Source organism: Salmo salar, chromosome 20 (genome assembly GCF_965601325.2).
Source record: "Salmo salar chromosome 20, fSalSal1, whole genome shotgun sequence".
NCBI lineage: Eukaryota > Metazoa > Chordata > Actinopteri > Salmoniformes > Salmonidae > Salmo > Salmo salar.
Genome location: NC_138310.1, coordinates 21,318,211 through 21,379,158, shown reverse-complemented (window position 1 = coordinate 21,379,158; position 60,948 = coordinate 21,318,211). Strand labels below are relative to the sequence as shown.

At 43.8% G+C, this 60,948-nt stretch overlaps 1 protein-coding gene across 1 annotated transcript; it reads left to right on the top strand.

Moving 5' to 3' along the window:
* The first annotated feature begins 2,014 nt into the window (after positions 1–2,014).
* LOC106579911 (E3 ubiquitin-protein ligase TRIM35) lies at positions 2,015–5,045 on the top strand. Its single transcript, XM_014160269.3, has one exon. The coding sequence runs from the start codon at positions 2,187–2,189 to the stop codon at positions 4,023–4,025; it is 1,839 nt and encodes a 612-aa protein (XP_014015744.2). The 5' UTR covers positions 2,015–2,186; the 3' UTR covers positions 4,026–5,045.
* The last annotated feature ends 55,903 nt before the right edge of the window (positions 5,046–60,948 follow it).

The window sequence follows — 60,948 nt, the reverse complement described above, 5'->3', positions numbered from 1 at the left end:
CAGAGGACATTTGTCCAAAAAGTACAATCTTTGTCCCCATGTGCAGATGCAAACTGTAGTCTGGCTTTTTTTTTATGGCGGGTTTGGAGCAGTGGCTTCTTCCTTGCTGAGCGGTGTTTCAGGTTATGTCAATATAGGACTCGTTTTACTGTGGATATAGATACTTTTGCACCGGTTTCCTCCAGCATCTTCACAAGGTCCTTTGCTGTTGTTCTGGGATTAAGTTGCACTTTTCGCACCAAAGTACGTTCATCTCTAGGAGACATGGATCCCCCATGGCTGTTGGTCTGAGAGCAAAGCTTCATAAGTTCTCCACCGTGTATTTGCTACTGATGTTTCAGGCCTTTCTTTCTGTAACTGAGGGACTACATAAGTTCCTCCAGAAAGAGACTGTAGACCTGGCAGAAGCTTGTTTCGGCAAACAAGCTGTATGTGACACACTGATAGGCAAACGCACAGATGCATTTGCCACAGAACTTTATGACAGAACCAAAGCACTCTGTGAAATTCACAATATTCCAGAGGCAGATGCAGCAAGAAAGCACAAACAAAGGAAAATGGGAGATTTTGTGGTGGAGACCTCCTTGGGTTTAGGCACAGAATTGTCAAGTTCCCAAACAATGAAAACAGAGCTGTTGCTCAGCTGCTTGGACAGGATGGTTCGTGAGCTTGACCAGCAATTCTCGACTGTAGATGCAGGTCTGCTCAAAGGCATACAGGCATGCAGCCCCAACTCAAAAAACTTCCTAGATACTTCATGCTTAACTGAGTTTGCCAAGCACTACGGTATTGATGTTAAAACAGAAGAGATGTTGGTGGCAAGAATCTTTCTTGCCCGGAAAAGAGAGACTGGATGTCCTCCCAAAGAAATGCTTGCTGTGCATAACCTCCTGCATGATGATGTTTCCTTCTCTGAAGAAAATAATTCAGGTTGCCCTCACAATTCCTGTGAGCAGCTGCTCCTGTGAAAGGTCCTTTAGTGCACTGCGCCGGCTGCACTCCTGGTTGCGTAAGACAATGGGTCAGAAAAGGCTTGCAAGTCTTGCAGCCATGTCCATTGAGGGTGAAGTGCTTAGGCCACTAAGCCACAATAGTGTTATTGACCGCTTTGCCACCTTTAAAAATAGGAGGTACACTTTGATGCGTCTACCCACAAAATAAGCATCAAAAGAGAGAAGCAGGAGGATAAGTTCTGTAATATAGGTTGTAATATTTGTTTGGGATCTTACTTTTTTATCTGATTTTATTCCTAATTATTTTTCGTATTTAGCTCATTAGTTGAATTTAGTTTTGCCCCATTGTGGATGATACTGTTTAAGATGTTCCATGTGTCTGAATTATTGGGTTAATTTTGAGCAACAAATTTAAATAAAGATTTTTTTCTAATGATATAATATGACCTGCATGTCTTCATATTTCTCTCTCTCTCAAAATAACATCCAAAAAGTATTTTGGCTAGATCGTACAGCCATTTTTGTGCCTTTTATTGGTGTTGGAAGGATGGGGACAGAGTGGACTTAGTGGACTTTCATTTCTTTATTTGGATAGAATTTAAGTAAGTCATATTAGATCAGTGTCTAACACAAACTATGAGACAGGTATACTTTTAGCCAACTTTGACCAAAAATAACCTTATTTTGATCGGTTTTACACCCGTTGTTACTCTAAAAATACATGATGAAAAGACGTTTTGGGGGCTTTAAAACAAATCCTGGGGGAGTATGCCCAGACCCCCCTAAAAGAGGCTTAGCCCCCCTGTCCATGAATCTCTAGTGACGTCCCTGACTGTATGCATATACAGTACCAGTCTGTTATACACAATATATTTATGTCAACATTCATCAATGTGTGCCCTGCTGATTGCAGCCCTGACATACCAATACCCCACCTTATTTATCTGTCATTCAGAATGGGGAAGAAAACTGTACACCACCTTTATGTGACCTAGTTTCTCAAAGCTCCACCCCTTGACTTGATATCAGAATACAGGAAGACAAGCTCATCTCTCACAGGAGTTAAGTTTCACTTTCCATTTCTGACACACGAGGTGACACACGACGCAAGACTGGGATTTACATTTGTAGTAGTAACAGATAGAAAATTGGAAACGCCAATAACGGACTGTTAGAAGGGAAGGTTATTAAAAAGGCAAGTAAATCATTCTGTAGTCCTGTATCTGCAGATTGATGATGGCGACATCCATTCCTGTTCCTGAGCTGCTGTTGGCCATTTTAGAACAGCTAATCACTGAAGACCTGAAGACATTCCAGTGGTACCTGACTCAGGTTGTGCTCAACGATTTTCCTCCCTTCCCTAAGAGCAAGCTGGAGAACACGGACAGGCTAACCACTGTGGATAAGATGATTAAGACCTCAAGCTATGAGGGAGCTGTGAAGGTGTCACTAGAGATCCTGAGGAAGATGAACCACCACAATCTCGCTGAGAAGCTACAGAGAGACAGCCAAACATCTTGTCCTGTGTGCCATGACATCCTCAGGGATCCTGTTATACTGTCATGCCACCACAAAGTCTGCACAGTCTGTATACATGAATGCTGGAACCAGAACAATTCTCAGCAATGCCCTGTGTGCAAGAAGAGGATCTTAATGGATACAGCAAGGTCTGAGGTGCTCTGCAGTTTGCACAGTGAGAAATTCAAACTCTTCTGCCTGGAGGATAAAAAGCTAATCTGTGTGGTATGTCAGACTTCAAAAAAACACAAAAATCATAACTGTAGCCCGATAGATGAAGCTGCACAGGATCAGAAGGAAGAACTCCAGACAGCAGTGAATTCCTTAAAGGAGAAGCTTGGTGTCTTTAGAAAAATAAGCCAAACCTGTGCTGAACACATTTTGAGCCAGGCCCAGCACACAGAGGGTCAAATTAAGGGGCAGTTTGAGAAGCTTCACCAGTTTCTACGAGAGGAAGAGGCAGCCAGGATAGCTGAACTAAAGGAGGAAGAAGAGCACAAGAATCGAGTGATGAAAGAGAAGATTGAAGAAATGAGCAGAGAGATTTCATCACTTGCGAACACAATCAGATTCTTAGAGGAGGAGGTGAAAGCTGAAGACCTCTCATTTCTGCAGAACTATGAGTCCACAATGGAAAGAGCCCAATGGAAACTGCCAGATCCAATGCTGGTCTCAGGAGTGCTGATTAATGTGGCTAAATACTTGGGCAACCTGCAATTTAGAGTCTGGGAGAAAATGCATGAGATTGTGAAATACACTCCTGTGATTCTGAACCCCAATACTTCCCAACCACATCTCATCCTGTCTGATGATCTGACCAGTGTGAGACACCGTGATGAAGACAGCATCAATGATAGTGATGAAACACTGCAGCTTCCTGACAACCCAGAGAGGTTTGATACCTTTAGAATGGTCCTAGGCTCCGAAGGCTTTAATTCAGGGACACACAACTGGGACATTGAGGTTGGGGACAATACTCACTGGTCACTGGGTGTGATGACAGAATCTGTCCAGAGGAAGGGAGAAGTAAAGAATGGATACTGGCAAATCCGATTCACTGCTGGTAAATATGATACCCATTCTCCATCAGGGTCAGACACTCTCCTTACTGTGAGACAGAAACCCCTGAGGATCAGAGTGCAGCTGGACTGGGATGGAGGTAAGCTGTCATTCTCTGACCCTGATAATAAGACAGTTCTACACACATTCACACACACTTTCACTGAGAAAGTCTTTCCTTTTTGCCTTAATGGCTGTAAACTCCACCCTGTGAGGATTTTACCAGTGAAGGCCTGTGTGACAGTGGAAAAGCCCAATGAGACCTTCTTACAGGACACAAGTGTCAGAGGCTTAACAGTGAACACCCACAATGATTATGATATGTTCGATGATTCATACGATGGTTATGAAGACAAAGACGAAGAAGATGATTATGAAGACAAAGATGAAGAAGATGATTATGAAGACAAAGATGAAGAAGATGATTATGATTATGAAGACAAAGACGAAGACGAAGAAGATGATTATGAAGACGAATTAGATGATTATAAATAAGATGACAAATATGATACTGTCTCGATCTCCAACAGTGGAGCAACAGTTAAACTATAGTAAAAGTACAATATATGTAGGGTGTGGGAATGGATTTGGATGTTCTTATGAAGAAACTAAAATGACTGTAGGTCATTTTTTTTATGTAACTGAATTATTTTTGAAAATCAACAGCATAGAACAATCATATTTTTACTATATTTTTTTTTTTTATATGACTCCAAATATGTTTTAACTGTAATATCAATGGCTGAGTCTATTCACTTTAATTGGTAATAAAAACAATGGTTTGGAAAAGTAAAATCTAACACAGTGCCCAATTTAGTTAAGAACATACTTTACAGGCTATGGAAGCATTTAGCTGCCGAAACTCAATTGGTAATGCAAATGGACAAATGTTAAATGAATATGTTTGCAAATCCTTTGTGACAAAATTCAAATTGAAATGCCAAAAAATATATTGCATTTTCATGATTGAGTATGATCCATTAATTTCCATGGTACTATCCAGTACAACACTGACACATTTAAAAAAATGAAACGTAAAAGCTTATTACATTTATGGGGTGGCAGGTAGCCTTGTTACTTTTGGGGCAGCAGGTAGGCTAGTGGTTAGTGTTGGGCCAGTAACTGAAAGGTTGCTGGATTGAATCCCTGAGCTGAGAAAGTACAAATCTGTTGTTCTGTCCCTGAACAAGGCAGTTAAGCCACTGTTCCCCGGTAAAATGTCATTGTAAATAGGAAGTTGCTCTTAACTGCCTTGCCTAGTTAAATGAAGGAAGGTAAAATCCCGTGTGGCTCAGTTGGTAGAGCATGGTGTATGCAATGTCAGGGTTGTGAGTTCGATTCCCACGGGGGACCAGTATGGAGAAAAAATGTATGAAATGTATGCATACACTGTAAGTCACTCTGGATAAGAGTGTCTGCTAAATGACTAAAATGTAAAATATAAAAATGTGCATGATTACCTCGTTGTAATAGCAATAATTGTGACAGAAATAAAAAATTATTGGCAATTCATAATGCTTTTCCATACTGTGTGTGGTTTAAAACTATCAAATTCGATCAATCACGATGCTCCATTTTGCTATTTCGTTTCCTCATTGCTTCGTGGCGTTTTCGATGTGTTAGAACTGTCAATCAAACACGGGGGGAGTTTGGTAACATGAGGCGGAAAGGTGTATATTATATAAGAACTGCTGGCAGCAGTCTCTTTCGGTGGTAGCTGTATCGATGGGGCGTGTTTTAACTGTCCGGGCAACAACAGACAGTATGAAACCCTACAGAAGAAGAAGAACAGTAACACAGATAGAACAATGAGACAGATATGTCACAGGATGTATAAATATGAAGCAACCGTTCGGCGTTTCCACTCACTACCAAATATGGAAGCCCACTGTCCGGCAGTGGGAGAAGACGGAACGATATGGGTTTGGGCCGACATTCTGCAAATTTTCTTATCGATGAAACATTTGATCTCAATACAGTTTTCTGTTCCCAAAACTATAATCTGTTATGAACAGAGTGGACTAAGTTTTCTAGACTGTATCCTTTGCATACTTTTTAAAAAATCGTGTTGTTTAGGAGTGGAAATGAGAATGTATTTATTGCACACGCGCACTTCATAGGAGGAGTTCCCTAACGGAAATATGCAGAGGATGCTAGAACACGCCAATAGGATCTCGCTAGCTCGTGCTTGGCTTTGCCCACCTGCTTTCTTTATCTGCCTATGACTCTATGTTCCCCATGGAAACGACAGGCTGTGGTCTATCTTGGTTTATACACATCTTTGACATTTTCAAGTGTGTGCGATAGCCATCATTGCTAGTAGCTTGCAGCAAACACCATGACCATTATGTCTCCTGCCGCGAACTCCTTGCTCACCGGCTGTCCAAGCCAGCATATTAAAGATTATCTATCTAAGTTAATCAGTATATAGTAGTTTCGCATCTTTCTCTCTGATCAATAAATTAAGTTACCGGTATTCCTGTCTGAGCATAGCCGGCAAGCCCAGGTTTTCTATTTGTATTTTTTATTTATTTGTATTATTTTATTATTATGAACACAACAAATACAAAAATACAAAAATATACAAACAAGAATACATAAACCTAACAGACAGGGGTATTACATATCAAGATTCATTTTCAATTTGTTAAATACTTTTATGGTGGTATTGCTTTTTTGTTTTTACATTTACTGATCATTTCAAAATAATATTTAAATTACATCTTAAATAATGTGAAGAAATAATGTGAAGAGGGGTTTGTTCTCTGCCCACTTCATTTTATGGATAAAGAATCTTCCATGAAAGATAAACAAATTAACATTTAAAGTTAAGTCAGGGTCCATATCATTTGGATCAAAATAAAACATAATATCAGAGTCTCTCAGATTAACATTAATAGTCATTTATTTTAAAACAAAATCTTCTAACTCACTCCAAAATCTTCTGACATAAGAACAGTCCCCCAAAAATTGGTCAAGAGTTTCTGGGTCACAGCCACAAATACACATTTGTTATCAATAGCTATTTTAAATCTGTGTATAATAAAGGTCTTTACAGGGTAGATTCTATGAATGAGTTTGTATGACACTACTTTCACCTTATTAGATATACAATATTTACCAGACAACCATGAAACTTTGTTCCAGTTCACTTGTCCTATGGCTGCAGTCCAGTACATTTTAGCAGAGGGAGTAGTAACATATTGACATAGTTTCCTTATATACATGTTTTTACATTTATAGTTTAAATGTAAATTCCTTGTATTGTATTGAGGCTACAAAATCCACAACAGTTGCCCTTGGAGTATTGTTACATTCTCCTAAAAGAAGAATAGCACCTTTAGGGACAGCTCCAACAACAATTTGATACTCCTCAGGAGTGAATGTAACATTGTGTGTTCTCATAAATTCTGGATAATCATATAGTTGGCCATCATTATTCAATAAATGTTTAACCCAAATAATGTTGTTGTCAAACCAGTTCTGGAAAAATAAAGACTTGTTTTTGTATTGTTTGTACATGAGGTTCCAAGTTAGAAGTACTTGTTTATCAAAGTTAGCAAGCTTAATAGGGATTTTACCCATATCAAAGTTGCATTTGAGTAAGAATTCTAGTTCACCAATCTGTTGGAATATTAAATTAGGGATTATATTCCAAATGCAATCCTTATTTCTTAAATAGTTCTGTATCCATTTGATCTTAAAGATTATATTAGAGGTTTTAAAATCCAGAGCATTCAAACCTCCCTCACTTTGGGTGCTACATATTACAGCTTTTCTCAAATAACGAGGTTTATTCCTCCATATGAAGTGAAATAATTTAGTATTTTAGTTACTGACAGAGGAACATCCAAGGTAAGGGAGGTATAAACTAATCTGGACAGACCTTCAGATTTTGATAAAAGTACACGTCCAGATAAAGAAAGATCTCTTAATAACCAGGAGTTAAATCTTTTTCCAATTTTCTCTACAATACGAGAGACATTTAAATTGGCCCTTTCTTTCTGATCTTTGCTAACTTTAATACCAAAATATGTGATCACATCTTTTACAGGGATATTACATACTGAGTTTAAGTCACATCTTTTCAACGCAAATAGTTCACGTTTCCTAATATTCAGAGATTAACCAGATACATGTGAGAAGGCATTAATACACTCAATAGCTTTCCTGACTTCATTATGATCTTTCAAAACAAATGGTGGTGTCGTCAGCCAATTGTGAGCATTTTATCTCTTTGTCTTGTATCTCAATACCCCTAAAACTATCCTTATTTATATGAAGTTCCATAACTTGTGTGACCAGCAAGCCCAGGTAACCTCTTCCGCCTCATGTTACCAAAACCTCGCCCACAGTGTTTGATTGATAGGTCTAACACAACGAAAAGGCAAAGGGAAACGAAATAGCATAATTAACCTTGCGATTGATTTATCGAATTTGATTGATTATTTTAATTTTTATAGTCAAACCACACATAGTATGGAAAAGGGTCCGTGCTTATGGATAATTCGTAAATGATTTCATCTCGCCAAGGCCAAACAAGAGGAAATTAATCATTTTATCATTTTTCTAGTTGAAAGCCAAAAACCAAATTGCATATGAACTCGTTTTCTCATTTATGGTTTCCAAATTTGGCCTCGAGTAACAGAAAAAAAAGTATTACAAATAATATAATATCCATGATGCATAGAGGGTGTGTTTACAGTCTGGGTTGAGCTGCAGTGTCAGTAGCACAGAGAAAGGATTACACATTTTTATTTTATTTTTAAGCCGGTTGAGAACAAGTTCTCATTTACAACTGCGACCTGGCCAAGATAAAGCAAAGCAGTGCGACAAAAACAACAACACAGAGTTACACATGGGATAAACAAACGTATAGTCAGTAACACAATAAAAAAATCTGTATACAGTGTGTACAAATGAAGTAAGGAGGTAAGGCAATAAATAGGCCAATAGTGGCGAAGTAATTACAATTTAGCTATTTACACTGGAGAGATATATGTGCAGATGAGAATGTGCAAGTAGAAATACTGATGTGCAAAAGAGCAGAAAAACAAAAACAAATATGGATATGAGTTAGGTAGGTGGTTGGATGGGCTATTTACAGATGGGCTGTGGACAGCTGCAGCGATCAGTAAGCTGCTCTGACAGCTGATGCTTAAAGTTAGTGAGGGAGATATAAGTCTCCAACTTCAGTGATTTTTGCAATTCGTTCCAGTCATTGGCAGCAGAGAACTGGAAGGAAAGGCGGCCAAAGCAAGTGTTGGCTTTGGGGATGACCAGTGAAATATAACTTCTGGAGCACGTGCTACGGGTAGGTGTTGCTATGGTGACCAGTAAGCTGAGATAAGGCGGAGCTTTACCTAGCAAAGACTTATAGATGGTTTGGCGACGAATATGTAGCGAGGGTCAGCCAACGAGAGCGTACAGGTCGCAGTGGTGGGTAGTATATGGGGCTTTGGTGACAAAACGGATGGCACTGTGATAGACTGCATCCAATTTGCTGAGTAGAGTGTTGGAGGCTATTTTGTAAATGACATCGCCGAAGTCAAGGATCGGTAGGATAGTCAGTTTTACGAGGGTATGTTTGGCAGCATGAGTGAAGGAGGCTTTGTTGCGAAATAGGAAGCCGATTCTAGATTTAACTTTGGATTGGAGATGCTTAATGTGAGTCTGGAAGGAGAATTTACAGTCTAGTCAGACACCTAGGTATTTATAGTTGTCCACATATTCTAAGTCATATCTATCCAGAATAATGATGCTAGTCGGGCTGGCGGGAGCGGGCAGCGATCGGTTGAAGAGCATGCATTTTGTTTTAATAGCATTCAAGAGCAGTTGGAGGCCACTGAAGGAGTGTTGTGTGGCGTTGAAACTCGTTTGAAGGTTTGTTAACACTTGTCCAAAGAAGAGCCAGATGTATACAGAAGGGTGTCGTCTGCGTAGAGGTGGATCAAATAATCACCCGCAGCAAGAGCGACATCATTGATATATACAGAGAAAAGAGTCGGCCTAGAATTGAAACCTGTGGCACCCCCATAGAGACTGCCAGAGTTCCGGACAACAGGCCCTCTGATTTGACACACTGAACTCTATCTGAGAAGTAGTTAGTGAACCAGGCAAGGCAGTCATTAGAGAAACCAAGGCTGTTGAATCTTCCGATAAGAATACGGTCGAAAGCCTTGGCCAGGTCGATGAAGACGGCTGCACAGTACTGTCTTTTATCAATGGCGGTTATGATATCGTTTAGGACCTTGAGTGTGGCTGAGGTGCACCTGTGACCAGCTCGGAAACCAGATTGCATAGCGGAGAAGGTACGGTGGGATTCGAAATGGTCGGTGATCTGTTTGTTCACTTGGCTTTTGAAGACTTTTAGAAAGGCAGGGCAGGATGCATATAGGTCTATAACAGTTTGGGTCTATAGTGTCTCCGCCTTTGAAGAGGGGGATGACTGCGGCCGCTTTCCAATCTTTAGGAATCTCAGACGATACGAAAGAGAGGTTGAACAGACTAGTAATAGGGGTTGCAACAATGGCGGCGGATAATTTTAGGAAGAGAGGTTCCAGATTGTCTAGCCCAGCTGATTTGTAGGGATCCAGATTTTGCAGCTCTTTCAGAACATCAGCTATCTGGATTTGGGTGAAGGAGAAGCAGGGGGGGCTTGGGCCAGTTGTTACGGGTGGTGCAGAGCTGTTGGCCGGGGTTGGGGTAACCAGGTGGAAAGCATGGCCAGCCGTAGAGAAATGCTTATTGAAATTCTCGATCATCGTGGATATATCAGTGGTGACAGTGTTTCCTAGTCTCAATGCAGTTTTTTGAAAGGGGCATGCTTACTTAGGATGGTGAGGAAAGCACTTTTAAAGAACAACCAGTCATCTTCTACTGACGGGATGAGGTCAATATCCTTCCAGGATACCCGGGCCAGGTCGATTTGTGTGACAGGACTTTAATTTATCACGTAGTTAGCATGCCAACAGAACGAATTCAACAACAACCGAACAAAGTTGGCTTGCACTACCTGGCTAGTTAGCATTAGCCAGCTAACGTTACTGCTTGCTAGCTAGCCCTACCTGACTACAGTCATGCTAGCTACTGGAAGTAAGTTAGTCCCTCATGCTAGCTAGTAGTAGCTAGCGGAAGTAAGTTAACGTTAGTCTCTCAACCTGTTATAAAATGAAGTGGCCCGGCAAGAGGTACCTGCTGCAGAAATGTGAGATTTCTACAGTACTTTCTGTAGCTAATTTAGCTAGATCTTCCTTCTGGCTTGTGTTTATTGACTGAGTAGGCTAATAATGAACTCCAGTTAGAGCAAAATGGTTACCTATCTGTCCCTTTGCATTTCTATTTCTTACTCATGAAATACAACAATAACTACAGTCAATGCTGATATTGTGTGTGTGTGTGTGTGTGTGTGTGTGTGTGTGTGTGTGTGTGTGTGTGTGTGTGTGTGTGTGTGTGTGTGTGTGTGTGTGTGTGTGTGTGTGTGTGTGTTCAATGAACCATAAACAATTAATGAACATGCACCTGTGGAACGGTCGTTAAGACACTATCAGCTTACAGATGGTACGCAATTAAGGTCACAGTTATGAAAACTTAGGACACTAAAGAGACCTTTCTACTGACTCTGAAAAACATCAATGTCCAGGGTCCCTGCTAATCTGCGTGAACGTGCCTTAGGCATGCTGCAAGGAGGCATGAGGACTGCAGATGTGACCAGGGCAATAAATTGCAAAGTCCGTACTGTGAGACGCCTACGACAGCGCTACAGGGAGACAGGACAGAGAGCTGATTGTCCTCGCAGTGGCAGACCACGTGTAACAACACATGCACAGGATCGGTACATCCGAACATCACACCTGCGGGACAGGTACGGGATGGCAACAACAACTGCCCGATTTACACCAGGAATGCACAATCCCTCCATCAGTGCTCAGACTGTCCGCAATAGGCTGAGAGAGGCTGGACTGATGGCTTGTAGGCCTGTTGTAAGGCAAGTCCTCACCAGACATCACCGGCAACAACGTCGCCCATGGGCACAAACCCACCGTCACTGGACCAGACAGGACTGGTAAAAAGTGCTTTTCACTGACGAGTCGATGTTTTGTCTCACCAGGAAGATGGTCGGATTTGCGTTTATCGTCTAAGGAATGAGCGTTACAGCGAGGCCTGTACTCTGGAGCGGGATCGATTTGGAGGTGGAGGGTCCGTCATGCTCTGGGGCGGTGTGTCACAGCATCATCGGACTGAGCTTGTTGTCATTGCAGGCAATCTCAATGCTGTGCATTACAGGGAAGACATCCTCCTCCCTCATGTGGTACCCTTCCTGCAGGCTCATCCTGACATGACCCTCCAGCATGACAATGCCACCAGCCATACTGCTCATTCTGTGTGTGATTTCCTGCAAGACAGGAATGTCAGTGTTCTGCCATGGCCAGCGAAGAGCCCAGATCTCAATCCCATTGAGCACGTCTGGGACCTGTTGGATCAGAGGGTGAGGGCTAGGGACATTCCCCCCAGAAATGTCCGGGACCTTGCAGGTGCCTTGGTGGAAGAGTGGGGTAACATCTCACAGCAAGAACTGGCAAATCTGCTGCAGTCCATGAGGAGGAGATACACTGCAGTACATAATGCAGCTGGTGGCCACACCAGATACTGACTGTTACTTTTGATTTCGACCCCCCCTTTGTTCAGGGACACATTATTCAATTTCTGTTAGTCACATGTCTGTGGAACTTGTTCAGTTTATCTCTCAGTTGTTGAATCTTGTTATGTTCATACAAATATTTACACATGTTAAGTTTGCTGAAAATAAACGCAGTTGACAGTGAGAGGATGTTTCTTTTTAACAAACAATACCCCATAATGACAAAGCGAAAACAGATATTTAGAAATGATTTGGATACAGCTTTAGAGAAGATTTCGACATGGTCGCCAGTTGTATGGTGTTTCCTCCGACACATTGCTGTGGCTGGCTTCTAGGTTAAGCGAGCAGTGTGTCAAGAAGCAGTACGCCTTGGCAGGGTTGTGTTTCGAAGGACGCATGGCTCTCAACCTTCGCCTCTTCCGTGTCCATACGGGAGTTGCAGCGATGGGACAAGACTGTAACTATCAAATGGATATCACGAAAAAGGGAAGAAAAAAAAACATAATAATAAAGAAGATTTTTGCAGTAAAGATGTGATTAGTACATGCTGATGATTTCATTCCTGTGCTGTTTGTAAATACCTTGGTAGGATGACTCATAACTTGAACCAGGTTGCAGGCACTGGTTACAGTTTCAAGCTTTTTCTTGAGTGGGCAGCTTGATGAAAGCCAGTCAATATTAAGGTCACCCAGAAAATATACCTCTCTGTTTATGTCATATACAGTGCCTTCGGAAAGTATTCAGACCCCTTGACTTTTTCCACATTTTGTTGTGTTACAGCCTTGTTCTAAAATTGATTACATTTAAAAACATCCTCAGCAATCTACACACATTACCCCATGATGACAAACTGATAACAGATGTATTTATTTTTTTGCAAATGTATAATACATTTAAATCAGATACCTTATTTAAATAAGTATTCAGACCCTTTGCTATGAGACTCACAATTGAGCTCAGGTGCATCCTGTTTCCATTGATCATCCTTGAGATGTTTCTACAACTTGATTGGAGTCCACCTGTGGTAAATTCAATTGATTGGACATGATTTGGAAAGGCACACACCTATACCTATAAAAACGATAGTTTTTTATAATTTCTGGGTCAAGATTCGGCTTTTTCAAGAGAGGCTTTATTACTGCCACTTTTAGTGAGCTTGGTACACATCCGGTGGATAGAGAGCCGTTTATTATGTTCAACATAGGAGGGCCAAGCACAGGAAGCAGCTCTTTCAGTAGTTTAGTTGGAATAGGGTCCAGTATGCAGCTTGAGGGTTTAGAGGCCATGATTATTTTCATCATTGTGTCAAGAGATATAGTACTAAAACACTTTAGTATCTCCCTTGATCCTAGGTCCTGGCAGAGTTGTGCAGACTCAGGACAATGGAGCTTTGGAGGAATACACAGATTTAAAGAGGAGTCCGTAATTTGCTTTCTAATGATCATGATCTTTTCCTCAAAGAAGTTCATAAATGTATTACTGCTGAAGTGAAAGCCATCCTCCATTTGTGAATGCTGCTTTTTAGTTAGCATTTAGTTAGATCAAAGGATCGATCCACAGTCGGGACCATGGTCAGCGCGATGGCCGGACACCAGCTTGGCACTGGATTGCAATATGCACAAACAAACAGCTTATTTCAATACTGCACAAAGAAGCAAGGAAGAATAGAAAGCCCTGAAAGTGTTTTCATTATGAAGACAGCCACACACAATACAATGGAAACACTTTAGGCCTATATCTTGAACTGTATGCCGGGTATGAAAGGAATAGCTTACTTTGAATAAGTAAACGCTACTGTATAGGCATTCAGGCATGAAAACATGAAATCATTATACATAATAGCTCACTTGAATCATAAACCTGGCCTACCAAGCCAGGCATGAAAAGAGGAAATCCTCATGCATAACCTAATAAAACGGTGGGTAGCTCACTTTGAATCGAACACAATAGGCCTGGCCTACCAAGGCAGGCATGAAATCATGAATAAACAGTATTCAGGCTTACCTTTCTTGTGTGTTTCATGTTTTACAGCACAAAGCGTAGATTCCTAGGTTTAGTGTCGAAGATGGAGCTTATTTCATAGTCCAAGAGTCACCGAGTTCCCTTTCAAAGGACAACAGAGCTAAATTGTTGAGACCTGCAGTCAACATACAAGATCTGACAGATGTTTTGATACAACCTGTTGTGGAGAAGAGTTTCTCAACAGTACATGAAGTAATAGGAAGGGTGATGATGACCCTAGTTGTCTATTGATGTTAGGGAAATGTCAGGGCTGCAGCTGTCCAAAACTTCAATAAGGGATGGGAATTGTTGGTTGTGTGGGTGGTTCATCAATTGCAGACAAATCCGTAGGTGGACTCATGATGAGATGCTCACCATGACGAGGCGGGGCTGGGCGATGGTGAGCTAGCTGGGCTGTGGAAGTCGAAGCAGTAGCCATGCGAACCTCCTCATTGAGAAATTTTGATTTTTTTTTTTATTGGTCAAATATTTGGGGAAGCCTGGCTTCCATGAATACATTCCACTGGTAAAGTACAGTACTGCACAGCACAGAATAGTAGAGAAGAGTTCAGTACAGTTCATTATAGTACGGTAGAGTACAGTCGAGTACAGTAAAGTACAATATAGTTTAGTACAGTACAATACTGTACATTATAGTTTACTCAACTCTAGTGTGCTCTACTGTGTACTGTATTGAACTCTACAGCACTGTACTGAACTAGTTTTAATCACTTAATTCATAAACAAAATCAGTAAAATCACAAACTAATTGATAGGTCTACCTTTACTTGTGAACTTTAATTATCCTTTTTCCTCATGAGGGAGAGAAATTTGAAAAAATCTTATGATATGTGGGTTTTTGGTAACGGAATTTCAAGGCAAAAGGCAATGTTTCTTAAACTTACAGAAGGCAGGACTAAGTGTCTTCAAGACTAAATATAATTGTTGATATTAGTTGGCAGGGATCATTCCTTCAACATTATTTTGCTTTGTTCAACACTTTTATGGTTACTACATGATTCCATTTGTGTTTTTTCATAGTTTCGATGTCTTCACTATTATTCTACAATGTAGAAAATAGTAAAAATAAAGAAACACCTTCGAATGAGTAGGTGTTCTAAAACTTTGGCCCAGTAGTGTATATATATATACTGAAGTTTGAGAAACAGAGGTAAAATAATGTATTTTTCTATAACTCTAATCCCCTTGGAACGAGCTAAACCAAAACAATACTCATCTCCAAAATGGCAAAACGGAAGTCCAAACGTTAAAAATAATTTCATCAGGGCCTTAACAATACTGGAAGCAGTGATTTTCCTCAGTGGAATGGCCTCAGGAAAACGACTGGCAGCACACGTTATGGTTAAGAGAAACTGGTTTCCACACTTGGCTTTGGGCAAAGGACCACCACAGTCCACCAGAATCCTGCTGAAAGGTTCGTGAAAAGCAGGAATAGGCTGCAAAAGTGCAACCGATACAGCTTTGTTTACCCAACCGCTGGCAAACGCGACAGGATTTACAGTAGGCCACAATATCCTGTTTCAGACCAGGCCAGACAAAGTTACGGTCATATGTCTTGTTGACCCCAAGATGGCCTGCCATACTATCATCGTGAGCCAACCTCAGTATCTCTTGTCAAAGAGTAACTGGAACGACAATTTGAGATACACTGGGCCAATCGTCTTTCCTAGAAGTGGCATTTCCTCATTGGAACACTATCTCTCTCAAAGTAACCCACATGAACTTCAAACTCCTTCACTGGACGTATCTCAGAAAAAGGGGAGAAGGAAACATCTTTACTCTGTTCCGCAATCAGCTGTTTCCTAGACATCGAAGTGTCAACTGTAGGGACCCTCTCTTCCTTCAGCGGTCCTACAAACTCGCTCACCTTTAGGGTTTTCAAATGAGAGATCAACTTAGGTTTAGCGAAATCAGGATCAGCCATAACCATCTTGGACAGATCGACCAGGGTGGGATCGCTGACATTCTCCTCAACACTAGACTTTCTTAGACACAGGTCGTTTAAGAGGGCTATTTAGTTCAGCTGGCCCGCTCCCTATTGTGCGGGATTGTCCTTCTGTGTGTCGACTACGTTTTGTTCGACTGTGCTTGTATTTTCCCTGTTGTTGGGAAACCTTTTATTTTGTACATGTGGCTTATTAAAATTACCACACAGTGTTCGCTGCTTCCTGCGCTTCTTGCCGCCACACAACAGACAAGCCGTTACAGAATCCCGCACCACAAAGAGCATGGAATCAGCGGGAGCAGCGGGCACTTCACTACCCTCGATGGAGGAATGTGTCCTGCATAATACATCGGTCCTGCATCGCATCGGATCCGCCATGGACCAGATGATGGAGAGGATGGACCGATGGGAGAGGAGTGGTATCCTCTCTCCACCTACACCCCCCCCCGATACAACCATCTCCTCCTCCTACGACGTCTGGCTCTGGCGCGCTTCGCCTGGCACTCACGAGGGAGTACGATGGGACGGCGGCTGGGTGCAAGGGGTTTCTTCTCCAGTTAGAGTTGTACCTGGCCACCGTCAGACCTGCTCCTACAGGAGAGGAGAGCGTGAGTGCCCTCGTTTCCTGCCTGACGGGCCGAGCTCTGGAGTGGGCTAATGCGGTCTGGAACGCTCCAGACTCGGCGAGGGACCACTACCCAGAGTTCACCCGCCGCTTTCGGGCTGTTTTCGACCACCCCCCCGAAGGTAGAGCGGCGGGTGAACGGCTGTTCCACCTCAGGCAAGAGACGAGGAGCGCTCAAGACTTCGCGCTGGAGTTTAGGACCTTGGCTGCTGGAGCGGTGTGGAATGACAGGGCCCTCATAGACCACTACCGGTGTAGTCTCCGGGCGGACGTCCGCAGGGAGCTGGCCTGTAGGGACACCAATCTATCCCTGGACGAACTCATTGATATGTCCATACGGTTGGACAATTTGCTGGCTGCCCGCGGGCGTTCGGAGAGGGTCCTGCCCGTTCCACCCCCGTGCACCCCCGCCCCTACCCCTATGGAGGTAGGGGGGGCCGTGCCAAGGGGCACCGGAGGAGGTGGCTCCTCCTGCACCAGCTGTGGTCGGAGAGGACACACGGCCGACCGGTGCTGGAGGAGCCAGTCTGGGAGTCGAGAAGGCAGGCAGAACACTTCTCGGTCACATCAGGTGAGTCAGCACCAGACTCGCCCAGAACCCCCTGTTGGTCATGTGTTTTTGCCTGTTTCATTTTCTAAATTTTTTTCCCTCTTCCCAGCATAGGGCGCTAGTCGATTCAGGCGCAGCTGGGAACTTTATGGACCGTGGACTTGCCATTAAGCTGGGAATTCCACGGGTGCCGATAGATTCCCCCTTCCCCGTGCACTCCTTAGATAGCCGACCATTAGGGTCAGGGCTAGTCAGGGAGTCTACGGTGCCACTGGACATGGTAACGCTGGGGAATCATAAGGAAAGCATTAACTTTTTTCTTATTGATTCACCTGCGTTTCCGGTGGTGCTGGGGGTCCCCTGGCTGGCTGGTCACAATCCCCTCATTTCATGGAAACAGGGGGTTCTCCAGGGGTGGTCGGAGGAGTGTTCAGGGAGGTGTCTAGGAGTTTCCATAGGTGCCACGTCGGTGGAGAGTCCAGACCAGGTGTCCACCGTGCGCATTCCCCCAGAATACGCCGATTTGGCGATCGCTTTTTGTAAAAAGAGAGCGACTAAATTACCACCTCATCGACAAGGGGATTGTGCGATAGATCTCCAGGTTAACGCTGCGCTTCCCAGGAGTCACGTGTACCCCTTGTCACAAGAGGAGACGGCGGCTATGGAGACATACGTCACGGAATCCTTGGGACAGGGTTACATTCGGCCCTCCATCTCACCCGCTTCCTCGAGTTTCTTTTTTGTGAAGAAAAAGGAGGGAGGTCTGCGTCCGTGCATTGATTATAGAGGTCTAAACGCGATCACGGTGGGGTTTAGTTACCCACTACCTCTTATCGCTACGGCAGTGGAATCATTTCACAGAGCACAGTTCTTCACAAAATTGGATCTCAGGAGCGCGTATAACCTGGTGCGTATCAAGAAGGGAGATGAGTGGAAAACCGCCTTAAGTACCACATCAGGCCATTATGAGTACCTCGTCATGCCGTATGGGTTGAAAAATGCTCCAGCCGTCTTTCAAACCTTTGTTGACGAGATTCTCAGGGACCTGCACGGGCAGGGCGTGATTGTCTATATCGATGACATTCTGATATATTCCGCCACCCGCTCCGCGCATGTGTCCCTGGTGCGCAAGGTGCTTGGTAGACTGCTGGAGCATGACCTATACGTTAAGGCTGAAAAGTGTGAGTTTTTCAAACGAGCCGTCTCCTTTCTGGGTTATCGCATTTCCACCACGGGGGTGGTGATGGAGTGTGACCGCGTTAAGGCCGTGCGTAATTGGCCGACTCCAACCACGGTGAAGGAAGTGCAGCGGTTCTTGGGCTTTGCCAACTACTACCGGAGGTTTATCCGAGGGTTTGGCCAGGTAGCGGCTCCCATTACCTCACTGCTGAAGGGGGGGCCGGCGCGTTTGAGATGGTCGACGGAGGCGGACGGAGCCTTCAAGAAGTTGAAGACACTGTTCACCGACGCGCCCGTGTTGGCGCACCCGGACCCGTCTTTAGCGTTCGTAGTAGAGGTGGACGCATCCGAGGCTGGGGTGGGTGCCGTGCTATCACAGCGCTCGGGTGCGCCACCGAAACTCCGCCCCTGCGCTTTCTTCTCAGGGAAGCTCAGTTCGGCGGAGCGTAACTACGATGTGGGGGACAGGGAGTTGCTAGCGGTAGTCAAAGCCTTGAGGGTGTGGCGACACTGGCTTGAGGGGGCTAAGCACCCCTTTCTCATCTGGACCGACCACCGAAACCTGGAGTACATCCGGGCAGCGAGGAGACTGAATCCACGTCAGGCAAGGTGGGCCATGTTCTTCGCCCGGTTTAGGTTTACCATCTCATATAGACCGGGTTCCCTTAATACTAAAGCCGATGCGCTGTCCCGTCTGTATGACACGGATGACCGACCCATCGATCCAACTCCCATCATTCCAGCGTCTAGGCTGGTGGCACCAGTGGTGTGGGAGGTGGACGCGGACATCGAGCGGGCACTGGTGTTGGAACCTGCGCCTGCGCAGGTGCCCGTGGGGCGCATGTATGTGCCGCTCGATGTTCGCGATCGGTTGATTCGGTGGGCGCACACGCTACCTGCGGCGGGTCATCCTGGTGTAGAGAGGACAGTGCGGAGTCTAAGGGGGAAGTATTGGTGGCCCACCTTGGCTAAGGACGTGAGGTCATATGTCAGAGTAAGGCTCCTAGGCATTTACCGAGAGGGAAGTTACAGCCCCTCCCCGTTCCACAACGGCCATGGTCGCACCTGTCTATCGACTTCCTGACAGATCTCCCCCCCTCTCAGGGGAACACTGCGATTCTGGTGGTTGTGGATCGGTTTTCTAAGTCCTGCCGTCTCCTCCCCTTGCCCGGTCTCCCTACGGCCCTGCAGACTGCGGAGGCCCTATTTACCCACGTCTTCCGGCACTACGGGGTGCCGGAGGATATTGTCTCTGATCGGGGTTCCCAGTTCACATCCAGGGTCTGGAAGGCGTTTATGGAGCGGCTGGGGGTCTCGGTCAGTTTAACCTCCGGTTATCACCCCGAGAGCAATGGGCAGGCGGAGAGGGTGAACCAGGAGGTGGGCAGGTTCCTGAGGTCGTATTGCCGGGACCGGCCAGGGGAGTGGGCGAGGTATATTCCCTGGGCAGAGTTAGCCCAGAACTCACTTCGCCACTCCTCTACTAACATGTCACCCTTCCAGTGTGTGTTAGGGTACCAGCCGGTCCTGGCCCCATGGCACCAGAGCCAGACCGAGGCTCCTGCGGTGGAGGACTGGGTTCAGCACTCCAAGGAGACCTGGAAAGCAGTACAGGACTCACTGAAGGAGGCCAGTGCTAGGCAGAAAAGGAGTGCTGACCGCCACCGCAGTGAGGCGCCGGTGTTCGCACCGGGTGAGAGGGTCTGGCTCTCAACCCGGAACCTGTCCCTCCGCGTGCCCTGCAGGAAGCTGGGGCCACAGTGTGTGGGGCCCTTCAAAGTCCTGAGGAGGATAAACGAGGTGTGTTATCGGTTGCAACTCCCTTCCTATTACCGTATTAACCCCTCGTTTCATGTGTCTCTCCTCAGGCCGGTGGTGACTGGTCCCCTACAAGAAGATGAGGTGCCAGAGGTCCCTCCACCCCCCCTGGACATCGGGGGGTCCCCGGCGTACAGCGTAAGGGCCATTCTGGACTCGAGACGCCGGGCGGGGGGCCTGCAGTACCTCGTGGACTGGGAGGGGTACGGTCCGGAGGAGAGGTGCTGGGTGCCGGCGGAGGACGTCTTGGACCCATCCATGTTGAAGGAGTTCCACCGCCTCCGTCCGGATCGCCCTGCGCCTCGTCCTCCGGGTCGGCCTCGAGGCCGGTGTCGGCGCGCTGCAGGAGCCGCGCGTCAGGAGGGGGGTACTGTCACGATTCCTACCGACGGTGGCGCACCCCTCCTGCTCGGGTGGCGCTCGGCGGTCGTCGTCACCGGCCTATTAGCTACCACCGATTCCCTTTTTGTTTTTCCCTTTTTTTAATGTTTTCTCACCTGCCCTGAGTTAGTCAATTAAGAGGGCTATTTAGTTCAGCTGGCCCGCTCCCTATTGTGCGGGATTGTCCTTCTGTGTGTCGACTACGTTTTGTTCCACTGTGCTTGTATTTTCCCTGTTGTTGGGAAACCTTTTATTTTGTACATGTGGCTTATTAAAATTACCACACAGTGTTCGCTGCTTTTATTGCCACTTTATCCGGGGTTACAGCACCCTGGCTTCCCCGCTAACTGCACTCACCTTTCCCAAGGTTCTTTCACGTGGTCCCCAGCTGCTGACCGGGCGTTCCGGGATCTCAAACATGGTTTCACCACAGCTCCCATCTGAAACGTGATAGGATTTGCCAGTAGATTGTCGACGTGATTCATAATGATGACTGCTTAGTTGCAAGCTAAGATTTTGAAGATATGATGTTGACATGATCAGTGCTACGGTAGATATAACTTGATTTGCGCCATTTTATCTGTGGCCAATGACCTTGAGACTTCTTGGATGGGCACTTCTAATGTAACTCTATGGCAGCACCCAAGAGGTTTGAATTTTCGAGCTCTCCCCGTAGATTTTGCAGTGACGTAGTGTCCCCATGAGTGACCAAACACTGAGCCAATCACGACGCAACATTACCAACATTACCAACATTACCATTAGAGAACATTACCAACCCCTATGCTCCGTATTTTCCGCTGGCTGCCTCACCAGCACAGAAAGCACTGAGCTAGGTTGAAACACCTGCATTTTGGAGCTGCCTCAATCAAGAAAGAAGAAAAGAGACCATGTTTGTATGCAGTCTTATTAACTCAATGATTATAATTGTTTTTACATTGTTTGCAAACTGATATGTGACACGTAATAATGCCAAAGTAACATGCAAGACAGGCACACATATATACATATATATACTGCTCAAAAAAATAAAGGGAACACTTAAACAACACATCCTAGATCTGAATGAAAGAAATAATCTTATTAAATACTTTTTTCTTTACATAGTTGAATGTGCTGACAACAAAATCACACAAAAATAATCAATGGAAATCCAATTTATCAACCCACGGAGGTCTGGATTTGGAGTCACACTCAAAATTAAAGTGGAAAACCACACTACAGGCTGATCCAATTTTGATGTAATGTCCTTAAAACAAGTCAAAATGAGGCTCAGTAGTGTGTGTGGCCTCCACGTGCCTGTCTGACCTCCCTACAACGCCTGGGCATGCTCATGATGAGGTGGCGGATGGTCTCCTGAGGGATCTCCTCCCAGACCTGGACTAAAGCATCCGCCAACTCCTGGACAGTCTGTGGTGCAACATGGCGTTGGTGGATGGAGCGAGACAGGATTTCCCAGATGTGCTCAATTGGATTCAGGTCTGGGGAACGGACGGGCCAGTCCATAGCATCAATGCCTTCCTCTTGCAGGAACTGCTGACACACTCCAGCCACATGAGGTCTAGCATTGTCTTGCATTAGGAGGAACCCAGGGCCAACCGCACCAGCATATAGTCTCACAAGGGGTCTGAGGATCTCATCTCGGTACCTAATGGCAGTCAGGCTACCTCTGGCGAGCACATGGAGGGCTGTGCGGCCCCCCAAAGAAATGCCACCCCACACCATGACTGACCCACTGCCAAACCGGTCATGCTGGAGGATGTTGCAGGCAGCAGAACGTTCTCCACGGCGTCTCCAGACTCTATCACGTCTGTCACGTGGTCAGTGTGAACCTGCTTTCATCTGTGAAGAGCACAGGGCGCCAGTGGCGAATTTGCCAATCTTGGTGTTCTCTGGCAAATGCCAAACGTCCTGCACGGTGTTGGGCTGTAAGCACAACCCCCACCTGTGGACGTCGGGCCCTCATACCACCCTCATGGAGTCTGTTTCTGACCGTTTGAGCAGACACATGCACATTTGTGGCCTGCTGGAGGTCATTTTGCAGGGCTCTGGCAGTGCTTCTCCTGCTCCTCCTTGCACAAAGGCGGAGGCAGCGGTCCTGCTTTTGGGTTGTTGCCCTCCTATGGCCTCCTCCACATCTCCTGATGTACTGGCCTGTCTCCTGGTAGCACCTCCATGCTCTGGACACTACACTGACAGACACAGCAAACCTTCTTGCCACAGCTCGCATTGATGTGCCATCGTGGATGAGCTGCACTACCTGAGCCACTTGTGTGGGTTGTAGACTCCGTCTCAAATTACCACTAGAGTGAAAGCACCGCCAGCATTCAAAAGTGACCAAAACATCAGCCAGGATGCATAGGAACTGAGAAGTGGTCTGTGGTCTCCACCTGCAGAACCACTCCTTTATTGGGGGTGTCTTGCTAATTGCCTATAATTTCCACCTGTTGTCTATTCCATTTGCACAACAGCAGGTGAAATTTATTGTCAATCAGTGTTGCTTCCAAAGTGGACACTTTGATTTCACAGAAGTGTGATTGACTTGGAGTTACATTGTGTTGTTTAAGTGTTCCCTTTACTTTTTTGAGCAGTATATATATATATATATATATATATATATATATATATATATATAGTGGCAGACCAGGGGGTTGCGTCAAAACGTTTACACAGATCAGACACGGACAGAGTAGGATTAGCTCAGTTTCAAAGGTGTTTATTAAACTAATAATTCAAAAGAAAAAAATAGGTCTCCCTCCATGATACTGGTGTCAAAAAAGCTGTTTTCTCCCGAGAGGTGGCTGACAACGGTACCTGCCAATATCCTTTGGTCAAGTCAAGGGTGCTGATGTACCGGGCCTTTCCCAATCGGTCGATGAGCTGATGTCGTTCACACCCCGAAAATCATTACAGGAGCGTAGGCTACCGTCCGGTTTGGGTACCAACACGATGGGGCTGCACCATGCACTGTGGGACTCTTCAACGACCCCCATCCTCAGCATAGCCTCCACTTACTTCGGGCCTACGGAATCCGATATGGCCTCTTTCGTACCGTTTCCCCGGGCCGGGTACGGATGTGGTGTTCAATGAGGGTCATGCGGCCCAGCTTCTCGGAGAACGTCGCCGTGTTCTGATCGACGAGCTCCCTGAGCTCTTGCTTCTGAGCCGGGTCGAGGTGCTCATTGCTCGGGACCACCACTGGTACCGTTAGCATCCTGGGTTCCGACCATAACATAGCCAAGGCTGTCCTCTCGTGCCACTTCTTCAACAGGTTCACATGGTAAATCTGTTGGGGTTTCCCTGGTTGCCGTACGCGGTAATTGACAGGTCCCAGCTTGTCGATCACCTCGTGCCCTGTTGCCAGGAACTTACTTTCGGCCGTGGAGATTAAGACCAACACCCTGTCTCCCCCTTGGAATTCTCGGTGCTGGGCTCCCCGATTGTAGACCTGGGCCTTCTCCATATGTTCCCTCACGACTGGCCATATGGCTGTCATCCGCTCCCTCATCGTCTCCATGTGCTGCATAAGGGGGTTGGTTGGGCTTCCCACACCTCCTTGGCGAGGTCCAGTAGGCCGTGCAGCCTCCTCTCGTAGCGGGGTTTGAAAGGGGAAACCCCAGTGGAGGACTGGGGTACTTCTCAAATTGAGAACATTAGGTGGGGTAGTAGTTGGTCCCAGTTCTTAAGGTCCTGCTCGATGACCTTCTGCAGCATTTGTTTGAGCGTTTTATTGAACAGCTCGACGAGCCCATCCGTCTGCGGGTGAAAGACGGCGGTCCGGATCTGCTTGATCTGCAGGAGAGCACACAAATCTTTCATTAGGCGGGACATAAACTCAGTACCTTGGTCTGTCAGGATCTCGTTCGGGATGCCCACCCGGCTAAAGAGGTGGAACAGCTCCCGGGCAATTACCTTGGATACCGCCGCCCGTAGGGGAAGGGCCTCGGGATACCGGGTGGCATAGTCTACTATTACCAGGATGTATTGGTGTCCTCGTGCTGTTTTTACCAGGGGACCCACTATGTCCATGGCGATGCGTTCAAAGGGCACCCCGATAATCGGTAGGGGGACTAATGGGTTTCGGAAGTGAGCCTTTGGGGCACTCATTTGACACTCCGGGCAGCTGCGACAGTAGTCTTCCACGGCCCTCCTCATCCCGGGCCAGTGGAACCGGGCGGCGATCCGTTTCCGGGTCTTCTCCATTCCCAGGTGTGCCCCAAACAGGTGGGTGTGGGCCAGCTGAAGAACGGTTCTGACGTACCGTCGGGGCAGCAACAATACCTCTCGAAGTTCCCCCTGTTGGCGCAACACCTGATACAAAAGGTTATTCTTGATTTGGAAATGGGGGTATTGCCAGTCACTCACCCCCGGAAGTAGCTGTCTATCCATCGCTATCACCTGGGCTGCGGCGGCTTTCAAGTTAGGATCCTCCCACTGGGCCATCCCGAATTGTCCCCTCAGTTGGCCCCCAGAGGGTGTCTTGACTGGTCCCTCGAAATCGAGGAGGGGGAAGCTGGGCTCTTCCTCCCGTGGTTCCCCTGGGGGGGTCGGATTCCGGCACCGACTCCGGACCCGTAGATACAGGTTGGACAACCGTTTGCCTCCGGGCCACACAGGCGATGGGTCGTCCTCGCTCTCGTCTTCGGCCGGCTCGTACCTTCTTCCTCAGCTCTCCCCCTCAGCTCGTGCCCTTCCAGGAACAGCGGACAATCTCGTCCCACTAGGAGAGGTACCGGCAACTCTGGTACTGCACCCACCATCATCTGGCAGCTCCCTTGTGGCGTCACGATGTTGGCCCATACGGTTGGATACCGCTTTGTGTCCCCGTGGACACGGAAATGGACATCTCCCTACCACGTTCGGTCTCCTGGTTCAGCAGGCTCGTGGTTACGAGGGTAACCATACTTTCAGAGTCTAATAGAGCTTCCGTGTTGTGTCCGTCAACCTTCACCGGGACCATGGGTGCAGTTGATTCATGGTATGCCCAACAGGAGGTGATGTAGTTCACTGCGTGACCCACCTCGCCTCCGGGGCTTGCTGATGGCATCGACTCCTCTCGAGCCGGGCAATTCCAGGCAATGTGCCCCCGGGCGCCACACTCAAAACCCCTACTTTGGTCTCCATCTACCTGGGGTCGTCGGTGGCGGGTCGGCCCTACTCCAACCAGTCTCTCCAGGGGTTTGCTGTCCTTTGGCCCTGCCGACTGTTGGTTCGAGGAACACAGCAGTGTGGCTGTCCCTTCCGACTCCTCGAACAGGTCGCCGACTCAGCCCGGCTCCCACTCAGCAGGGCCTGAGTGTTCTGATGCATCTCCACTGCTTCCAGGAGGCCCTCCAAGGTCTGGGGCGCGCATAGACTCACTGACCTGTCGTGGGGTAGTGCCCGTAGGAAGCGATCCAGGACCACTTTGTCTAGGATGGAGAGGGTGGATACGTCGGTTAGTAGCCATCCCCTGGTGACGCGCAGTAGGTCGCTCATCTGGGCTCGTGGGGATGCGTCGGCTACAAACCTCCAGTTGTGAAAGAGTTGAGCCCGATGGGCCAGGCTGTACCCGTAGCGACTGAGTATCTCCCGTTTGAGTCCGTCGTAGTTAGCCTCCTGTTCATTGTTCAGGTCCCAATACGCCTTTTGGGCATTCCCATAGAGGAACGGGGATAGCAGACTGGCCCACTTCTGCCTTGACCGTCCTTCCGTAGTGCTGTCCATTCAAACGTACAGAGGTAGGTTTCGATGTCGTCATCTTCTGTTAGCTTGATTAAAAACCGTTTTGGATGTGATTCAGTAGACGCTCCTCCTTGTAGCTTTCTAATTTCCTCAATGAAGCGGCCGTTTTGTAGCCGCTGTTCCTCCAGCGTTCGTTCCTGAACCGCCTGTTGGGCTTGTTGGGCCTGGATGAACTGAGCTATCAACTCGTCCGTGCTGATGCTGCGTAAACGTCAACCCTGATCTGACCACGTTATCAGATTGCACGCATTTTCCACCACTTGTGGCAGACCAGGGGGTTGGTTCAAAACATTTACACAGATCAGACACGGACAGAGTAGGATTAGCTCAATTTCAAAGGTGTTTATTAACCTCTTACATCTAGACGTTCCGCTAGCGGAACACCTGCTCCAATATCCAATGATAGGCGTGGCGCGAATTACAAATTCCTCAAAAATACAAAAACTTCAATTTTTCAAACATATGACTATTTCACAGCATTTTAAAGACAAGACTCTCCTTTATCTAACCACACTGTCCGATTTCAAAAAGGCTTTACAGCGAAAGCAAAACATTAGATTATGTCAGGAGAGTACCAAGCCAGAAATAATCAGACACCCATTTTTCAAGCTAGCATATAATGTCACAAAAACCCAGAAGACAGCTAAATGCAGCACTAACCTTTGATGATCTTCATCAGATGACACACCTAGGACATTATGTTATACAATACATGCATGTTTTGTTCAATCAAGTTCATATTTATATCAAAAAACAGCTTTTTACATTAGCATGTGACGTTCAGAACTAGCATACCCCCCGCAAACTTCCGGGGAATTTGCTAACAATTTACTAAATTACTCACGATAAACGTTCACAAAAAGCATAACAATTATTTTAAGAATTATAGATACAGAACTCCTCTATGCACTCGATATGTCCGATTTTAAAATAGCTTTTTGGTGAAAGCACATTTTGCAATATTCTAAGTACATAGCCCAGCCATCACGGGCTAGCTATTTAGACACCCGGCAAGTTTAGCACTCACCAATATCAGATTTACTATTATAAAAGTTTGATTACCTTTTGTTGTCTTCGTCAGAATGCACTCCCAGGACTGCTACTTCAATAACAAATGTTGGTTTGGTCCAAAATAATCCATCGTTATATCCGAATAGCGGCGTTTTGTTCGTGTGTCCCAGACACTATCCAAAATGGTAAATCAGGGTCGCGCGCATGGCGCAATTCGTGACAAAAAAATTCTAAATATTCCATTACCGTACTTCGAAGCATGTCAACCGCTGTTTAAAATCATTTTTTATGCAATTTATCTCGTAAAAAAGCGATAATATTCCGACCGGGAATCTCCTTTTCGGCAAACAGAGGAAAAATCACAAAGACGGGGGCGGCCAGGGCACGCGCCTAAGCCCACAGTCCCTTGATCGGCCACTTGAGAAAGGCGATAATGTGTTTCAGCCTGGGGCTGGGATGACGACATTCAGGTTTTTCCCGGGCTCTGAGCGCCCATGGAAGACGTAGGAAGTGTCACGTTAGAGCAGAGATCCTTTGTAAAAGATAGAGATGGCAAAGAAGTTCAAGAAATGGTCAGACAGGCCACTTCCTGTAAAGGAATCTCTCAGGTTTTGACCTGCCATTTGAGTTCTGTTATACTCACAGACACCATTCAAACAGTTTTAGAAACTTTGGAGTGTTTTCTATCCAACGCCAATAATTATATGCATATTCTAGTTACTGGGCAGGAGTAGTAACCAGATTAAATCGGGTATGTTTTTTATCCAGCCGTGAAAATACTGCCCCCTAGCCATAACAGGTTAAACTAATAATTCAAAGAAAATAATAGGTCTCCCCCATGAGACCCTCTCCGGGATACCGTCTTCTGGGCTCCGGGTCTTGCTGTATCCTGTGGGGATCAATCAAAAACTGAACTCCCTCCTGTTACGTCTGGAACCGTCCCCAACTATACGGGAGTCCCTTCTTCCCCCTGTCGCTCCCCTGTGTGCTGCCCTTCTGGCAGCTTTATGGAACTCGTACAGCTGGTGAGCAATCAGCCCTTGATTACTCACCAACCCCAATCAGCCCCAATTAGTCCTGGCCCGGAGAGCCCGTCGAAACCTGGCTCGTCCAGCAGAGGGAGCCATCGCCTCGTGATGTATACTCCGTCTGTCACCAGGCCTCGACAAGTCTCCCCCTGGTGGCTGACCTGCTGTACGGCACAATAAAAAAATAGCTAAACATGTGGGGCTCAAAACAGGTGGGGCTCTGTCTCACCTGCCATGATTGATGGGTCGCCACTTAGCACAATAGAGAAATCATGCACGAAGTAGCCTACACCAACACATCATGTGAAATATTTGGCAATATGGGTTTGAAAAGTGTGAGTGTGAAATCATAGCATATGTATATATTATTATATATCTAGCATATGTATATATAGCATAGCTATATATTATTCAACACCAGGGGCCGGTTATGCGTCTTGCCTGGCGCTAGCTGAGCTTGCGAAAGTCAGATCAAAGATTTCAGCACATTCTGTTCTGTTCTCTGACTCCTGATCGAATCCACAACAAGAATTGTGCATTTATTCCCATGTCTAAAGTTTAGCCTCTTTCTAAAGTTTAGCCTCTTTATTTTGCTTCTCAATAAAAGAGCTTTAGGGACATGTTATGAGGTTTAGGCCAGGGTCCTGGTTCGATCCGGTAGCGCCTATAGACAAAATAGCCTCGGCCTACAGAAATAATGTGGCAAAGACTACAGCCTCGAAAAGTTGTACAAAAAAAGTAATATTAGGGTAGAAATATGTGGAAACCATGGTGTATATAATTGAATGTAGCCTGTGCCTTTTTTTGTAACCCATAAATATCCTCTAGCAAAACGCACAATAAATACAGCAGCGTCTAGAATCCAAGCCTTTAGCTCTTGTGAATTGTAGGAGCTCCTTGAGTATCCTGTTCTCATGTAACGCACTACCACAGAAATCTGTTCCATATCTTACCTCTGCGCTTATCTGGCCCCTTAGCCTAACATATCAGCCACAAGGGCTTATTATTTAATTCTGAATATCATGGTGGATTTTGCATTGCCATGATTTTAGGTCATTCAGAGTAGTTTCTCATTGAATTTTTCACGTTTGGGAAATTTGGGGAAAAATTAGAATATACCGACTTCTTCATCCACCGGTTCTCTGTTCTCTGACTACACCGCTGATGTCTGAGTATTTTTGCTGTATTCTTGCTGGAAAATGTTGGCCCAGTCACTTTTACTCAGGCCCAGCCATAAGTCCATTTCTGCCTATGTCTCTGGTTTGTGCTGTGCAGTTTATGACCAATGCAATAAACGATACAAAGTCCACCTTTTTAAAATGTACCATGTCAGGATTCTGTTGGCGAGGAACATTTACTGGTGTCACTCATTCAACTACCTTCAACGTGACCGCCTTCTTCCACTCTTCTCACTGCTTCCGGATAGGAGACAAGCTGGACAGCCCTTACTCTTGCCACCTCTGTCTCCTTCACCCTAACAAGGAACTTCAGGAATTTGGGCGCATGTTCTCCACCACAAATACAGCATTTCGCCTCAACTGGAATACGATACTCCTTCCGTCTACATACACTTGACACATATCCAAATATTTTACTTTTATCACACTGCATGGGTTTGGCATGAAGGCTCGTACAGGGTATATAACCCAAATATACGTGTGAAGGGAGAGACTCTTCTTCAAAGAACAAAATAATGGATAGAATTGGCTTCGTCATAACCCAAATATACATGTGAAGGGAGAGACTCTTCTTCAAAGAACAAAAGAATTGATAGAGTTGGCTTCGTCACTCCATCAACCATACGGGTCAGTCGGTGTGCACCAACCACTCCATTAACCATACGGGTCAGTCAGTATGTACCAACCACTGCATCTACTTCTTCAGTTACATCCTTTGCACCCCCTTCTAGCGCCACTCCAGAGATAACCCCCTTGTTAGGCGCCCTGCTTTGCAGATCCACACACAACATATTTACATTTACATTTACGTCATTTAGCAGACGCTCTTATCCAGAGGGACTTACAAATTGGTGCATATATTCCAATCCGATATTTTTTTCAGGTGCAAAGCACGCTCCTTCTGCTCCTTGGACAAAAAAATATATAAAAGGCCTGCTTCTTGTTATCTTCACTGACACAACCTCATCCAATGCATCTACGATTTTTTCATTGAGACGTCAAACGGATCTCCCAGGTAACTCCATCAGTCCAGAACCTTCACTCCAACTACAGTGACGAGTCAGAACTAGGCTTGGATTTACTAAATTCCACGACCACTTTACTTCTCTTATTTCCTTTTTTTATCGATTCCCTCTCACTCTCATCTCCACTCTACCCATCAGTTTCAAACACAACATCCGCTTCCGCCATCTTCCCATCGTGTGGATGTTTTTGTCTCTTCTACAACACTTTGTTGTTGTTTTTCTTCTATGGTATTATGGCAGTCTGAAAACAATCATTTGAGGTGCATGCCTCCACCTACTGTACGGGTGGGAAATTATAGAAAAAATATCCATTGTTGGAAAGGGGGGAAAAACTAGAAAATGCTGCGCTGCAGGATGACACACATTCTAAAGTGCAGTCGTACAGCAAAAAAACTTTGGTAGGGCCTTTTAAAATATTTTTGTTTTTTGTTGCCTACTTCCCCAAATTCCATTTCTTGGTTTCTTTTTTCCAGGTTTCGGATTTCCCCATTTTTTTCTGATTTACCTCTGCTTTTTCACACTTTTTTAATAGAAAAACAACAAAATGTGTTCACAACAATGCTTAAACCATATCAGGGGATGACTTTTGATGTCTGGGAAAAATCTAAGAAACTTACATTTTTTTGTGCAGTTTCCCTTTAATTCAGTGAGCATGCCCTGGACTGTTGTTTGTTTAGCAAGTATTCTATAGTGCAGTAAGCACACAAGTGATCTGATTCGGCCACCAATGGAATGGGCGGAGTAAAAGGCCAGGAATACTCCGTAATATTCGGAGACCCATGAAATGACACCTCATATACAGTATCTTGTTTAACTGTTGTCTTCAATCTTACTTTAAACAAAGAGTGATCATCTGTTGCAGTATCGAGGGTCAGGTTGTGTATGGATGTGTATCCATGGATATCACCATGGGGATGGCATGCCCTCATGGCTCACTCCGTCATGGCTGACTCTGTCCCCTGAAGTGTGAGGGAAAAGCTTCTAATCTGTCTTGTCGCTTCACGCCGCGCAGCAGTCTAATCTAATGCTGCAAATGGATGCACACACACGTCACTTATGGAGCTACTGCCAGACAGACCATTATGGGCAGAAATGGCATACTGTCATACATCTATCATGAGAATTGATCATATACAAGTGTCCTATACATAGCCTATCCCCTTTGCCTTGATGGAAAACTACACTCTTGACAAACAACCCAAGCAAGACATATTTTACATTACTGCATTAGTAGTTGAGCTTTGTCAAATCACACCATATAATGGGAGAATGATTTAAACAGATGACCTTACTGTAACCTATAGGACCGGCTTACACTGGAGCAGCACCATGCATTTTTCTGTAGGAGATAAGCAGCAAGGGGGAAATCTGTCTCACAGGCCTGCCTAAAGTTCAACCATTCACCCGCCAGCCAGGAAGGCAGTTCTCTCTCCCGGTGAGAAGATTGCTCACATGTTTTACTGAATTCATGCCCCTGGTTTCCCTCAGCCTTGGGTATGTGATTCCGATTACCACCCGACAGTCCTTAATGTTCCCTTTATAGGGTGGTCAGATTCACTGAAACCCTCGCCCTTCAATAACCATATCCCACCACTTTCAAGAGATAGCATAGTCTAACATTTATATTTCAGCTGCATGTGCTGCTGATCCTTGCTAGGAATCAAACTGTTGTACACCCTCTGTGATTTGATCAACAGATTGGAGACAATGCCAAATATAATTGTATCCTCTGGTCTTAGGGTCCCACTCATTCTGAGGGGGAGGGGGGGCAGTGTCGCTTCAGCTTGTGTAAACAAAATCTGGGTCCTGACCTCTCAGTAGATCAGTAATGAGAGAACCTACTTACTGTATCATTGTCTGACTCCTGACTGGAAGCATCTGAGTCTTGGTACTGTAGTCCACAACAGACATCATTCCCTGGTGTGATGTTGTCAATGTTCTGAGGAGGACGAGGCCATGACCTCATTTGGCATCCACATGTAAATCATCTCTATAAGGAGTGAGAATAACACTTCATTTTAATTACACTGTAACAAGTATTGTAACAACTCATAGTTACACTGTACTAACAACATGTAACTGGTGGAAATTACAGTCTGTAATTACAGACATATAACAACGAAGGCTTGTTACATTTACATTTAAGTCATTTAGCAGACGCTCTTATCCAGAGCGACTTACAAAATGGTGCATTCACCTTATGATATCCAGTGGAACAACCACTTTACAATAGTGCATCTAAATATTTTAAGGGGGGGGGGGGGGTTAGAAGGATTACTTTATCCTATCCTAGGTATTCCTTAAAGAGGTAGGGTTTCAGGTGTCTCCGGAAGGTGGTGATTGACTCCGCTGTCCTGGCGTCGTGAGGGAGCTTGTTCCACCATTGGGGTGCCAGAGCAGCGAACAGTTTTGACTGGGCTGAGCGGGAACTGTGCTTCCTCAGAGGTAGGGGGGCCAGCAGGCCAGTGGTGGATGAACGCAGTGCCCTTGTTTGGGTGTAGGGCCTGATCAGAGCCTGAAGGTATGGAGGTGCCGTTCCCTTCACAGCTCCGTAGGCAATCACCATGGTCTTGTAGCGGATGCGAGCTTCAACTGGAAGCCAGTGGAGAGAGCGGAGGAGCGGGGTGACGTGAGAGAACTTGGGAAGGTTGAACACCAGACGGGCTGCGGCGTTCTGGATGAGTTGTAGGGGTTTAATGGCACAGGCAGGGAGCCCAGCCAACAGCGAGTTGCAGTAATCCAGACGGGAGATGACAAGTGCCTGGATTAGGACCTGCGCCGCTTCCTGTGTGAGGCAGGGTCGTACTCTGCGAATGTTGTAGAGCATGAACCTACAGGATCGGGTCACCGCCTTGATGTTAGTGGAGAACGACAGGGTGTTGTCCAGGATCACGCCAAGGTTCTTAGCACTCTGGGAGGAGGACACAAGGGAGTTGTCAACCGTGATGGCGAGATCATGGAACGGGCAGTCCTTCCCCGGGAGGAAGAGCAGCTCCGTCTTGCCGAGGTTCAGCTTGAGCTGGTGATCCGTCATCCACACTGATATGTCTGACAGACATGCAGAGATGCGATTCGCCGCCTGGTTATCAGAAGGGGGAAAGGAGAAGATTAATTGTGTGTCGTCTGCATAGCAATGATAGGAGAGACCATGTGAGGATATGACAGAGCCAAGTGACTTGGTGTATAGCGAATGTATATTGTTACCATGCTTGTTACAAAGGTTCAAGTTTTCAGTTTTTCAGCCTGCACAAACCACATTATAAGTGTTAGCCAATTGAAAACAAACCACCTCATTGACACAACTCTGCTATAAAGGGCTCTGGAGTCTGATGTCCAGGCCCAGCGTTCGTTTAAAATGCATGGAAGCTTATGAGCGCTATTGTTGACCTAATTGATCCCGCTTTAAATTACATTTAGCTTATAAATCCTTCATAAAGCCTTCATAATACCTTCATAAGCACTACATAAATGTGTTACAAAGCATCTATAACCATATGGCATGCTTTATAAAGGGTTCATAAATGTGGCATAACTGTGTTACATAATCACCTATGTCAAATGTGACATAACCCAATTGTCGAATATGATTTAAACATGTGCTTTATAAAGGATGACATGTTGTACTGAAGGAGGGCATATGCCCTAAAGTGATGTCATGTTAATCACATCACACCTAATCTCATTCCCAGACATTAACGCCCAAATGGTCTGGTGGACCAATGCCTCAAACTTGGTTTTCATTAGTTAGGGTTAGGTTTAAAATAACATATTTAAGAAGATAAATTGTGGAAATGGGCAGGGTTTAGCTATAATTATGACTTTTTGACTGTGTTAAGTAGTGACAATGACAAATACTTTACTCAGTAAGGTCACTCCTATAGAATTCTGTGGTCACTCCCGCTAAGGCAAACTTTGAATGGTTGATATCCCAGGCTTATACAGTGCATTCGGAAAGTATTCAGAACCCTTGACTTTTTCCACATTTTGTTGCATTACAGCCTTGTTAAAAAATAAATCCTCATCAATCTACACACAATACCCCATAATGACAAAGTGAAAATAGGTTTTTAGAAATGTTTGCAAATTTATTACAAATAAAAACAGAAATACCTTACCTACATAAGTATTCAGACCCTTTGCTATGAGACGCGAAATTGAGCTCAGGTGCATCCTGTTTCCACTGATCACCCTTGAGATGTTTCTACAACTTGATTGGAGTCCACCTGTGGTAAATTCAATTGATTGGACATGATTTGGAAAGGCACACACCTGTCTAATATAAGGTCCCACAGTTGACAGTGCATGTCAGAGCAAAAACCAAGCCATGAGGTCGAAGGAATTGTCCGAGGTCCGAGACAGGATTGTGTCAAAGCACAGATCTGGGGAAGGGTACAAAAACATTTCTGCAGCATTGAAGGTCCCCAAGAACACAGTGGCCTCCATCATTCTTAAATGAAAGAAGTTTGGAACCACACTTTAGTGGCCCAGCAAGAGCCCGGACTTGAACCTGATTGAACATCTCTGGAGATACCTGAAAACAGCTGTGCAGCGATGCTCCCCATCCAACCTGACAGAGTTTGAGTGAATCTGCAGAGAGAAATGGGAGAAACTCCCCAAATCCAGATGTGCCAAGCTTGTAGCGTCATACCCAAGAAGACTCAAGGCTGTAATTGCTGCCAAAGGTGCTTCAACAAAGTACTGAGTAAAGGGTCTGAATACTTATGTAAATGTGATATTTCAGTTTTTTATTTTTTAATAAATAAAAACGCTTTTGCTTTGGCCATTCATAACACATACATAAATGCCTTAAATCAAATTATGCCGTATTTACTATAAAGTCAGACACCTTTGGTCATTCGTAACACATACATAATGGCTTAATGATGTAAACACAACTGTATTAACACTCAGGGAATTATCACTAACAGCTAAAAACAAAAATCATTAAAGACATGTTTAAACCATACATTTCCTTTTATTAATTTCTTATTTTTTTGTATGTACAGTTGAAGTCGGAAGTTTACATACACCTTAGCCAAATACATTTAAACCCAGTTTTTCACAATTGCTGACATTTAATCCTAGTAAACATTCCCTGTCTTATGTCAGTTAGGATCACCACTTTATTTTAAGAATGTGAAATGTCAGAATAATAGTAGAGAGAATTATTTATTTCAGCTTTTATTTCTTTCATCATGTGTCAGAAGTTTACATACACTTAATTAGTATTTGGTAGCATTGCCTTTAAATTGTTTAACTTCGGTTAAATGTTTTGGGTACCCTTCCACAACCTTCCCACAATAAGTTGGATGAATCTTGACCCATTCCTCCTGACAGAGCTGGTGTGACTGAGTCAGGTTTGTAGGCCTCCACGCTTGCACACGCTTTTTCAGTTCTGCCCACAAATTTTCTATAGGATTGAGGTCAGGGCTTTGTAATGGCCACTCCAATACCTTGACTTTGTTGTCCTTAAGCCATTTTGCCACAACTTTGGAAGTATGCTTGAGGTCGTTGTCCATTTGGAAGACCCATTTGCGACCAAGCTTTAACTTCCTGACTGATGTCTTGAGATGTTGCTTCAATATATCCACATAATCATACCGTCCCTAGGAGGGGTGCGTCACTTGAGTGGGTTAAGTCACTGACGTGATCTTTCTGTCTGGGTTGGCGCCCCCCCTTGGGTTGTGCCGTTGCGGAGATCTTTGTGGGCTATACTCGCCTTGTCTCAGGATGGTAAGTTGGTGGATGAAGATATCCCTCTAGCGGTGTGGGGGCTGTGCTTTGGCAAAGTGGGTGGGGTTATATCCTGCCTGTTTGGCCCTGTCCGGGGGTATCGTCGGATGGGGCCACAGTGTCTCCTGACCCCTCCTGTCTCAGCCTCCAGTATTTATGCTGCAGTAGTTTATGTGTCAGGGGGCTAGGGTCAGTCTGTTATATCTGGAGTATTTCTCCTGTCTTATCCGGTGTCCTGTGTGAATTTAAGTATGCTCTCTCTAATTCTTTCTTTCTTTCTCTCTCTCGGAGGACCTGAGCCCTAGGACCATGCCTCAGGACTACCTGGCCTGATGACCCCTTGCTGTCCCCAGTCCACCTGGCCGTGCTGCTGCTCCAGTTTCAACTGTTCTCCCTGCGGCTATGGAACCCTGACCTGTTCACCGGACGTGCGACCTGTCCCAGACCTGCTGTTTTCAACTCACTAGAGACAGCAGGAGCGGTAGAGATACTCTGAATGATCGGCTATGAAAAGCCAACTGACATTTACTCCTGAGGTGCTGACCTGTTGCACCCTCGACAACCACTGTGATTATTATTATTTGACCCTGCAGGTCATCTATGAACATTTGAACATCTTGGCCATGTTCTGTTATACTCTCCACCCGGCACAGCCAGAAGAGGACTGGCCACCCCTCATAGCCTGGTTCCTCTCTAGGCTTCTTCCTAGGTTCTGGCCTTTCTAGGGAGTTTTTCCTAGCCACCGTGCTTCTACACCTGCATTGCTTTCTGTTTGGGGTTTTAGGCTGGGTTTCTGTACAGCACTTTGAGATATCAGCTGATGTAAGAAGGGCTTTATAAATACATTTGATTTGATTTGAATTATCCTTCCTCATTATGCCATTTATTTTGTGATGTGCACCAGTCCCTCCTGCAGCAAAGCAACCCCACAACATGATGTTGCCACCTCCGTGCTTCACGCTTGGGATGGTATTCTTCGGCTTGCAAGCCTCTCCTTTTATCCTCCAAACATAACGCTGGTCATTATGCCCAAACTGTTCTATTTTTGTTTCATCAGACCAGAGGACATTTCTCCAAGAAGTACGATTTTTGTCCCCATGTGCAGTTGCAAACCGTAGTCTGGCTTTTTTATGGTGGTTTTGGAGCAGTGGCTTCTTCCTTGCTGAACGGTCTTTCAGGTTTTGTCGATATAGAACTCGTTTTACTGTGGATATAGATACTTTTGTACCTGTTTCCTCCAGCATCTTTACAAGGTCCTTTGCTCTTGTTCTGTGATTGATTTGCACTTTTCGCACCAAAGTATGTTCATCTCTAAGAGACAGAACGCGTCTCCTTCCTGAGCGGTATGACGGCTGCATGGTCCCATGGTGTTTATAGTTGCGTACTATTATTTGTACAGATGAACATGGTTCCTTCAGGTGTTCGGAAATTGCTCCCAAGGATGAACCAGACTTGTGGAGGTCTACAATTTCTTTTTTTAGATTTTTTTTAATTTTCCCATGATGTCAAGCAAAGAGGCACTGAGTTTGAAGGTAGGCCTTGAAATACATCCACTTTTACACCTCCAATTGACTCAAATGATGTCAATTAGCCTATCAGAAGCTTCTAAAGCCATGACATAATTTTCTTGAATTTTCCAAGCTGTTTAAATGCACAGTCAACTTAGTGTATGTAAACTTCTGACCCACTGGAATTGTGATAGAGTGAATTAAAAGTGAAATAATCTGTCTGTAAACAATTGTTGGAAAAATTACTTGTGTCATGCACAAAGTAGATGTCCTAACTGACTTGCCAAAACTATAGTTTGTTAACAAAAAATGTGTGGAGTGGTTGAAAAATTAGTTTTAATGACTCCAACCTGAGTGTATGTAAACTTCCGACTTCAGCTGTATATATTTTTTATTATTAACCCCTCCACAACCCCCCTCTTTGGAGGACAAATATCTTAGTTTTTTTACAGCTTTTTTGCTACATATACATGCATTTTACATATACATTTTACAAACATGGCACTTTTATATAAAGCAGTCACATAACAATAATACATGACCAAACATAAGCTCTTAAATCCCAACCCTCAGCCACTCTCAGCACATCCCACCTATCACCACAGACCACCCTTGTTTGGTTTCCATGTGCCATATATTTTTCAATTGTGCTGTGATGTTTTACAAAATGTTTGAACCTATCTAGTCGTATATTATCCTCAGATTGTGATCGATTGTGATTTCCTGCGAGTATTATTATATTATTTATTGACTGGCTATGGCTTTCCAAATCTCCCAACACTGCTATATCTAGGTTAATTTTAAGTGCATGTTATGATTTTTTAACCATTCCTGAAGCTGTGACCAGAAACAAGCTACACAGGGGCAATACCAGAATAAATTATCTATTGATTCTGTCTCTTTGCAGCAAAATCTACAGAGCTGATATTGTTGTATGCCCCATATATATAGCATTCTTTTGGTGGCAATCATTTTACTTAATATTTTATATTGAAAAACTCTAAGTGTTGAATCAAGTGTAGATTTTTGTACCAGTTCATAATCCATATGCCATGGAATTGGTACATCGAAAATCTCCTCCCATTTATTTTGCAACCTGTATGGCGCAGCTGTCAACATTTTTGTCCTCAGATGAAACTGGTATATTTTTCTATTCATGCCAGTACCTTTCAGACAATTTATATCTTTAATATATGGCAGGCAAACAAGTTCCCTACCTTCTCCCTTTTCCACTTGCCTCCTCCATTTTTGTGGTAGTGCTGCAATCGGTTGGTTCTAAGTTTGAATTGAGCAGATATTCCCATATATTATCGATAACTGCATATGTGACATAACTCCTCTGTTTCTATTCATAATATCATTAATAAATATAATACAATTTTTAAACATTTTTTTCCATAAAGAATGTTTTTTTATTAATCAGTATATTTCCGTTTAACCATAACATTTGTTGTAATATTTCTTCTATATTTTCTAGAGGATAAAACTGAAATTGTAACCAGCTTTGTATGGATTGTTTAAGAAAGGGCGATACTTTAAACAAAATTTCATTTTCAATTAGTCGGACATGAGAAGTTGTAATCTGTAGGAAGGCAAAAAGGCTGTTTTTGAACAAAGGATGAGCCTTTCTTAATAACCTACTGGAGAACCATTTTGGGTTTAAGTATAACTTATGTATGAGTGAAGCTTTTAGTAGAGGTTAAAAGCTTTAATATTTAATAATTTTAGCCCCCTAAACTCTTATTCATTATATAAATAGACACGTTTCATTTTGTCTGGCTTAGCATTCCAAATAAATTGAAATATTTTTTGCTCATATGATTTAAAAAAACATTAGTAAGTAAGTAAACTGTGATAGGACCAAAGAGTTAATCAATGTGATTTTTCCATAAATAGACAAGTATTTACCTCCCCATGGTTGCAGAATCTCATCTATTTTTGCTAACTTTCTATTGAAATTAATTCTGGTAAGTTAATTTATATTTTTTGAGATGTGAATAGCAAGTATGTCTACCGCCCATTTTATTGGTAAACTACAAGGTAGTGTAAACACTGTATTTTTTTAACAATCCAATATGTAATATGGTACACTTGTCATAATTAGGATTTAATCCAGAGAGGCTAGAAAAGTGATCAAGATCTTCAATGAGACTGTGCAGGGATGTGCAGGACTTAATTAAAAACTGGAGCCATCGGCATACATGGGCACTTTTGTTTTTATCCCCTGGATTTCTAACCCCTTGATGTTCTTGTTGGATTTAATTTTAATAGCTAGCATTTCAATGGCCATAATACATAGTTAATAAGGAGACAACGGACAGCCCTGTTTTACTCCTCTTAAAAGCTCAATACTTTCTGAGAAGTAACCATTATTTACTATTTTACATCTGGGGTTGCTGTACATAACGTTAACCCATTGTACAAGAGATTCACCAAAATTGAAGTAATCCAGGCATTTATATATAAATTCTAATCGTACTTTAACAAATGCCTTTTCAAAATCTGCAATGAGGACCAATTCCTTTCAGTTGTACATTTTTTTAATTATACAAATACATGAAGTTTCAAAACGTCCAGCAATGCAATTACATTGAACATTACACAGTGATGTGAAAAGTGTAGCTTGTCCCTGAGCTAGCAGGGACAATAAATAAAGGTTAACTTTCACACAAGTGGGCATTTGATTTGCGAACTCATCACATGATCAGCGTCTTGTCAGCAACACTAAATAGTAAAAGTCCCCCACGTAATAGTAGAAAAGTGTTAACTATTCATAATTTTCTAAACATGAACAATTATTACTATTTATTCAGATTTAAGTGACATATACATTACATATGGGATTTAAAATATATTCCAAGGTTAAATAAATGCTCCCAATGCAAATCACTGTATTTGGAATACATATTGGCTTAGAGCAAGAACTATTCTGGGTGCCGCAGTAAAAGTATTGTAGAGAATACTCACACGATAATCGAGAATTTCAATAAGCATTTCTCTACGGCTGGCCATGCTTTCCTCCTGGCTACCCCAACCCCGGCCAACAGATCCGCACCCCTCACAGCTACTTGCCCAAGCCTCCCCAGCTTGTCCTTCACCGAATCCAGATAGCAGATGTTCTGAAAGAGCTGCAAAACCTGGACATGTTCAAATCAGCTGGGCTAGACAATCTGGACCCTCTCTTTCTAAAATTATCTGCCGCCATTGTTGCAACCCCTATTACCAGTCTGTTCAACCTCTCTTTCGTATCGTCCGAGATCCCTAAAGATTGGAAAGCTGCCGCAGTCCTCCCCCTCTTCAAAGGGGGTGACACTCTAGACCCAAACTGTTATAGACCTATATCCATCCTGCCCTGCCTTTCTAAAGTCTTTCGAAAGCCAAGTTAATAAACAGATCACTGACCATTTCGAATCCCACCGTACCTTCTCCGCTGTGCAATCCGGTTTCCGAGCTGGTCACGGGTGCACCTCAGCCACGCTCAAGGTACTAAACGATATCATAACCGCCATCGATAATATATTGTACTGTGCATCCGTCTTCATAGACCTGGCCAAGGCTTTCGACTCTGTCAATCACCGTATTCTTATCGGTAGACTTAACAGCATTGATTTCTCAAATGACTGCCTCGCCTGGTTCACCAACTACTTCTCAGACAGAGTTCAGTGTGTCAAATCGGAGTTCCTATTGTCCAGACCTCTGGCAGTCTCTATGGGGGTGCCACAGGGTTCAATTCTCGGGCTGACTCTTTTCTCTGTATATATCAACGATGTCGCTCTTGCTGCGGGTGATTCCCTGATCCACCTCTACGCAGACGACACCATTCTGTATACATCTGGCCCTTCTTTGGACACTGTGTTAATAAACCTCCAAACAAGCTTCAATGCCATACAACACTCCTTCCGTGGCCTCCAACTGCTCTTAAACCCTAGTAAAACGAAATGCATGCTTTTCAACCGTTCGCTGCCCGCACCCACCTGTCCGACTAGCATCACTACTCTGGACGGTTCTGACTTAGAATATGGGGACAACTACAAATACCTAGGTGTCTGGCTAGACTGTAAACTCTCCTTCCAGACTCATATTAAACATCTCCAATCCAAAATTAAATCTAGAATCGGCTTTCTATTTCGCAACAAAGCCTCCTTCACCCACACCGCCAAACATACCCTAGTAAAACTGAATATCCTACTGATCCACGACTTCGGCAATGTCATTTACGAAATAGCTTCCAACACTCTACTCAGCAAACTGGATGCAGTCCATCCCAGTGCCATCCGTTTTGTAACCAAAGCCCCTGATACCACCCACCACTGCGACCTGTATGCTCTAGTCGGCTGGCCCTCGCTACATATTCATCGCCAGACCCACTGGCTCCAGGTCATCTATAAGTCTTTGCTAGGTAAAGCTCCGCCTTATCTCAGCTCACTGATCACGATAACAACACCCACCCGTAGCATGCGCTCCAGCAGGTATATCTCACTGGTCATCCCCAAAGCCAACACCTCCTTCAGCCGCCTTTCCTTCCAGTTCTCTGCTGCCAATGACTGGAACGAATTGCAAAAATGGCTGAAGCTGGAGACTTATATTTCCCTCACTAACTTTAAACATCACCTCTCTGAGTAGCTAACCGATCGCTGCTGCTGTACATAGTCCATCTGTAAATAGCCCATCCAATATACCTACCTCATCCCCATATTGTTTTTATTTACTTTTCTGCTCTTTTGCACACCAGTATTTCTATGTGCACATCATGATCTGCACATCTATCACTCCAGTGTTCATTTGCTAAATTGTAATTACTTCGCTACCATGGCCTATTTATTGCCTTACATCTTCACGCCATTTGCACACACTGTATATAGACTTACATTTTTTTCTATTGTGTTATTGACTGTACGCTTTATTCCATGTGTAACTCTGTGTTGTTGTTTGTGTCGCACTGCTTTGCTTTATCTTGGCCAGGTCGCAGTTGTAAATGAGAACTTGTTCTCAACTAGCCTACTTGGTTAAATAAAGGTGAAATAAAATGTTAAAAATAAATAGGGGCTGTAGAATGTACCGTATGTAAGTGCATACTCTAACTCTCTTGGTTACTGTACTGCTGTGTAGATATGTGTTTGTCATCTACAGGGATTCCTTGTCATTGTCAGCAACACAAGCTGGATGGAAACATTGCAGTTTTTCATTTGAAATAAACTGGACTCAGAGTTACAGTAGTACTGTATGGGTTTCATGAAACTTTTATGTAACAGTGATACTTATAGAATGTACTGTAGTGTGTAGGTTTCGTCTGTAAGAATCAAACTTGTTCATTCCAGGACTATCTCTTGGATTTATCCTCTCACTAGGAGTAGCTACTGTACTCTGTAGGACTGTAGGGTCTCTAATCTTAAAGCCAGTTTGCCCCCAGCAGATAGACAGGAAGCTACTTACCAGAAGGAATTACCTGGCAAGCAGCTACCAGGTCCAAGGGATTACCAGACAGTGACATTCAACACACAATGTGCGAAGGGTGGGTGTCAGAGCGTAACCATCATTTATGATTTCTTGCCAGGCAGTTAGTCATCCATGTTATTCATTTTCTTTCTCTGGATGGATGTGTTTGCAGGGCACATGAGGAGTTCTGGGTAATTTAACATGACAATCATGCAATGAGCTAATGGACAGACCTTGGCAATGATGTGAGCACCAAAGCAATATATAGGTGTGTTCAAACAAATAATGATGGTCCTCAATTTTTACATGCACAGAAATATAATTGTATTGAGTAAAAACTGCCATCTAGTGGTAAATATATACATTGGCCTGTCTCTTGTCCTGCAAATGTGCAGTTGTACATGTTCCACACAGATCCTTGAAATCATTGATGATTTAAAAAGCAGTTAAGTCAAAACTAACGCAATCAAGGCTAGTTCTACCAAGATGTACATATTACCTCAATTACCTCGACACCGGTGATACGCACATTGACTCTGTACCGGTACCCCCTGTATATAGCCCCATTATTGTTATTTACTGCTGCTCTTTAATAACTTGTTATTCTTATCTCACTTTTTTTTGTATTTTCCTAAAACTGCATTGTTAGTTAAGGGCTTGTAAGTAAGCATTTCACTGTAAGGTCTACACCTGTTGTATTCGGCGCATGTGACAAATAAAATTTGATTTGATTTTAATTTGATTTATACTCTGACAGGATGTTGCAATCAATGACTACCCCAGTGTGTATGCATGCGTGTTTGATCTTTGTCAGCATATGTTTGCTGATGCATATACTGTATGCACAAAGGCCCTATAGCTTCACGGGTAGGTATACAGTTGAAGTCGGAAGTTTACATACACCTTAGCCAAATACATTTAAACTCAGTTTTTCACAATTCCTGACATTTAATACTAGTAAACATTCCCTGTCTTAGGTCAGTTAGGATCACCACTTTATTTTAAGAATGTGAAATGTCAGAATAAAATTAGAGAGAATTATTTATTTCAGCTTTTATTTCTTTCATCACATTCCCAGTGGGTCAGAAGTTTACATTCACTCAATAAGTATTTCGTTGCATTGCCTTTAAATTGTTTAACTTGGTCAAACGTTTTGGGTAGCCTTCCACAAGCTTCCCACAATAAGTTGGGTGAATTTTTACCCATTCCTCTTCACAACGCTGGTGTAACAAAACGCGTCTCCTTCCTGAGCGGTATGATGGCTGCATGGTCCCATGGTGTTTATACTTGCGCACTATTGTTTGTACAGATGAACATGGTACCTTCAGGTGTTTGGAAATTGCTCCCAAGGATGAACCAGACTTGTGGAGGTCTACAATAGTTTTTCTGAGGTCTTGGCTGATTTCTTTTGATTTTCCCATGATGTCAATTAGCCTATCAGAAGCTTCTAAAGCCATGACATAGTTTTCTGGAATTTTCCAAGATGTTTAAATGCACAAGTCAAGTTAGTGTATGTAAACTTCTGACCCACTGGAATTGTGTTACAGTGAATTATAAGTTAATTATCTGTCTGTAAACAATTGTTGGGAAAATGACTTGTGTCATGCACAAAGTAGATGTCCTAACCGACTTGCCAAAACTATAGTTTGTTAACAAGAAATTTGTGGAGTGGTTGAAAAACGAGTTTAATGACTCCAACCTAAGTGTTTGTAAACTTCCGACTTCAGCTGTATATAAGACCTTGTTCTAGAGGGCTTACCAGTATTCTTCTGTCCTCCATGGACCCTGTTCTGTAGCTGTGATGTATATACACAAACAGAGATTAGTGGAGCAGGGAGGGGCAATGGCCCACTGGTTATCACTGTACGCAAGAGCAATGGATGTCCAGGAAACAGAGATGCCCCTGAGCTGAGCCACACACTGTGTCTTCCATCCGTCAGCCATGCAGCCACCCAGGTGAACCAGGCAGGCAGGACAGAAGATGAGCAGGCTAAAGATTTAGAGCCCCCATCTCTTCTCCTCCTTTCACCTCCTTTCAGACCATCACTCAGGTTCTCTTGGGTTAAGAGTCATGGGCACAGACTTTAAGAACCTGTGAAATGAAGAACAATGAATGATGAGAACAGGCCATGCAGCAGCCTATCTATGGTCAGCGTAGAGCTAGAACCAACAACACAGTGTGGCACAAAACAGTATAGGACAAACCCCAGGGATAATCCAAGACCATGTGACCTTCCCATTATTCTCATTAGTGCCTCAGATGCATTACAGGTTGTTGTTATTTTTCTGTTTTGCCAGTATCATCACTAGGCCAATTTACTGTGTCCAAGTCTATTCATATGTTGAGGAAATGTTTGGTCAAATGAATGGCGCGTTTCAGTTTCATATTTAATTAAACGCAGTAGTTCACCCGTTTGCAATCCTCCAAGTGGATGCTACACTTACGAGACAGAGGTTTTGTCCATTTCCATATAGCCATGTTTCCTTTGTTTGTAATTCGTGCCTCTCTGCTCCATGTCCGTGCGCTATGAGAGCATGTGAGGGTGCGCGGCTCCATTGGTATGTTTTGCCACCTATTTTATTGAATATTTTTGTAGATCTATGATTTTGTTATTATTATCTATTATTATTAAATATCCATCATCTTTCATCTTTCACATGTACCACATTTTCACTGTGAATAAACTGGACACTATTTTGCAACTGATTCTGTTGCCACCTGTCACAGTATCCAACGAAGGTGGCGCCCCTCCTCGGTCGGGCAGCGCTCGGCGGTCGTCGTCGCCGGCCTATTAGCTGCCACCGATCTATGTTTCTGTGTCTTTTGGTTTTGTCTGTCTATCCCGCACCTGTTTCGTGTCTGTCATTAGTGGGGGGTTATTTAGTGTGTATTTTCAGTTTGGGTTCTCATGCGGGATTGTTTATTGTCCACTCAGGACAGTTGTGTGTGTGGCCTGTTTCGCTGGCCTGTGTCAGATTTATTGCCGGGCTGCGCCCCGTGCCCTTTTTCCTCGTGTTAATTTTGGGAATGTGTTTTCCCTGGCGGATTTTATTGAGCGCCCTGTGCCTTTCGGCTATTGTGTTTTTTCCCGTGGCATTAAAACACTGTTGCTCCGGCCCTCTGTCTCCTGCGCCTGATTCCGCATCTCCACTGGTCCTAGAATTCTGTGACACCACCTGCTACTAACTGTCCTTAAGGCTGCTCCCATCCAGCCCTTCCATCAACGTCAAGGTGATTTTGGTGAGGCAAGCTAGAAACTGCTTCATAAACAATTGTACCCTCACGCTGCAGAATAGAATTTAAATCTCTTTGAAACAATACCAAATGTGGCAGACGACATGTAGGCCTATTTTCATTTTGATTAATAATATGCTCATCTGAGTAAATGCAACAGCCAGTTATGAGCAGTCGGGCAAGTCCATGGACCAGTGAACTCTACTGACATATTCTCTCTGGCCGGTGTATTCTCACACAACTCTGAGCACAGCTCATGACAGAGGGAGAGGGTCAGAGGGAGGGGGATAGAGGAGGGTTGGTGTGTTGGTGCTGGACAGGTACATACGTCTGATGTGATTTATTTCCACAGTAGCTTGGATGTGGACGGTGCATGGGCAGGTCAATTTGGTTTGGGGAGAGGAAGAGGGGCCTCTCTGATTTATAAGAGTTGGGGTCCTACGTGTTCTCCACGCTCCACTCCCTCTCCATCACTGGTCCTGGAATAGCCAATTAATCCACTGCACACAGAGAGGCACTGAGGGGAGAGCAGCCTGAGTTTGCTGCTGCAGTGTCAGGCCAGCCAGCCAGAGACCGGGCCACTGCTGCTCAATGAGCCCAGGAGAGGCCTCACTCTTTCTCTGCCAGAAGATCGGCTGCTGGAGTGAGACTTTGTGTGAGCAATCATGTAAGGAAGGATCCTCTTTTGTTTTAAACAAGTACAAGAAAAGTAATACATCATGGTCAATTTTATCCTGCAGTCCAGTAGGCTACTGGCTTCTCCCATGACTGAACCTTTTGTCCTTATCTTACTGATAGAGCCAGTTTCCTGGCTGTAAGCCATAACCCTAACCATAGGTTTATGTCCACACCCCGGCTCGACCCTAACCCTAGCCATAGCTATAACCCAAACCTTAGCTTTGTGTCCACATCTTTTGTTTTATCATGATGATGTGGCAAGGGACACTTTGCTTCTTGAAAGTCCAATATCTTGAAAATTTGACTGCTGACATGCAAAACATTTTGGGACTGTATTAACAGTGGACTAATAAAGAAATACCAAAATAGTTTTTGAGTGAAATGTTGCTTTAATGTCTACAACCCGTCTAGACCCTAGCCGTAACCCTAGCCATAACCCTATCCCTAACCATAATAATATACACAGGTACAGTTGAAGTTGGAAGTTTAATACACTTAGGTTGGAGTCATTAAAACTCGTTTTTCAACCACTCCACAAATGTCTTGTTAACAAACTATAGTTTTGGCAAGTCAGTTAGGACATCTACTTTGTGCATGACACAAGTAATTTTTCCAACAACTGTTTACAGACAGATTATTTAATTTATAATTCACTGTATCACAATTCCAGTGGGTCAGAAGTTTACATACACTAAGTTGACTGCATTTAAACAGCTTGGAAAATTCCAGAAAATGATGTCATGGCTTTAGAAGCTTCTGATAGGCTAATTGACATCATTTCAGTCAATTGGAGGTGTACCTGTGAATGTATTTCAAGTCCTACCTTCAAACTCAGTGCTTCTTTGCTTGACATCATGGGAAAATCAAAAGAAATCAGCCAAGACCTCAGAAAATAAATTGTAGCCCTCCGCAAGTCTGGTTCATACTTGGGAGCAATTTCCAAACGCCTGAAGGTACCACGTTCATCTGTACAAACAATAGTACGCAAGTATAAACACCATGGGACCACGCAGCCATCATACCGCTCTGGAAAGAGACGTGTTCTGTCTCCTAGAAATTAACGTACTTTGGTGCGAAAAGTGCAAATCAATCCCAGAACAACAGCAAAGGACCTTGTGAAGATTCTGGAGGAAACAGGTATAAAAGTATCTATATCCACAGTAAAACAAGTCCACTATTGACATAACCTGAAAGGCTGCTCAGCAAGAAAGAAGCCAGTGCTCCAAAACTGCCATAAAAAAGGTAGACTACGGTTTGCAACTGCACATGGGGACAAAGAGCGCACTTTTTGAAATGTCCTCTGGTCTGATGAAACAAAAATAGAACTGTTTGGCCATAATGACCATCGTTATGTTTGGAGGAAAAAGCGGGATGCTTGCAAGCCAGAGAACACCATCCCAACCGTGAAGCACGGGGGTGGCAGCATCATGTTGTGGGGTTGCTTTGCTGCAGGAGGGACTGGTGCACGTCACAAAATAGATGGCATCATGAGGATGGAAAATTATGTGGATATATTAAAGCAACACCTCAAGACATCAGTTCCGATTTGGTCCTGCCGTACATACCTACACGTACGCTACGGTCACAAGACGCGGGCCTCCTAATTGTTCCTAGAATTTCTAAGCAAACAGCTGGAGGCAGGGCTTTCTCCAATAGAGCTCCATTTTTATGGAATAGTCTGCCTACCCATGTGAGAGATGCAGACTCAGTCTCAACCTTTAAGTCTTTACTGAAGACATATCTCTTCAGTAGGTCCTATGATTAAGTGTAGTCTGGCCCAGGGGTGTGAAGGTGAACGGAAAGGCTGGAGCAACGAACCGCCCTTGCTGTCTCTGCCTGGCCGGTTTCCCCTCTTTCCACTGGGATTCTCTGCCTCTACCCCTATTACAGGGGCTGAGTCACTGGCTTACTGGTGTTCTTCCATGCCGTCCCTGGGAGGGGTGTGTCACTTGAGTGGGTTGAGTCACTGACGTGGTCTTCCTGTCTGGGTTGGCGCCCCCCCTTGGGCTGTGCCGTGGCAGAGATCTTTGTGGGCTATACTCGGCCTTGTCCCGGGATGGTATGTTGGTGGTTGGAGATATCCCTCCAGTGGTGTGGAGGCTGTGCTTTGGTAAAGTGGGTGGGGTTATATCCTACCTGTTTGGCCCTGTCCGGGGGTTTCATTGGATGGGGCCACAGTGTCTCCTGACCCCTCCTGTCTCAGCCTCCAGTATTTATGCTGCAGTAGTTTATGTGTCGGGGGGCTAGGGTCAGTCTGTCACATCTGGAGTATTTCTCTTGTCTTTTCCGGTGTCCTGTGTGAATTTAAATATGCTCTCTCTAATTCTCTCTTTCTCTTTCTTTCTTTCTCTCTCTCGGAGGACCTGAGCCCTAGGACCATGCCTCAGGACTACCTGGCTTGATGACTCCTTGCTGTCCCCAGTTCACCTGGCCGTGCTGCTGCTCCAGTTCCAACTGTTCTGCCTGCAGCTATGGAACCCTGACCTGTTCACCGGACGTGCTACCTGTCCCAGACCTGTTGTCCCAGACCTGCTGGAACCCTGACCTATTCACCGGACGTGCTACCTGTCCCAGACCTGCTGTTTTCAACTCTCTAGAGACAGCAGGAGCGGTAGTGATACTCTCAAAGATCGGCTATGAAAAAGCCAACTGACACTTACTCTTGTGTTACTGACTTGTTGCACCCTCAACAACTACTTTGATTATTATTATTTGACAATACTGGTCATTTATGAACATTTGAACATCTAGGCCATGTGCTGTTATAATCTCCACCCGGCACAGCCAGAAGAGGACTGGCCACCCCTCATAGCCTGGTTCCTCTCTAGGTTTCTTCCTAGGTTTTGGCCTTTCTAGGGAGTTTTTCCTAGCCACCGTGCTTCTACACCTGCATTGCTTTCTGTTTGGGGTTTTAGGCTGGGTTTCTGTACAGCACTTTGTGATATCAGATGATGTAAGAAGGGCTATATAAATAAATTTGAAATTTGAATTTGAATCAGTCAGGAAGTTAAATGTTGGTCACAAATGGGTCATCCAAATGGACAACGACCTCAAGCATACTTCCAAAGTTATGGCAAAATGGCTTAAGGACAACAAAGTCAAGGTATTGGAGTGGCCATCACAAAGCCCTGACCTCAATCCTATAGAAAATTTGTGGGCAGAACTGAAAACGTGTGTGCGAGCAAGGAGGCCTACAAACCTGACTCAGTTACACCAGCTTTGTCAGGAGGAATGGGCCAAAATTCACCCAACTTATTTTGGGAAGCTTGTGGAAGGCTACCTGAAACGTTTTACCCAAAAACCACTGAAGCTGGAGTCTTATATCTCCCTCTCTAACTTTAAGCATCAGCTGTCAGAGCAGCTTACCGATCACTGTACCTGTACACAGCCAATCTGTAAATAGCACACCCAACTACCTCATCCCCATAATATTATTTACCCTCTGGCTCTTTTGCACCCCAGTATCTTTACTTGCACATCATCTTCTGCACATCTTTCACTCCACTGTTAATGCTAAATTGTAATTATTTCGCCTCTATGGCCTATTTATTGCCTTACCTCCCTACTGTTTTACATTTGCACACACTGTACATAGATTTGTTTCTATTTTTTTCTATTGTGTTATTGACTGTACATTTGTTTATGTGTAACTCTGTGTTGTTGTTTTTGTTTCACTGCTTTGCTTTACCTTGGCCAGGTCGCAGTTGTAAATGAGAACTTGTGCTAAACTGGCCTAATAAATAAAGGTTAAATGTATATATTTTTTAAACCCCAAGTTAAACAATTTAAAGGCGATGCTACCAAATACTAAATGAGTGTATGTACACTTCTGACCCACTGGGAATGTGATGAAAGAAATAAAAGCTGAAATAAATAATTCGCTCCACTATTATTCTGACATTTCACATTCTTAAAATAAAGTGGTGATCCTAACTGACCTAAAACAGGGAATTCTTACTTGGATTAAATGACAGGAATTGTGAAAAACTGAGTTTAAATGCATTTGGCTAAGGTGTATGTAAACTTCCGACTTCAACTGTATATATACACCTAGCAATACATCCAGGGCTAAACCCTTACCCATTGCACTCGTATGTGCATACATGAGTAAGCACAGAGAGCATGCAGTCATTTTTAGCTACCAGCCTATCATATAATATGATAAATTAAATTTCATAGGTGAAAATGCCATTTCAGATGGTATTCAAATAAGCTATAATTACATTTAAAATAAATATATTTGGAAAGCAGTAATAAAGAATATTCAGTAGTGAGTGGTTTTGTATAAGAATGTAGTATTTCATGCAGAGCTCTTCATAGGTTGTGTAATACATTATTAACACCACCAGATGGCAATAAGATCCAATGAACAGTGGAAGAAAAATAAAAGAGGTGCTGCATCATATAACACTTACCTGAAGATAAGTTTGAGACAGGTGTGGGTTCTTAGCATCAAATAAATGTGTGGGGGAAATTTATTCTGGCTTAATGATTTAACTTTACTCTTTGATTAGATCACAATGGGGAGAGGAACATAAAAATAAACAAAATACAAAAAAGAACATTGACAGATATCCATCATGAACCATATTTCACAGTCACAGTCACACAAACACAGTCTTTGATGCCTCCTGGAATTGGACAGCATTTGTCTAGTTTAAAGCCCTGTTCTCAGTGGTGGAAGGGTTGCACTTTTGAATCTCTTCATTATTAATAAAAAAAAATGAAACCTGCTGTCTGCTTTATAAAAAAAACACACTCAGAGCTCCTCCTTCCCATGCCACACTGTGCTCAGCCCAGCTCTATCAGATCAAGCCAAGCTAGTCCTTGCCTCGGCCCCTCAGAACTCCTGAGTTTGATCTGGTCAAAGTGCTGCCTGTTTAGAAATCCCCCAACCAGCCCAACCCACCTCCCAGCAGACCCCAACAAGGCCTCCCCATGCAAGGCCTCCGGTTCACCTCCCAGCTCACTTCAACCTTTTTCCCTTTATCCAGGCTCAGCATTAGGGTCAAGATTAGGATCAGTCCTATCTGGATTCAAACACCTCATCTCACATCTCCCTCCTCAAGTCCTCTAAAGATGTATCATCTTGTTTTGAGCCTAGAGATTTTCGCTCATGTCGTGACTGATTCATCACATTGGACCTCTATCAGACGGCCACGTCCTTATGAACCCTCACCTTATGCTTTAATAGGAGGTTCTTCTAAGGTTTTCGGCTTTCATGTGCCAATCTTTGCCAAAATGATTTATAGGAAGGGCTGCAACATAACATAGATATTCAATAATGCATTTTAATCAAGAAGTCATTGTAAGACTTGCTGCAGGAACCAGTAGATAAATGCACGTTGGCAACATACAATACTTCACTGTCACTAGCTGGGTAGTTTCCCAAGCTTCCCAGAACCATTATATAACACTGGTCTAGCAAAGAGCAGTATGGGACTTATAGATGTCACTAGCAGGCATCAGACTTACCAACTTTCATGTTCATTTCATATTCATTCATTCACCTATGTATTTACCTATGATAATAATCTGGAGTTGTTATTTAAGCTGTGCAGCTTCTCAGGTGGATCAGATGGAATTGGACCCCTCCTATTTACTTTTCCTGGCTAAGTTCTGCTTTGTTCTCATGCACTGTAGTTGAAAGGGAAATAATGTTTTATAGTTGGTCCTCAAGAGGGAGTGAGAGAGTCAATTTCTTCATAGACAGAGCAGGGTCTCAGTCTAACAGAACAGTGGACTCTAGAGGGGGTGTGTAAAGAGGGAATCCATCCTCAGAGCAGTACCTGACCTCCCGTTCCCCTCTGCACACACCTTGTCAGCAGGTAGGGCCTTATCTAGCACCGGCTGAATTGAGGCATTGAGTACACACTTGACCTTGTCATTATCCTGTACCTGGTTTTGTTTCTACACTCTTTTCTACCCTTTGTGTTTCCTGTCATGCACTATTTGAACAAAGATAAGCACACTCTCTTGTTCTCTGTCTCTCGCTCACACACACGCACGCATGCACGCACACACACACACTTTCTCTCCCTTTCTCTCTCACAACAGAACTTGTTCTCTTTGTCTATGAAAGAAACCTTGTAAATGTTATACAGGAAAGGCCCTTGACTTAACCATGACCCTCCTAGCACTGTTTAAACTGTACAAGTCAATAAGTGTTTCACTCAAATGTTTCTTCCTTTGTCAGGCAAGTCTGTCGAGAGGTTGACACAGTTTTAAACGTATTTCCTTCAGGAGTTTTTCCTGGTGAGAAAAAAAACTAGACATAACCTGCAACCTGACTCTGGTGACCTTAAACTATCAAATCTCTATTCATGTGAAGCTCTCAAACATGTCATTTATTTATCTTAAGCAGTTTGTTTTATTATACCTCTTGTCATATAAAAATAATTGAAACATATTGAACTGTATTCTTGTAACGCCCTGGCCATAGAGAGGGGTTTTTTGTTCTTTATTTTGGTTAGGCCAGGGTGTGACATTGGGTGGGCGTTCTATGTTTTTTTTCTAGGTTTTTTTGTATTTCTTTGTTTTGGGCCGTGTGTGGCTCCGAAATCAGGCACGGCTGAAGTTCGTTGTTGTTGATTGGGAGTCACACATAAGGAGCAGGTTTTTCCTTTGGGTTTTGTGGGGGATTGTTTTCTGTTTTGTTCATTTTGGACCAGACAGGACTGTTTGCTGTCGTTGCTATCGAGTGTTTTGTTTGTAGTGGTTCATTTTTATTAAATATCAAGATGAACACACAACCTCCGCTGCATCTTGGTTTTCTTGCGACGACGTCCGTTACAATTCTCTACAGATGATGAGAATAAAGTGATGTTGCCTGTGGTGGTTTTGGAGCCTTTCTGGCTACTGAGTAATTTATTAAATAACAATCAGAAGATTTGTGGTACATGCTATCCATAAAGTAAGTTCATCTGTATCTGTCCATCAAAAAGTTGTTCTCACACAGCTCTAGGAGTGACAGTGTTGCCCTTTGATTTTAATGCTAAGAGCATAATTTATTTAAGATGTTTGAATGGCTTTTTGAGAGAGAAAAGATTAAAGGCAGTTCCGTGTTTGAGGTCCAGATAGTGCATGCAAAGCAGTGTTTTTTTTTTTTCAAACTCTCCTGGGGCTGCGATTGGGTTGACAAACAGGGCGGCTGCAAGCGGTGATTAGTTCATGCCACTTACTAAGTAATCAAAAAAGTTTGCCAATCAAGGCCATCCCATGAGTTAAATGTTTTTGTAAATATGAAAGGCCTCATCACCATTGTCACTTGAAACGTGGCAGCCCCCATATCGGGCCACACTGTCTCGCTGAGCCCGGCCCTCTGCAGATCAAAACCCTCCTGACAAAAGGAGCTATAGTTGGCATAATGAGATGCACTGCTCCTTTCAACTGTGTGTGGAGTGAGAGGCTCTCTGTCTCTTACTTGACACTCAGCCTCAGCTCAGCTCTGGGCCTGGAGCTGCCTGGACAGTGAAACAAAAGTGCTGATCAACCCCCTGCTCCATGGACAACACCCACTCTCTGCGTCACTAACTTCTGCAGTACCAACTCCCCTGTGTAAGATAGACCCCTCTCAGACAGGGGAACATGGAAGTTGCCTGTCGTGTATTTTAGGAGGTGATGAGGGCCCCTATCAGAGGATTAGTAAACAGTGAGATGCCAATGGCCTTGGAGCATGCTGCCCTATGTCTCCCTTTCCTGTTCCCCATGTAAGATCACCCTTCAGGGGAGAACAGATAAGAGCATACAGTGGGTGTGTGGCCAGGCTGACATGGTACCGCCCTCCTCCACCTCTCCAAGATCAAAGATAGCCAAGATCAATGATGGAAAAAACGTTGGAGTACTTTAAATGAAATTATGGGCAGAAAGACAAATTCAACTCCATATTTTATCCAATCAGATGGCTTATTCATCACAAAACCATTTGATGTTGCCAATCAATTTAATGATTACTTAATTGGCAAAGTGGCCAACAGTGAACAGTGAGCCATTGTATTCATGCATAAAAAAAATTATAATAATAAAAGAAAAGCATTGTAAGTTTGAATTTTGTAAAGTTAGTGTGGGTGTCACAACCTGACCATAGAGAGCCCTTGGTTCTCTATGGTGAAGTAGGTCAGGGCGTGACTAGGGGGTGATCTAGTATGTCTATTTCTATGTTGGTGCTAATATGGTTCCCAATTAGAGGCAGCTGTTTATCATTGCCTCTGATTGGGGATCATATTTAGGTAGTTATTTCCCCACCTGTGTTTTGTGGGATATTGATTGTTAGTGTGTTTGGGCAGTACGTCCACACGGTCTTTGTAAGTTTTGTTATTTTGTTTTGTTAGTTTCACTTAAATAAATATGTGGAACTATACTCACGCTGCGCCTTGGTCCGATCATTTTCAAGAACGTGACAGTGGGAGAGGTATCTATCAATATTAACAAAGCTCCTGGCATTGAAAACAGATGGAAACCTACTGAGTATGGTAACTTACTCTATAGCCACTCCTATCTGTCATACCTTTAATCTGAGACTAGAGGAAAGTGTTTGTCTCAGGCCTGGAAAGAAGTAATTCCTCTACCCAACAATGGTAAACTGGGCTTTACTGGTTCTAGCAGCCCACCTATCAGCTTGCTGCCAGATCTTAACAAACTGTTGGAAAACAATTGTTTGGCCCAATGCTTTTTCCTTGGAAACAAATTAACAGACTTTCATCATGCTTATAGAGAAGGGCAATCAACATGTACTGCGCTCACACAAATGACTGATGATTGGTTGAAAGAAATGTTTAATAAGAATGTGGGAGCTGTTCTGTTAGATTTTAGTGCAGCCTTTGATGTTATTGACCATAACCTGATGTTGAACAAACTTACAGTATGTGTTATGGCTTTTCAACCTCCGCCATATTGTGGATTCAGAGCTATCTATCTAATAGAACACCGAGGGTTTTCTTTAATGTAGGCTTCTCTAATGTTAAACATGTAAAGTGTGGTGTACCGCAGGGCATCTCTATTGACCCTGTACTCTTTAAAATTTTTACCAATGACCTGCCACTGGCATTAAACAAAGCCTGTGTGTCCATGTATGCTGATGATTCAACTCTATATGCGTCAGCAACCACAGCTAAACAAAGAGTTAGTTGGTTTTAGAATAGGTGGCCAGTATCTGTGTGGCTGTTGATCCAGTTGAGGAGACTAAATTACCTAATGTTACCTTAGATTGTAAACTGTCATGGTCAAAACATATTGATTCAATGGTTGTAAAGTTTGGGAGAGGTCTGTCCGTGATAAAGAGATGCTCTGCCTATTTGACATCACACTCCACAAAGCAAGTCCTTCAGGCTTGAGTTTTGTCTTATCTTGATTATTGTCCAGTCATATGCTCATGTGCTGCAAAGAAGGACCTAGTTAAGCTGGACCAGAACAGAGTGGCACGTCGTGCTCTTCATTGTAATCAGAGGGCTAATATCAATACTATGCATGACAGTCTCTCTTGGCTAAAAGTTGAGGGAAGACTGACTGCATCGCTTCTTGTTTTTATTAGAAACATTGTGTTGGAAATTCCAAATTGTTTGCATAGTCAACTTACACACAGCACTGACACACATACTTACCCCACCGGACATGCCACCAGGGGTCTTTCACAGTCCCCAGGTGTTGGAAATTCCAAATTGTTTGCACAGTCAACTTACACACAGCACTGACACCACACTTACCCAACCAGACATGCCACCAGGAGTCTTTTCACAGTCCCCAGGTCCAGAACAAATTCAAGGAAAAATACAGTATTACACAGAGCCATGATTGCATGTGACTCCCTTTCATCTCATATAGCACAACTGAACAGCAAACCTGGTTTCAAAAAACAATTAAAGCAACACCTCTCCCCCATGTGACCTACTTTTTGGGTATATGTACGGACGTACAGTATGTGTAACCGATAGATGTACACATACTGTACGCACACTACATGTTGATGTTTTGAATGTAAACTGTAAAGTCTCTAAAGTATTCATACCCCTTGAATTCTTCACAATTGTGTTGTGTTACAGCCAGAATTCAAAATGTAAATGTAAAATGGATTTTTTTTAAAAATCTACAAACAATACCCCATAATGGCAAGGTGAAAACATGTTTTTAGAAATTTTAGCAAATTGAAATATCTCATCTACATAAGTATTCACATCCCTGAGTCAAAACTTTGTAGAAGCACCTTTGGAAGCGATTACAGCTGAGTCTTTCCATTAACTGTCTTCTTACTTAGCAACTCTAGTGTAGATTTGGCCTTGTGTTTTAGGTTACTGTCCTGCTGAAAGGTGAATTCATCTCCGAGCATAGTAAACCAGATTTTTCCTGTGCTTAGCTAAATTCCGTTTCTTATTTATCCTGAAAATCTCCCCAGTCCTTAATGATTACAAGCATACCTGTAACATGATGCAGCTACCACTATGCTTGAAAATATGGAGAGTCATACTCAGTAATATGAAGTATTGGATTTGGCCCAAACATAACAAAATGTGAATTGCTTTGACACATTTTTTGCAGTATTAATTTAGTGCAAAAAAGATGCTTGTTTTAGAGTATTTTTATTCTATACAGGCTTCATTCTTTTCACTCTGTCAATTAAGTTGGTATTGTGGATTAACTACAACGTTTTGTAGTTTTCTCCTATGACAGCTGTTAAACTCTGTAACTGCTTTAAAGTCACCATTGGCATCATGGTGAAATCCCTGAGCGGTTTCCTTCCTCTGTGGCTACTGAGTATGAAGGACGCCTGTATCTGTGTAGTGACTGGGTGTATTGATACACCATCCAAAGTGCAATTAATAACTTCACCATGCTCAAGGGGATATTCAGGCTGTATAACAACCGGCTGTGATTGGGAGTCCCATAGGGTGGTGCACAATTGGCCCAGTGTTGTCCGGGTTTGGCTGGTGTAAGCCGTCATTGTAAATAAGAATTTGTCCTTAACTGACTTGCCGAGTTGAATAAAGGTTAAATAAAAAAAGTATTTAAAATCAAAAAATTCGATGTCTGCTTTTAATTTTGAACCCATCTACCAATAAATTAAATCAAATCAAATCGTATTTGTCACATGTGCCGAATACAAGAGGTGTAGACCTTACAGTGAAATACTTACAAGCCCTTAACCAATGCAGTTTTAAGAAAATATCAAAAAAATGAAAGAGATAAAAGTAACAAATATTTAAAGAGCAGCAGTAAAATAACAATAGTGAGCCTATATACAGGGAGTATCGGTACAGTCAATGTGCGGGGGCACCAGTGTCGAGGTAATTGAGGTAATATGTACATGTAAGTAGAGTTATTAAAGTGACAATGCATAGATAATAACAGAGAGAGCAGCAACGTAGAAGGCAATGCAAATAGTCTGGGTAGTCATTTGATTAGTTATTCCGGAGTCTTATGGCTTGGGGGTAGAAGGTGTTTAGAAGCCTCTTGGACCTAGACTTGGCGCTCCGGTACCGCTTGCCGTGCGGTAGCAGAGAGAACAGTCCACTAGGGTTGCTGGAGTCTTTGATAATTTTTAGGGCCTTCCTCTGACACCGCCTGGTATAGAGGTCCTGGAAGGCAGGAAGCTTGGCCCTGGTGATGTTCTGGGCCATTCACACTACCCTCTGTAGTGCTTTGTGGTCGGAGGCCAAACAGTTGCCATACCAGGCAGTGATGCAACCTGTCAGGATGCTCTCGATGGTGCAGCTGTAAAACCTTTTGAGGATCTGAGGACCCATGCCAAATTTTTTCAGTCTCCTGAGGGGGAATAGGTTTTGTCGTGCCTTCTTCATGACTGTCTTGGTATGCTTGGACCATGTTAGTTTGTTGGTGATGTGGACACCAAGGAACTTGAAGGTAGCTGCTCTTTAATTATTTGTTACTTTTATCTCTTATATTTTTTTGGTATTTTCTGCATTGTTGGTACATAGCCCACCTGTAATTAGCCCATCCAACTACCTCATCCCCATACTGTTATCTATTTTATTTATTTTGCTCCTTTGCACCCCAGTATCTCTACTTGTACACTCATCTTCTGCACATCTATCACTCCAGTGTTTAATTGCTATATTAATTATTTCGCCACTATGGCCTATTTATTGCTTTACCTCCGTTATCCTACCTCATTTGCACACGCTGTATATAGACTTTTTCTATTGTATTATTGACTGTATGTTTGTTTATTCCATGTGTAACTCTGAGTTGTTGTTTGTGTTGCACTGCTTTGCTTTATCTTGGCCAGGTCACAGTTGTAAATGAGAACTTGTTCTCAACTAGCCGACCTGGTAAAATAAAGGTGAAATATATATATTTTTTTAAAGGTGCACTTCTTTGGGCTCCCTAGTGGCGCAGCAGTCTCAAGCACTGCATGTCAGCGCAAGAGGCGTCGCTACAGTCCCTGGTTTGATTCCAGGCAGTATCACATCCGGCCGTGATTGGGAGTCCCATAGGGCTGCGCACAATTGGCCCAGCGTTGTCCGGGTTTGGTAGGCCGTCATTGTAAATAAGAATTTGTTCTTAGCTGACTTGACTAGTAAAATAAAGGTTAAATAAAAATAAACTCCCTGGTCTTTGTGGTTGAATCTGTGTTTGAAATTCACTGCTCGACTGAGGGACCTTACAGATAATTGTATGTGCGGGGTACAGGGATGAGGTAGCAATTCAAAAATAATGTTAAGCGCTATTACTAAGTTCAAGCAACTTATTTTTGGACTATTCCTGAACTTATTTAGGTTTGTCTTAAGAAAGAGGTTGAATACTTATTGACTCAAGACATTTCAGCTTTTCATTTTTAATTAATTTGTTAACATTTCTAAAAACATAATTGTTCTTTGACGTTATGGTGTATTGTGTGTCGGCCAGCAACCAAAAAATCTAATTTGAATCCATTTGAAATTTAGGCTACAACACAACAAAATGTGGAAAAAGTCAAGGGGTGTGAATACTTTCTGTAGGCGCTGTATGAGTTTTATAGTCAAATTTTGAATAAAAAATGCACCGGGATTGGTTCGTTACACCAGCCACATAAAGGCTCAACATTTCTGACACTGACAGAACTTTGTCGGCGCCTAAGACCGCACGTAGTGTTACTTAATCGGCAGACCTGTCACACTAAACGAGCCAAGACGTCCGACAGTCGTTAACGACCTAAGAATTTACTCACGACGTGGAAATGTTGTCAAGGACGGCAAAATCATGGCATAAGACAGCTAAAATCTTACAGCCCATGCGGGCCTTAAGCCGTACAGAAGGTTAGACACAGCCAGTACAGCCAGTTATGTAGAGGATATCATCCACAGGCACGCCTCAACAATCCACTTCCATAGACAGAACCTGGGAACTAGTATGCATGGAAGCATTCAAACAACATGTCACAAAACATGTCACAACACAAAAACCCAAAGACTGTTCTCTCCTCTCAGTAAGCACACAAAGGGCCCATATTCACATCCCTCCACATTTTATTCACCATTCACTGCAAACACAATTGGACAGGTGGATTGATAATCCAATGTGTTATTCTCATCCCATTCCTCTCACTTTTCAGACAGTTTACTTGGAGCCCGAGGGTGTGAGGCATCTTGTTTTCAATGGCTGCTACAGTACATTACCTCAGAGCCGTGCAGCGCCTAGCTCCCTGCCAGAGAGGGGCGGGTATTGTTTTCGTGACAGAGATCAATGGATGGGTGAATGTGCTTTAATTCT

What these genes read in the sequence shown, in the direction of transcription:
- LOC106579911 (XM_014160269.3), top strand. Translation starts at nt 2,187, where the DNA reads ATGATGGCGACATCCATTCCTGTTCCTGAGCTGCTGTTGGCCATTTTA.